This window comes from Onychomys torridus, chromosome 11, assembly GCF_903995425.1.
Source record: "Onychomys torridus chromosome 11, mOncTor1.1, whole genome shotgun sequence".
Classification (NCBI taxonomy): Eukaryota; Metazoa; Chordata; class Mammalia; order Rodentia; family Cricetidae; genus Onychomys; species Onychomys torridus.
In genome coordinates this window covers 23,127,279-23,199,367 of record NC_050453.1, presented here as the reverse complement: position 1 = coordinate 23,199,367, position 72,089 = coordinate 23,127,279, and the positions used below count along the sequence as shown (strand labels likewise).

At 43.1% G+C, this 72,089-nt stretch overlaps 2 protein-coding genes across 2 annotated transcripts in view; one reads left to right on the top strand and one right to left on the bottom strand.

Moving 5' to 3' along the window:
• The window catches only part of Cd244 (CD244 molecule), a 25,556-nt gene extending 16,326 nt beyond the window's left edge, over window positions 1-9,230 (top strand). Inside the window, exons 4-9 of the mRNA XM_036202445.1 lie at window positions 1,004-1,108; window positions 1,571-1,725; window positions 3,636-3,701; window positions 5,169-5,231; window positions 6,705-6,761; window positions 7,837-9,230. Of these exons, the coding sequence (XP_036058338.1) occupies window positions 1,004-1,108; window positions 1,571-1,725; window positions 3,636-3,701; window positions 5,169-5,231; window positions 6,705-6,761; window positions 7,837-7,917 (527 nt within the window). The 3' untranslated portion in view covers window positions 7,918-9,230. The remainder of the gene's footprint in view (window positions 1-1,003; window positions 1,109-1,570; window positions 1,726-3,635; window positions 3,702-5,168; window positions 5,232-6,704; window positions 6,762-7,836) is intronic.
• A 6,749-nt stretch (window positions 9,231-15,979) lies between these two features.
• On the bottom strand, window positions 15,980-36,517 carry Ly9 (lymphocyte antigen 9). Its single transcript, XM_036202666.1, is given in 11 exon segments — window positions 15,980-16,000; window positions 18,263-18,334; window positions 19,261-19,598; window positions 21,850-21,903; window positions 23,040-23,141; window positions 25,021-25,194; window positions 27,106-27,447; window positions 27,921-28,196; window positions 31,734-32,060; window positions 33,709-33,837; window positions 36,463-36,517. Coding segments are annotated over 11 exon segments (1,890 nt in total).
• Window positions 36,518-72,089: the final 35,572 nt, after the last annotated feature.

The following is a 72,089-nucleotide window of genomic DNA, read 5'->3' as shown; positions in this document are numbered from 1 at the left end:
GTCCCCAAGCAGTCAAACTTGCAGTTTCTGTAAAACATGTTTATCTGCTCAGAGTTTCTGGGACCCTAAAAGATTTACAGATGAAAGCACACATAAAAATACAATGTTGTAGTTAGAACCTATATAAAATGTAAAGAATTTCTGTTCACTGCCAGTTCCCCTTTGTGCATTAGCCAGAAGTGGTTCCATCCTATTACATAAGAATTTTTCCATTACAAAACAAAAACAAAACCAGGAAAAAGAAAAGAAGAGAAAAAGAAACAGAGAAAAATGGGGCAACAAAACTAAATTATTCTTGGGCAAAAAAGAAGCAAACAGGAATGAGGTAAAGTGTAGCAATAAGAACACTGGATTGGGGGCCTCTACCGTCATTACTTCATCATTTATTTACTGTGATCTCAGGCAGATTCATTAACTTCTGTTACTTTCCATTTTTCATTTGGGCAAATGAGAGTGATAATAAGAGGTACCTTACAGGATTGTTGTTGAGATCAAGCGAGATATTCATGAAAAGCTCCTTAGTGGACACCTGTACTATGAAACTCTTTACTGTTCTCTCCTTGTTGGTTGGATTACATAGTAGGGTCCACGTGTAACACAAACGGTGAATGTAGAAGCTCAAGTGAGGAAGAGCAGTGAGGGCAAGAGAACTAGGAAGGAGGAATGGAAAGCTTGTAGTAGTAGGTATGTGGTGAATATTTGCTGAGGTAAAAACAGTAGATAGATGTAATAGTTGCTATGCAAGATGTTTCATAGGTACCAGATCATGCAATTAGCCCCTAGAAGGAGAAAACATTATCTCTTTTCTTCACGTAAGAAAATTGCCTCAGAGAGGTAAGCAAGTAGCATAGGTCCTCTGGAGCAGTCTGTCACCCAGCTAAGGAGGGACAACAGGGTGGCAAATTCATAGAGTGTGAGAGAGGACAATGGGTTTGGGGATAGTTGTTGAAGCTAACATATGGGGAAGTGAGAGCTCAGTCCTCCTATCTTCTGTGTCCTTCAGAAGTCATGTTTCTGCCCTTTGTGGTGATCATCGTTATTCTAGTCATACTATTGCTCGGTGCTGTCACTTGCTTCTGCATGTGGGATAAGAAGAGAAAGCAGTCACGTAAGTAGAAGACCCCCGAAGGGGTGCGGTTGCTTGAGGCATCAGGTCCAGTGGGTTGACCCTGTGTCCATGGCCTATACTCTACACACAGCTCCTCCTTTCCTGGGAGAGGTGTTGGGATATGCATGAATATGGATGGGGGAGGGGAACCGACACCTGTTCACACTAGCTGGGGTGGCTTCCGGATATTTATAGCATGGTCCCCAATGTACTGGTTTATTTAAGGTGCTGGGTTTGGTTGGTGATTTCCCAGCTTGGTGGAGGATGTATGTCAAGGGGAGGGTAACTGCTTCTACTGTGCTCTTTAGGTACCCTAGCAAGAACATTAGCCTGCCTGTTTTCTAGAGCCGTTCTAAGGTCTTCACCATCCTTGGCAGAGGTGTGACTTGTGGAGTAGAAGCCTGGACAAGAAACTTTCCTAATGTTTCTAAAGTTCTAGTCTTTATTTTCTCCCTTGCATAGAGTCTGGCCCTATTGAATCTTCAACAATATATGAATATGTCAATGACCCACAAGTCAGGACGAATCAAGTAGGGCATTCTAGGACCTCAAGATCTCCTTCAGCTGCCCAGGAAAGTGGAAGGGGGCAAAGAGAACCAGACAGGTGTCATTTCGAGGTAATCTGCAGCCCTCTTCCATCTGTTTTTCTCTCTCAGTTTCCTGGCTCTGTATAAAGGGAAAAGGGTGCAGGAGCAGGGGAGGGAGGGCAATGAAGCAGTGCTGAACTGTATCTGCTTAGAAGGCTGTAACTCAGCACAAATCAATAGCAGAGGCCAGAATGTGGCTAATACTGCCTTCCCAGAGTGCACTCTGGCATCATCCTCGTTTCATCTCAGTCTTACCAGCTGGGCTGAATGCCAGGATGAGTGCAACCTTCATATATTTACTGCCTGACCTCATTCCCAAGATTAGGAGATAAGAGTTCTCTGTTGTGGTTCTCTCAATCCCTGCCCAGGCTAGGGAGCATGAGCAGCTGGAATGTAAGAGTTTTGGAGATTCCTCAGAGTTCTGTGTTCAAAGCCTATTGGGTAGGAGCCTAAGCATGGCTAAAGTAGTGGACAAGACAACTGGTTTGGTAGTCAGTTAAGCTCACCTATGAAGACCTCTCTCTTTCCAGCTCTCTTCAGGACCTAGATCTTCTAGTCAGCTAGGAATGTAGAGGAGAAGGAAACTTCAGAGGGCCTATAGATGCTCTCAGTATTGCAGGATACGATGACAGGCTAAGGAGAAAGCTGCAGATCAGCCAGGTGGAAAGGGTGGTAGGAGTGGAGAGGGAGAGTGTTTTTCTTCCCACCCCCATGTCTACTGCTAGGCAGGGAGAGACACAGGGTCTCTTCTCTTCTGTCACAAAACAGCTTCCTTCAGATCTTTTTCTTAGCTGGCTGAGGGCGGCTCCCTTTGCCTGCCTCCTTGTCCTTGCAATGGAATACTGGACCGTGGAAATGAAAAGAAGATGGATTTTCCTACTGCTATTAGGTCTTAGGGTATATGTTTCTACCCAATGCCCAAGTGCTTATAAAAATTTAGCCTCCTCATTACTTCAAATGAAGATGGTGTTAGAGTAGGTAAAATAAGGGGGCATAGGAGGAAAGTTATTTAGAACAGAGGAGGTCTCTTGGGGACTCAGGCTGTTGACTACCTTTTGGCTTGAGGTTCCTCCTGGCCTGACCTCAGCCTGGCCTGGTGTCTCTTCACTATCTCAGGGTTTTGGCTTGAAAGCCTCCACCTCAAGTTTCATGTGGCCTCCCTTTGGGTCACAGGTTCAACCTCTCTGGAGATAATTTACATGGGTCTGGACAGAAGTGGAAAGCAACAAACTACTGTTGACTGTTAAGAATGGCTGATGTTTCTCTGCTTCTCAACCTCCTACTTGTGGAGAGCTCAGCTACTGAACTCTCATAGCCTTCCTGACCTGCAAGAGAGCCCTACTTGGCACTATGTTCTTAGAGACATCCAAGACGGAATACTTCCATCTCTAATTGCCTGTGGAGCAGGCATGGGGGGCAGATAAAGAAGGACCATGTGCTCTCTGACCTTGTTGAGACCAGGCTTTTACCCAGCATTATTACTTCTCTGGGGTTGGACTGAGGCCCAGATTAAGCTGACCATGAAGCCTGGATCTAGAGAGGGCCTTAAGACTGCCACATCTTTAAAATATTTGTACCCTCTGAATTTCAATGTCTGGAAGAGGAAAGGTTCAGACTATAGATCCGCCTAGAGCTCTGCCCATTTGTCAGTGGTTGTGTTGGTATAAAAGTCAGCAAAGGCAAGAAGGGAGTTTTATGTTACTAAAGGGAAGGAAGAGACAGGGAACTTGTCAGGTTGTTGACTCCTGGGTGATTCCTTGCTGTTGATCCACTGCAAATCACTATTCTTCCCACCTCTCCTCATTCTGGGATGTTTGATGATAGGCTTTCCCAGTTTTGCACCTCCCTCCTTCCTGGAGACCTCTTCTTTGTGATGTCCATCACTGATCAAACCAAGCCTAGACAGAGATTATTACATGTCCCTTCACTCTTCTATGCAGGAGCAGATGCCGGAGCAGAAACCCCCTGGAAATGGAAGTACCATCTACTCTATGATTCAGTACAAGGTACCTCTCTGGCCTTTCTAACCAATCCCATTCCAGTATATGGGACTTCCCAAGCCTCACTTAAAACATACCATTAAGGGAGAATGGAACACTGGGGTTCCTCGGGGGCCAGAAGACAGGCACAGGTGCTTTAACAAATTGTTTGAAATGAGCAGCATGCTCAGAGTGTCTCGGCAGTGATTTTCATTCATTCACACCTAGTAGAAGTCTAGGCCAGGTTGTCTGTAAGAGAATGAACTTTGTTAAAGGATTCAGCTTATGTTTTTCCTCTGATTCAAAGAACTGGAGTCCTTGTATTGTTTATCCTAATATTACCACTAATCATTATCTCTATTAAGGAAAGAGTAGATGTGTACTGATCTTAAAAAATATTATTTAGACTTAACAATAATGGCCATTTTCTTAATAAATCTCACTTGACAAGTCTTATGAAGTTTACAAATGAGGAAACTAGAACTCGGGTTAACTGATGTGTTCAAGGCCACATAGCTGAGTAGTAAGAAAGTTGAGCCAAACAGTTTCTCAATTGTCACCCTACCTCTTCCTGCAATGCCTCTAACTCCAGACAATATAGAAGATCATGCATGAATTACTATGGCATTCTCTAATATTGACAGATCATATGACTTCATTGATAACCAGGGCCAGGTGTTCTCTTCCAAGGGAAAATGCTTGGTGACATGGACAGCAGTGAGAAGTTCCTCATAAAAACCTCCTCTTCCTGTCATCTCTTCTCTCCTCACCCTTTCACTTTCTGAGGACCAAGTCCAGGAACAGGAACACCCTCAGCTTGCTGGCAAAGTTGTATCACAGATAAATACGGTTTTAGCCACATTGGGCTTGAGAGAGAACAATTTGAGTAAATCCAAGGAAGGACTCTTCTTGATCAGGGTGCTGAGTAAAAATGAGATTCCTTCTCTGGATTATCTTACCAGAGAGATGGTTGTCGGCCGTGATAAACACGCCTTTCAGGTCCAGAGAAGGGAGGCATTACCAAAGGGAGCCACTGAACTGTTAAGGAAACTGGAAAACTTTGGGTCTGAATTCTGCTTCTGTTGTGTAGCAGGATATTTTCCTTCTTGTTGTTTGTTGTTGTTCTTCTTCCTCCTCCTCCTCCTATTTCTCCTTCTTCCTTCCTTCCTTCCTTCCCCTCCTCCTCTTCTTCTTCCTCCTCTTCCTCATTCTTCCTCTTTCTCTTCCTCTACTTCTTCTGAATCTGTAACCTTGTCTGTGGCAGAAGGAACATTCCTATTTTTTAGGAATAGCATAGGGTTAGGAAAGAAAGCATGCAGACGAAATAAGTGCACAACAAACGGAGGTAACTGTTACTGACAAATGTCAGGCCCTATCCCAGGCTGCTCTAGGCTTCTTCCCATTGATAAACAGATCTTACATTTAGGCAGAGTTGAGGCAAAGGGTTATGCTGGATCTTTATTGATGAAATATTTTTTAATTTTTTCTTATTAGCCTTCTGATTCTGCACCTCAAGAAAAATGTACACTATATTCAGTAATCCAGCCGTCCAGGAAGGTGAGAAGTCTATTCCTTTGGAGGGTTTCATTGAACAGATGTGTGTACTCTACTGTGTTTGAAGTTGTGTGTTTGCAAAGCATTATTTGTATATACCCCAGTGAGCTGTCTACTGTTCTGTGCAACTGAATAACTTCTGTTAAATGATTATATCTAAGTGTTAAGGGCCTAACAAGGAGAGACACCTTTCCAGTTCTGCCTCTGGAAAAAGAGCAGTTCTGAGATGCAGAAAACAGTTCATTGTAGAATTATTTTAAACTTGTAGTGGTAGGTAAAGGGCAGGGACAGAAGTCAGGAGAGAAGGACTGCAGAATTGTTACTAGGACAGCTGAGGTTATGGTGAGAGCTACTGGAGGGTTTCTTAGGTAGGGGCTAGCTGCCTGGAGCTAGAAAGGCATAATATTGACATTCAAAGACCAAAGGTTCTAGCCAGTCCTACAAGTGAGGCTACTGGACTGAAGCAGCCATCACGACCCACTCAAGGCCAGCTCTAGCCTCAGCTCCCAACAAGTCTGCAAAGAGTTGTGTGTCCTGGGGCTCATGTTTATCCATTTAACGGATGTGGGAGGGAATAGGAAGAGTGCACTCTCCTAGCTGGAATGACAGAGTAGAGCTACAAGATATAACTCAGCAGAATGGGGAATTGGAATTCCACAAAACTGGGATTCTGTGCAGGTCAGGCACTGTGGTTTGAAGGGGTTTAGAACAAGTTTGCATATTTCATTCATTTCCTTCTAAACCAATCAGTCATCCAATCCACTTGGATTCCACTATGAGACATACTTTTTTTTTAATTACATGCTGCAATATAAGCACATATAAATGCTCATAGGCACTGTGCCATGGTTTGTTATTATATTATAAAAATCTTAGGGCTGATGAGATTGGCCAAGTATATAGGAGCACCTGCTGTGCAAGCCTGATGACCCAAGTTTGAGCTCCAGCACCCATAGTGGAAAGAGAGAACTGATTCCTGAAAAGTTGTCTTCTGACCTCCACATACACACTGCTGCACACATGCCCATAATACACCATACACACAATAATAAAAAATTCTACATACAACTGAAACCATAGCTAATGATTCATAGAAGCACTGTGCTCATGATATGTGCTAAGGTTAGCACACATGTGTATGCCAGAACTGTTCATATTAGAGGAGAGTGTATTGAAATGATGCATGGGTTCGGGTGGTATTTATATTAGGATTGTCTGAGGGATGTATGTTTATATTTGTGAACACTAGAATTGTGTGGTTGTGGATTGTGGGCCTGTGTGGGTACAGGTACTAAATTCTGACTTTAGCTCAGGAGCATACATCATAGGCCAGAATGTATTGTGCTTCTCTGGGTACCATTAAGTACCACTCATTGACTGCTGGCTAGAAAGCTTTCTCTTTGGGATCTTGCATGTGAATCAGGAGCAAGACATTTCTTATCTTAAACTTACATCTTCTTAACCTTCAATTTCTAGTCTGGATCCAAGAAGAGGAACCAGAACCCTCCCTCAAATTGTACTGTGTATGAAGAGGTAAGATTCCAGAACTCTCCTTCACGGTGGGTTTAATGTCCATGGACTTCCAAGACCCAGTCAAGAGGATATACTTATAACAAGGTCATCTATACAGCCCCAGGGTTTCGGGATTTTAGGGCTCCTGTAAGAATACACTGAGGTCCCAGAAGACCGGAAGTCTAACTCAAAGTAGTATCATGTGTTCAAGGTTGGGAGGCTTGGGTTCTAAACTAGGGCTGTCTCTGAGCTAGTTAGTTCCCTGGTTCCAAATCATTTCCTAAAGTTAGGAAGTTATTGGGAACTATTTCAGAATGTGGGTGACTCAGACTTCTGTAGAAGATACTGTTCAAAAGTGACACTGAGTCTGGTAGTTAACTGATACCCATTACGTCTACATGGAAGGAGGGAAGAGAGACGTAACATTTATTAGGGTTTTCCCCCTAAGCTATAAGGCAAATTGCCAGTGCCTATACATAAATTACCTAATCTAATCTTCACAGAATGCTGAAGGTAGGCGTAGTACAATCATGCCCTTTATTTATTCTTTTCAGTGCTAGGGATAGAATGCAGGGCCTTGAGTGTGCTAAACAAGTACTCTACCACTGAATTATAGCCCCACCTCCATGCTTGCAGTTTATATCTAGAGAAATTAATGCACAGAGAAAACCCCAAGTATTAGCCTCATACTATAATCAAAGCACCCAGGTATAATAGAAATATTATCGTTAGTCACAAGGGAGAGGCTGTGTGGTTGCTGGTGGGGATTCTTAGCTCTACAATGGTAGTCCAGCCTTAAAGCCAACTTGACAATCCAGAGTTGCAGAGTAGACTGTATGGGCCAAGCCAAGCTGGAGGCCACAAAGAAGCATAGAGTAGTTAAAAAAAAAAAAATGCACCGGAACTGAGCAGAAGAACGAATTCAAGTCCTGCCTTCACACTAACCACTGGCCTCAAGGAATGTGTTATACCACTCTAATCTTTTTTTTTTTTTTTTTAATTAGTCTGTAATGTGGGGATAGTAGTTCACACCCTACAAGATTATTTTAAGGATAGTCCAGAGTGAAAGTCTGAAGTGTCTCCCTTTCCCCTGCAGGTTGGAAAGCAATGCCTCAAAGCCCGCAACCCTGCCCGACTGAGCCGCAGGGAGCTACAGAATTTTGATGTTTATTCCTAGCTGTCGCAAGTGTTATGCAGCAGCATTGACTTTGGAAGGGAGCACAGCAGATAATGGTGATGCCGTATGAATCTATGGAACAGCTCCTAGGTTGAGAGGATGTAAAAGTTTTTTCATGGTTTATATTTTATTTTTATCTTATTTTTTTAGACAAGATTTGACATAGCTGCAAAACTCTGAATTTCTTAAGTCGCCAGGGGTGACCTCAAACTTTTGATCTTCTTGCCTGTACTTCCCAAATTCTGGGATTACAGAGGCATGTACTACTATATATGGCTTTCACATTTTTTAACAGCCACTGTAAGATCAAGGTTGTTAAAAATCTCCCAAGCTTACAGACCAGACAAGAACAGGTAGAGAGGTTGTGTTGGCCACACTCTGAGATGTTGTAATCCACACAGTGCTGTATAAATGTGGGGTACAGGGGGATTTCCTTCTTGTGGTTCTCTAAGCTGTTATCCCCCTGAAACCATTAATATGGGATGTCTGCATTCTAGACCTTCCCCCTGCCCACAATGAGAGATGGTGACTCAGAGGAAAAGCAGGCACAGTTCCTCTTTGAGGCTGTGCTATCTGGCTGTGAGCTAGCTGTCAGTTCTTCCAGGGAAGCTGGAGTCTCAGCTTCACTCAAATTTGGGGAACCCCTGATCGTCCCACATTGTTACTTCTGGTCAGTTGTTCACCAGGGATGGCGGGAAGAAGCGAGAGTAGATGGTGCAATTCAAGCAGGTCTCTGGACACAAGAATCACTCAGGGCACACGCCATCCTGATACTAGGTGGTTACGATCAGTGCTGCCCACCGTGTGATGGCTGCTTTACAAAGTCCTGTCACCAGAAATTCAGAGTCCCGAGGAGTGCTCCCTGTGATATGCCTGGAGGGAGGGCTCAGACCATAGGTATCCAAGTTCAGAGTGCTGAGAAGTGCTCCCCATGAAAAACCCTGAATGGAGGGCCCAAATAACTGATTGCTGAAGATGAGGCAGCTGGTTACCACACACTATGCTATCCATCTTCAGCCTAGCTCCTTCAGCAATGCTGGGGGAGCAGGACTGAGGGACTGGATGAGTTCAGAAAGTAGCAACTATGACAAAGAGAGGACTTACTCAGAAGCTCCAACAAGGGGCTCAACTCAGAGTTTAGTATTTTTTTCTCTTGTCTCTTCTGGAATTAAAGACACGCACACCTCCATGTCTGGCTCAGAGTTATGTTCTTCAATTGTTCTTCAATTGTCATGGGAATTTGACATGAAAATTTGGTCTTACACAGAAGCAATGTCAATCCTTTGCCTGAATTAAATTGATGAAGTTCGCTATATTCAGCATGTGTGGGTCACTGATTAATATTCATTAACATGTCTATGTATATTCTGCTGGAGGTGGGGCTGACTTTCTGGCTAGCTGTCAGTCTTGTTCACCAGAAATAGCAGAGAGCCAGAAGCCTGGGTATATTCAGCCTCATGAAGGACAGCCAAGACATGGGGCTTGCTTGTGCTTTGCCTGATCCCTGATCCCTTTTTCCTGAAGCATGCTGGCTTCCCCATAGATAGAAGCACAGATAGAGCACATTATAAAGCAAGTGATAAGGGAGGAATATATTTTAAAAGTCTGTGGTCTTGAGGCAGATATTGGGAGTTAAGTCAAGGAGTTTGGTGAGTAGAGACAATGAGAAGTAATGGAGAGAAGGCTCAGTGTTTAAGAACACTTGCTGATCTTCCAGAGGATCCAGGTTCAGTTCCCAGCACCCATATCAGATGGCTCACAACAGCCTGTAATTCCTGCTTCAGGTGATCCAACACTCTCTTTGGACCTCCCACAGGTACTGCATGCATGTGGTGTACATACATACGTGCAGGCAAAATGCTCATACACATAAAATAAGTCTTAAAAAATGATGGAGTAATAACAGTCTAGATGAACACTAAATATACTACCTTTGTTTTCTTTTTTCTACAATAATAATAATAAATAATAGTAGTGTGTATTTGGGGATGCATGGCATTCATGTGGAGGTCAGAGGACAACTTTGCAGAGTTAGTTCTGTCTTTTGACCTCTACATGAGTTCTGAGGATCAAACTCAGGTCTCCAGGCTGTGCAGCAAGGATTTAAACCCACTGAGCCATCTCACCAACACTATCATTGATTTCTTCTGGCATTTGAAGTGTCATGGGCCATGCAGCTCTTGAGAACAGAAGAAACTCAAAGGCCCGGGCTTTTCGGAAGGCTGTGTTGCAGAGTGTGCTGTGTGTATCACTACCATATTGTATATCTGATTGCTGTGCTCTTGTAGTAATACCTCACAAAGACAATGAGACATACAACTAACTAATGAATAGTTGATAATTATGACATTGAGTGTGAAGCACAGTCTGCGTGCCTAGGAGCACCCATGTACCCACTACAGGGCACAGCCATGGGGATTTCAACGTCCTTGGCAGGAGAGCTGATGAACAACATGAAAGGACCGAGGGTGGCAAGATACATGAGACTGAGAGTGTATACCACAGTCACATGAATGTAAGTCACACACACTTCAACTTACAGGTTGAGGTCAGGTTATAGCCAAAATCTGGTGAGAGGAGAGCTGCTCTGTTCCTTTTCTAGTCTGAGAATAAGGAGAGAACTCTTTTGGGTAAATACAGGTATCTTACATGACAGAGGCATTTTAAGCTTTTTGGTTTTTGAGACAGAATCGTACTGTGCATCACAACATGGCTTCAAACTTGTGATCCTTCTGCTTTAGCTTCTGTATGGATATTTCAAGCATGTGACACTGTGCCTGGCTTAAACATTTTAATGAACTATCAAAATTTGTTCTGGGAAGATGGCTCAGTTGGTAAAGTGCCTACCACCCAAGCAGGAAGACCTGGGTTTGGATCCCCACCACCCATTTAAAAAGCTGGGTGTGTCAGTGCACATGGATAATCCTACTCTGGGATGGGGAGAGGGGATATGTGATATGGGAGGTGGGAGATGGGAGAGACTAAGACAGAGGTATCCTTGAATCTCATTGGCCAGTCAGTTAGGTCAAATTGGTGAGTCTCTGCAGGTACCCCAGCACAACAAAAGGATCATCAAAATACTAATTCATAAGTAAATTTTTAAAAACCAAGCAATACAAAACAGTATTTAATAAAAAAAATTCTCTTCAATCTAATATTCTCAATCCCTCCTCTGGGGGCAGCCACTGATTTTGCATTTCCATTTAGAACTTTGCCATGCCTATATAAACAAACATATAGACTTAGGTTTTTCTTATTCATCTGGTAGCACAAACTATATATTGTTTTGGACTTTGTTCTTCACACTCAACAATGTATTCCACATAGCATATTAGTCTTTGCTTTCTTTACAAGTTTGCCACTGTTTGGGAATATGCCATGTGTTTAACCAGAGTCTCACTAATGGCTATTTAGCTTATTTCTTACTTTCTATTTCAAATAATACTAGATTGAACATTGTTTCACATAGACCTGTGTGCCTGTATGAAAATACCTGTTGGGTTCATTTTGGGGACTGCTTAGAAGATGGTGTGAAGGATGGTTATAGTCTTGGTCTCCTTCAACAACATTTGGTCAGAAGAAACCCTACATGAGTAGTCTTTTGGGGATGCCCTATTCTAGAATGTTCTGTGTACAACATTATCATAATTGTGTATCTGATTGCTGAACTTTTGCCATGATGCTATACAAAGACGCCTGCAATGAGCAAATGGCTGTCATAGTCAGTGGTTGATTGCTGTGAAGAGACACCATGATAATGCCAACTCTTGTATGAGAACACATTTAACTGGGGCTGGCTTACAGTTTCAGAAATTTAGTCCATTATCATCATGATGGAAAATATGGCACACAGATATGGTGCTAAAAAAGTAGTTGAGAGTTCTATATCTTGGTCCACAGGCAGCAGGAAGAGAAAACCACTGAGTCTGACTAGGCCTTTGAAACCTTAAAGTCTACCCCCAGTGACACACTTCCTCCTACAAGGCCACACCTCCTAATCCTTCTCAAGTAGTACCACTCCCTGATAGCTAACTATTCAAGTATATGAGCCTAAAAATGTGGACAACCACCACATTCCACTCCTTGGTTCCCATAGACTTATAACCACATTATAATGCAAAATGCATTTAGTCCAACTTCAAAAGTCCCCATAGTCTATCACATGCTCAACACAGTCTAAAAGTCCAAAGTTTAAAGTCTCTTCTGAGACTTACAACAAGCTCTTAACTGTAACCCTCTGTAAATTCAAAATAAAAATCAGATCACATGCTTTCGACATACAATGGCACAGGATCAATCCAAAAGGAGGAAAGGGAGCATAGTGAGCAAATATTGGAGCAAAACAAGAATGAAAACCAGCAGGACAGACTCCAAATTCTGCACCTCCATGTCTGATGTCAAAGAGCTCTTCAGATCTCCAATTCCTTTCAGCTTTGTTGACTGCCACATACTTGTCTGATTTGGGCTAGTGAAACACCCGGTCTGGAGCTCTTCTTGCAGGCATCCCATGGCTCTGGCATTTCCACCAACTTGTGGTCTCCAAGACAATTCAGGTTTCACATTGACAGCTTCTTACAATGGCTTCTGTGGGCCTCCATGTAGAGACACCCCTAACACATGCCTGGCCTCAGTGGCTTTACTTAGCTGTAGAGGGAGATTCTTCCCTTCTGACACTTCCTGAGCTGGGCTCTCACAGTTCAAATCACCCTAGGTACTGTTTTCTGTTCTCCTACTAATATGGCCTATTAAACCCCAATTACAGTATCCAAATGTTTTTCTAGTCTAAAGACCTGAATTCTTCTAATTCCTCCAAAAAATAGCATTGCCAGGCCTGTCATAACAATACCCCATTCCTTGGCACCAACTTATGTCTTAGTCAGTGTTCTATTGCTCTGAAGAGACACCATGACCAAGGCAACTCTTATAAAAGAAAGCATTTAATTGGGGCTCACTTACAGTTTCAGAGGTTTAGTCCATTATCATCATGGTGGGGAGCATGGAAGGATGCAGGCAGAAAAGGTGCTGGAGAAGTATCTGAGAGTTCTACATCTGGATCCATAGGCAGCAGGAAGAGAGAGACACACTTCCTCCAACAAGGCCACACATACTCCAACAAGGCCACACATACCTCCTAATCCTTCTACAGCAGTGCCATTCCCTGATGACTAGGAATTCAAGAATACGAGCCTATGAAGGCCACACTGGTCATACAAGTTCCCACTGAGTATAAAGCTAGGCCTGAACCTCTGGGCACACCTATGTATACAATTCAGGGTACAGAAGCCACGTGGATCCAAGGCCATGTGCAGGAGAGCACTCTCCGCAGGGTTTTAGTTCAGAGGAGGAACTCCATGGGTGAATAGAGACAAAGCAAAGATGTTCAATGGCTGTAGGTTACAAAGAGCCTCTGCTTGACCTATACATGGCTTATGAGGTAATAGGGATGAGAAGAAGAGGAAGAGATCAAATTTAGGCAAGCCTGAGCCACAGCAGGAAATTCCGATGTGTTCTCTCTGCAGAAACAGCAGGATTTATGAAGTCTGTCTTTCTTCCAATCCTCACCCCAGGAGAGAGACAGCAGCTACTTTTCACTTCAGGTGAAATTTTCATAGAGAGAGTGTTCAGGAGGCTCAGCATCTTGCTGAAGACTTGGGACCATCTAGATGAGTAAAAAAGAACACACAAGAACAAGGTCAACAGAGCCATGGAGAATCTGACTCTCCTTAGTTTATGCTGGTGAGAGGCTAGGCCAGAGCAAGGCTGATCCATTTTATAATCTATGGGTAGTCTTCTAGTGCTAAGGGGCTTGGGCTGGACTCCCTGTAAGGGTGTATCAGAGAGCTCAGTGCAATTAAATGGAGGAGGTTAGGTTCCAGTTAGATCTTAGTCCTTCTGGGTCCAAGGGTTCTAACAACCTCTTTGTCTTCTGGAGAAGATATAGCATATGCTCTAGAGAGAAAATGAAATCTGAACTGATGACGATGGGGGAGGGGAGGGGCTAGGACTCATTATGCTGCCCAGAGATGTGTGTTAGAACATGATTAAAGAAGTCTGAGAGGTTTTTGACCCAAAGGTGATGGCTTTGGACCCAGAACTAGGACTCCTAGTCCCAAATTTTCTAGACAGGTGATAACTTCTGTCAAGAACATAGCTGAGGAAATATACTGGTTTCTACTTACTGTAGGTTAGGGTGGGGATACCATGTAGACCTGCCTGTGGTGGTCTATTGCCACTGTAAACATCAGAACAAAGACCAATCAATATTCATGGCTTTAAGTTTGAACAGTTTTTACCCCAAGAACTAAGCTGGAGAGGAAAGCAGCTCTGAAATGTAGTAAATCACACAGATGTGTTCTAAAGGCCAACGGAGAAATACATAAGCATTAAACACTGGGCTTTAAGTCAGGAGGAGGCATGATGAACTAACTTGCATCTCTGAACAAGTATTTACTGAGTCCTTCTATCTTCTGCTTCTTTCTCCTCCACCTTGACAGGGTCTTGCTATATAGCTCAGTTATCCTAAAACTGGCAACTCTCCTGTTTGAACCACATAAAGCTATGCCACCACACCTGGCAGAGTATCAATCTCTTAAAGCCCAGTTCAACTTTCTTCTCCTGAAGTCTTACTGCTCTGTCCCTCAGAACAGTGACATCTGCTCTGTCCCTCAGTGCAGTGACAGCTGCTCTATTTCTCGGTGCACTAACATCCGCAACTCAGAGCATCTGGAAAACAATTTATTTTCTAACAAACAATTTATTAACTAAGCATGTAGTGTTTTTTTTTCTTCCTCCCACTGATAGATTCAACTCCAACATCCCCTATCAAATGACAGATAAAACGACAAGTCCTCAAGTTCAGGGTGCTGCGGCAAACATCTCTGAATCCTCATAGTGGCCAACCCAATTATGGGCACATAAAGGGTATTTTTTTTTTTGAGATGGGGTTTCTCTGTGTATCTCTGAATGTCCTAGAACTCACTCTGTAGACCAAACTGGCCTCAAACTCAAGAGATCTGCTTTCCTCTGCTTCCCGAGTGCTGAGTTTAAAGGTGTGTGACACCACCACCTGGCTAAAAGAGGCATTTAATAAACATTAATGATTGAATCATTAATTACAGATAAGTAGCTTGTTTGAAAAGATTTAGAGCCTAAATAATTTGTTTTACAGAGGGTAGGTGAAATTGGGGGTAGACTCAAAAGCATAAGCGGTAGAGTAATCAATGTTTTTAGGAAAACAAGAGTGAAACACTTGGACAGACTCAGAGGAAGAATAATTTTTGAGATGTATTTAAAAGGAAAAAGAAAACTTCTAAAAACTGATAAATACTTTAAGCAAGGGAGCAAGTTACAAATTTGATACACAAAGTCAGCAGCTTTCCTACAGGCCAAAAAGAAACATGCTGAGAAAGAAATTAAGAGGAAAATGCCATTCACAATTGATACTAAATAAAATGGGGGGAAAAACAACAAAAACCAACAGATCCAACAACAACAAAAACCCTTGGAATAAAGGTAACCAAGGAAGTCAAGTATCTACAATGAAAATTTAACATTGACTAAGGAAATGGAAGACACAAGATGATGGAAAGACCTTCTACGTTCATGAATTGGGAGAATTAATATTAAGAAAATGACCACCTTGCCAAAACGGATATGCAGATTTGATGCAATCTCCATCAAACTCCAATAACATTCTTCACAGAAAAATATGTCTTAAAGCTCAATGGAAGCACAAAAACAGCCAAAGTCATCCCCAACAAAAGGAACACTGCTGCAGGTGCTACAATACCTGATTTCAAGTTACAGTATAGCCTCACAGTGACAGAGACAGCGCAGCTCTGGCACAAACAGCCACATGGCTCAATGGAATAGAATAGGGGACCCAGAGGTCAATTCATACAGCTACAGCCACTTGATTTTTGACAAAGATACCAAAAACACACACTGGAGAAAAGAGAATCTCTTCAGCACAGAGTGATGATGAACTGGATGTCCACATGTTGAAGGATGATACTAGATTCTCCTTCTGCACAAAAGTTAACCCCAAATGGATCAAGGGTCCTTAGTGTAAGTCCTGAAAATTCTGGAGAAAAAAAAATTGGAGAAACATTCAAGATACAGACACAGGTAAGGACTGGACAGTAGTCCAGGAACTAAAGACGATAATCAACAAATGGGACTCAGGAGTTTAAAACGCTTTGGTATAGCAGAGAGTTAAATGAGCGAAGAAAGCCTACAGAAGGGGAGAGTTCCATTGCATTCTCGACATGTGACAGAGAATAGATAATCTAGAATATACAAAGAACTGAAAAAATACCCATCAATATAAAACAAAACAAAAACCTTATAACCCATTTGAGGAATAGGCTAATGAAATGAACAGAGAACCTGCCCACCCCCCATACAAAGAGTCTATAAACATATCATAATGTTCAACTTCACTCACCATCAGAGAAATAAAACTAAAAAGCAGATTGAGATTCCATCTTACCTAGTTGGAATGGCAATCACTAAGAAAACAAATGACAAATGCCGGCAGGGGTGTGCACAAAGGGAAACTTGTGCACTGTTGGTAGGGTTGTAAAGGAATGTAGTCACTATGGAAGAGAGTGTTGCAATGTCTTAAAAACCACAAGGGGGATGGAGTGAATGCTCGTTGTTGAGAGCACAGGCTGAGAGGACCTGGGTTTGACTCCCAGCACCTGCATGGCAGCTCACAACTGTCTGTCACTCCAGTCCCAGGGATGTGATGCCCTCTTCTGGCCATGTGGGCACAGCACACATGAGATGTAAAGAAATACATGGAGACAAAACATGCATATATATATTTTAATTTACTAACAACAACACAGAACTACAGTAGATCTACCATGTGTAACCCAGCCATCCCATTACTGGGTATTTACCCAAAGGACAACAAGTCAACACAGCACAGATATATATTCTGTTCATTGCTGGTCTAGTCACAGTACCTAAATTATAGAACCGTGTGTCCAACAAGAGAGGAATGGTTAAAGAAAATGTGGTATACTCGAGGGGAAACTGTGGTTGGTATGTAAAAGGATTGGAAAATTTAATTTCAAGAAAACATAAGAAAAAAAGAAAATGTGGTATATTCATGTTTTTTTTATCCATATAGAAGAATGAAGTCTTATTATCTGAGGGAAAATGGATGCAACTTGAGATAAAATAAGCGAATTACATGTCTTAGTTACGGTTTCTATTGCTGTGAAGACACACTATGACCATGGCAACTCTTATAAAGGAAAAACATTTAATTGGGGTGGCTTGCATTTTCAGAGGTTTAGGCCATTATCATCATGGTGTGATATGGTAGTGTACAGGCAGACATGGTGCTAGAGATGGAGCTGAGATTCCTACATCTTTAGTTGCAGGCAACAGGAAGTGGTCTGTCTCGCTGAGCATGGTTTGAGGATATATGAGACATCAAAGCCCGCCTCCACAGTGACATACTTCCTCTAACAAGATCAACCTACTCCAACAAAGTCACACCTCCTAACAGTGCCACTCCCTTTGGTACTATTTTCTTTCAAACCACTACATTAAGGCAGTCTCAGAAAAGACAAACATCATACATTTTCTCTCATTTTTGCTTACTAGATTGTATACATTAATAGACACACAAAATCGTACATGTATATATGACATGAAAGTAAAAGCAAAACTGTCTAGGGTAACCAAGGGAACTATGGGGAGGGGAAGGGTGAGAAAAGGGAAGGTGTTCGATTACTGGGAGGAATACTCTCAAATCATGACATGTACTTGCATGGAAACATTTAAAAATGTAAGTGCTTGTGGTTTGTGGTACTGGAACTTTCAATTTTTGTCAACATGTCAAGAGCTGAATTAGCTTCTGTGAGTTGGCTGCTTCAGCTTTCAAGACATTTCCGGAGATTGTTACAAGGATGGAGGAGAACTCGTTTGTGAATGCCTTATGAACTGTGGGACTTTCTATAAACGTTAGTTATTGTAGCCATTATTATTTAGTGGTAAACTCTACCATTAAGAGACTCATTCAACACTATAATAAATCATACACACACACACACACACACACACACACACACACATACACACATGTCTTATCAACCTATGGTTGATGTTAAGAATAATCAACAGAAGATATTAAATTAGCTATTAAATGTTCAAAGGCTTTGGTCACAGGGGTGTGAGTCAGACATCTCTGATGATCACAGAATGTATCAGAACCACACATCCTGAGCCAATTTGAGTTCCTCAGCTACAAGAATCTAGGGCTTCCAGATAAAAAGGTTGGGAACAGTTTCTTACTTTATAGGTTTAAGAAAAAGAAAATGATTCTTACCGTGTTAGGTTTCTGTACTGAGCAGTAGATTGTGTTTGGGTTTTCTTTCTTCTGAGGAACTGGGATCTTTCCCTGTAACAGGTGAGCAGACTAACATTAGTCATCAAATGAGAGCATTCCAGTTTAAACCACTGTTGTGCAGTATTAGTTGATGTGTTACATTCATTTATGCTGTGGAATATTTGTTTAATAATGCAAGATGTGTTGCATTCTATTATGTTGCATTTGTTTAACTCTATAAAGTTGTGTTACTTTGCCTGCCTAAAACACCTGATTGGTCTAATGAAGAGCTTAACAGCCAATAGCTAGGTGAGAGAAAGGATAGGCGGGGCTGCCAGGCAGAAAGAATAAGTAGGAGGAGAAATCTAAGCTCAAGAGAAGAGAGAGGAAAGAGCATGAAAAAGATAAGGAGAGGAGGCCAGCCACCCAGCTACACAACTAGCCATGAAGTAAGAAGAAAGAAGGATATATAGAATAAAAGTAAAAAGCCCAGAGGCAAAATGTAGTTATGCAGTTAGAGATGGGATCATTTAAGTTAGAAAAGGTGGCTAGAAACAAGCCAAGTTATGTAAAAATAAGCTTCCATGTATTTATTTGGGAGCTGGGTGGCAGGCCCCCAAAGAATAAAAAAAAAAAAAATCAAACAAAAAATAAAACAGAAACAAAAAAATCCAAGCCAAACCAAACCAAAACAAAAATCCTACAACCCACAGCTCTTGAGGTCAGAGTACATCCCACTGTGTTCTGGTCTCAGAAATTGGGAGCTGCCTTGGGGCAAGGGATAGTGCCTCTGTTTCTCTTATCCCCATGATGATGACCCAAGAATGGGTTCCTCCACTTCAAAGGATCTCAAGGTTTGGTAACCACAGCTGAACAGAGTGTCTGTATGGTCCTAGTCCTATCCCCAGACAGAGCTCCTGTTTTAGGGACTCATCTATGGCATCATATAGTCCTAGAAGCAGCAGGAGGATGAAGGTGTGTTAGTCAGAAGTGCTCACCTGCACATTAAGGTACACTTGTAGGTATGCAATGTCCTCTTCAACCTCAGACTTGACCCCTATGACATCTGGCGTGACCACTTCAAGCTCTGGTGGCCTCTCAGAGGCCAAGCCATGTGCAGTGTTCCCCTGAGTGCCCATGTCATACATCTCACTTCTTCCATCGACACTGCTGTGCATTCTGGTCTTTTCCTCATCCTCTTCATCCTCTTCTATTGTGGCACTGCTGTCAGAGCTGGTGTCCGAGGTGGGCTTAAGCCTTGTAGTCTCAGCAGGCATGTCTAGATTCTCATACCATTGAGAGAACACAGAAAATCTCATGGGGCCAGCTGGGGTCTCTAGAACACATTGTGCAGGGTTAACACATCTTTCTTGAATTGCTCCAAAGACCCAATTTGTTCTGATATTTATCATAGGTAAAACCTCAAGGCTGCAGGATCTTTCCCATTAGGGAGCTCCAATCTGTTCTCCCTTTCTCCTTTTCAATGACCAAATAATTTATTCATCTGATAGCTAAATATTCACTAGATATAATGTATGATGGCCTTCTCACCAACCTTAGTGAACAGAACTGGGCCACTGGATAAAACCATGCCAAGGATACAGGCAGGTACTCTGCAAAAACACAAATATAAAGTATGTCTGATCCTAGAGTTCACTGTCTAGCTGGGGGAGAGGAATCATACACATGAGTAAACCATTATTGTAAGGTGGTCTCTGAATGGTATCACATGGGAGGTGTAAGAAAAGTACTGGGGTTGGAGGTCATGGCTTCTGCTTAGAACAAGGAAGACCCTGAAAGTGGCAGAACTGAGGTGGGTTATAAAGTAAAGGCAAGGTTTTGATGAGTGACAGGATTACTTTGTATGGAGAGCAGCAGAATTAAGGCAGTGTAAAACACGGAGCACCCTCCCTTGAGGAAAGCATGCATTTATAATACTTAAAAAGTGCAACGGCCCAGGCATGGTACAATCAGAACATGCGCATGTCATAAGTAACTAACATGGCACACTGAGAGGGTAGAAACCTTGCCTCGGGGCACATCATATAGCTCATTTGATCCAGATGTAGAAAAAAAACATGCCTTTCATTCACTAAGTATCTACGATATGTCAGTCAATACTCCAAATATCTTTAATTTGCCTAAAACACCATGAAGCACAGAAACGAGAAAGCTGAATCACATAAAAGTTAAGCACGTTCCCACCTACATGGTAGAGCCAAGATTTGAATGTAAGTGGTTTGGTCCCTGGTGTTCTTGACACTACCCACTGCTTTCTCTGGCTTTGTGAAGGGAAAAATAAAGTATGAGCTGTTCTAATAGTTAACAACAATAATAACTACCACTGAGTATCCACTACGGACATCACTCCACTTTGGTCCTCACAGGAGATGAAGCAACCCCATTTCTCCAGATAAATGAAAGTTAGAGCTTGAGTTATCCATGATGCTATCATTGGAAATGAAGAGAAGTAGAGTCCAAAAGTGGCATGTCTGACCTGAGTCCATGTGTCTGACAACTAGGTTATGTTGACTTTTGACCACAGCAGAGCCATGAGGAGTCATTGATAGTCTTTTTTCCATTCCCATTTGAGGGGGCACTTTACATTTGTCTCTCAGAAAGTCTACATTGTATGATGACTTCAGCCCCAGTCCCTCTTCTGACCCCACCTTCTTGGTAGACCTCCTCCATGATATGTGAGAGAGTTTTTAGAAACGTGGTTTGGTTTGAGGGACTTTCTAGCACTCCAGAACTGGAGTTTAAGGTGGTAATTTGGGGCAACATGGGATTGGCAGGAGGACATAAAAGCCAACATCTAAGCTCTTCCTCCACACCAACATCCACTGGAACAGTTCTCTTTTCACATGTTGAATAAGAGTTTGTTTCCAGAAAGCCTTCCTTAGCTTAGGTCAAATTGGAAACCATTGATTATGCTTCCTAATGTTGTGACCCTTTGATACAGTTCCTCATGTTGTGGTGACTCCCCAACCATGAAATTATTTTGTTACTACTTCATAACTGTAATTTTTCTACTATTATGAATTGTAATGTAAACATCTGATACACAACCCCTGTGGGGGCCTGGCCAACAGGTTGAAAACCACTGCTTTTGAGTAATCGACATATGCATGCCTGATTTTAATTGGCATCTGGTTTTGCTCCTGTCACAGTTTTATTATTCCACCTGGTCTTTGTTTCTGTGTTCTTGGAATGGAGAAAATAACCCATCTTTATGGTAGGTCATGTTCAAGTGCTAACAGTCAACATCTGAGGAACCTAAGAGGCTCCTATAGACAGAAGACCCCTCTTAGTTCCAGCAATCACCTCTACTGGATCCATCTTCCAAGAGCTTTTGTTCCCAAAGCACCTCCTTTCAGCATACTGCTTTTTCAAACTTTATCAGGCATATAGGTCATCTAAATGTAGATTGTATTCAGTATTCTGGTGGCAGCAATCAAGATTCTGCATTTCTAACAAGCTCCTAAGTAAGCTGCATTGCTGGTTGCCTGACTACACTTTGAGTAGCTAGGCTTTGGGACTTCTATCTGGAACAGGACCCCCATATCCAGCGTCACCAATGATATTACCTGATATTTCAGCTAGGGTCTTGGCTTGGCTGCACCTGATGGCCAAAGATGAACCTGAGAAACCAAGTAGAAGAAGGTTACCGAAGAGGACTGTGAGTAGAGAGATGTCTTTGGTTCTGTGAGACTCAAAGGAGATGGGGAGAAGCTTCTGAAGACACAGTCTGGGAAGAGACTATGGAGAAGGAGGGGACCCCAAGATAAGCACAGGACCAAGGGAAGCAGTAATCAGAGTCTAGGGTTGTCTTCATCTAGGAAGAATGCTGTGGGACTTCCTCACATTTCTCTGGAAGAGGGAGCTGTAACTCTTCTAGAAGTAATTCTTCCAGGGTCCATGTGTTTTAGCCTGCATTTTTTGGGAGAAATTCTCCATTATCACTCTAATATTAAGAATCTAGAGGGAGCTGCTAATCACAAACACTTATTTTCTTGTGTGCAGCAACCACATGATTTCAACCTAGGAAGTCAGAGATATTTCTGACATTTTTCAGATTGAAGTTGGAGGGAAGCATCCTGCCCCAGCCTAGTGTAAGAGTTATTAGTATGTGTATATCTGAAGCTACAGGTTGCTCTGCTGTGGTAAGCCCCTCTCCTTGACCCTCAGCTATACTGCAATAGGAGAGTCAAGTTGGCTCAAAAAGAACAACACAGATAACATACAGAGAAATCTGGTGGTTTCCCAGCCTCTGCTGACATGTACCCATTGAAGCCACTGAGTCATGAGAAATAAATCATGTCCCTGTCCTTCCTCCACATTCTATAAAAATCTAAGCTAGTTGAAGAGATCATTCAGTGGTTAAGAGCACTGGCTACTCTTCCAGAGGACCTGGGTTTGGTTCCCAGCACCGATATGTTGTCTCTCAACCATTTGTAACTGCAGTTTCAAGGAACCTGATGCCCTCTTCTGGCCTTCACAGGCACCAGGCCCACACATGGTGTACAGACACACATGCAGGCAAAACACTCACAACACAGAAAATAATAAAAACTATAAAACCCAAGCTAATTTCAGTTGGTCTACAATTATTTTAACTAAAGACCCTCAACTAATTCTCAGCCTCCCCATCACTGTGAGAAGAAACTATGTCTGGAGCAAGAAGTAGCAAGGGTTTAATGGGAGGATTTAGAAGCCTGCACAGGTTTCAAGCAAATAGACTCCTAAAGGGTGGGCAAAGTTAAGCTAGAAAATTTACACTGTTTCTTTTGCTTCAAAATGCACCACCCAACCAGCATCCCCCGGAACCAAATGATGAGCACCAGAAGCCAGATCCAAAACTTCAGGTTTCTCTCACAGCCTTGAAGAGAAAAACAAGAATATTAATGCAAATATTGACAGAGAAATCAGGGCAAATGACTGATAAAACACAATGACTACCCTAACTGACTCTTAGCATCCCACGGCAGCCTAAAATACTTTCATTTATTCATCCGATACCCGTTTTTGAGCAAGCCTTGTAGGCAAAAGGTGGCTGCAGTACATAGATAGAATGGACTTTCTGGAGAGCTATTTACAGCTTACCCAAGGCCAGAGCTTTAAGTATCTGATCTGTCAGACCCAAAGCAGCCTTTCTCTATGAAATGAGACAGAAGAAAAGAAAAAAGAGTTCAGATTCCTATGAAGCCAGGCTTCAGATATGTCTTCCTGACTCGGCCTGATCCAACACCACTGCATCTTAGGTAGACTTCACCCTACTGCTTCCATCTGGGGGAGAACAGAGACCAGGCTTACAGTTCCAATGCTGCTTTTACTGTGTGGCCTGGGTAAGTCCCCCATCCTTCTGTTATTATCTTTATAGAACAGGGAACATGATAAAAGCATTCCTTTTGTAGGGCTGCCGTGAAAATGAACTGTGCAAGAATGCACAGAGCTCTAGAGTGGCGGCTGACATTTGTTAGAACCACCAGAGCCAGGCATGTTGGCATACACCTTTACTCTCAGCACTTGGCAGAGACAGATAAATATCTGTGACTTTTAGGCCAGTCTGTCTACAGAGAGAGCTCCAGGCCAGCCAAGGCCATCTTCTGTTTCAAAAACCAAAAAGCAACAGAACAGGAAAGCTTCCTCTTTTAGATTCACTCACACAGCCCAAAGGGCCAGCATTCCTTTCCATACACTTCCCATTACTCTCCAAACCTCGAATTCCATACAGCCCAGTAAGCTGTGGCTTTTGACTTGTAGCTGGTGTGGCTTAGAAACTAAGTGCTTGCTTTTGTTAAAATTAAGTAATAAATGGTGATTCAGTTCTTAGAAAAACTGGAGTTCATTTGAAAAAACTTGGGTGTGTACATTTATTTTTGAGCTGTGTATTTTATGTCATCTGAATAAGAAATACTTTTGATAAAAATTTAATATCCAAGTTGAGATACAGCATAAGTGTAAAGCATGTGCTGACTTTTAAAGTATTAATGTGTTTTATTTACCAATTTCACATGGAATGTTGATATTTTGGCTCTATTAGGTTAAATAAAATACACTATAAAAAGTAATTGTTGTGCTTCCTCCCCTTGTCACTTCTTCCCTTTAAATTCTTTGGACATGATCTCTTGTTAGCCCAGGCTGGCATCAACTCTATGTAGCCAAGGATGTCCTCAAACTCCTTGATCTTCCTGCCTCTCCCTCTAGGGCTGTGGGATTACAGGCATTATGGACCTGTACCTCTACACTCAGTTTTTTCAATGCTGTGAATTACACCCAGGATCTCAGATGTACTAGGAAAGCCCTCTAACAACTGACTTAAATCCACAGTACTTTTTTGTTTTGTTGTTTTGAGACAGATTCCAACTCTGTAGCTTGGGCTGACTTCAGATTTATAACCATTCTGATTTAGCCTCCCAAGTGCTTGGATATAAGTAGTTACTAATGTGTCTGCCTCCTCTTGCTTTTCCTAACTCAGCCATCACAATCTTAGGATTGTATGTCTGGTCTGCATTACGCTGAGATGATGCTCTAATGGACACCCCCCCACACACACACACACACACTCCCTCGCTGACTTTCACAAACAGCTTAGGATACAAACACTGGAATTCAAAGTCCCAGCTTCTGCAGCCTGGGTGGAGAGAGAGAGAGAGAGAGAGAGAGAGAGAGAGAGAGAGAGAGAGAGAGAGAGAGAGAAACCTGAATTGATGGCACCAAGAGAAAATTGGTGCATGTGAAGTTGGGTGGCCTTTCACCACATCTCCAGGAGACGCTGAGATGTGACTCCACTTGGGACATAAAAGGCAGGGGCGTCCATGTGTATGTCACATTGTTTCCACCATCTTCTACTGAGCAGGTTAACTGTACCTTGCAGATGCTGTCCTTCCTTTGCACATAACTCTGGGTGACACTGGACTTCTTTAGTCTCTCTGTGTTCAAGAAAGGTGAACTAGACTTGTCAGCAAATTGGCCTGCCACCAAGGCTGATGTCCCGAGTTTGAGTCCCAAGACCCACATAGTAAGAAGGAAAGAACCAAATCCTGGACACTATCCTTTATTTGTACACACACACACACACACACACACACACCACATGCACACACAAAACACACACACAACATACATACATACAAAACACAAAAATTGTAATTTAAAAAAGACAAAGAATAAAATGCTTTCATGAAGAATGTGTTGTACCCCCAGGAGTCACAAGCCCCATGGAAGTCTTTTCTTTATCTACAAAATGTCATGCACATCACTTTATCTCTGTGGACCTTGACACTTAGCTGTTAGTGAAAAGGGAAACATGTAAGGAACTACTTGGTCCAAATATTGTACTGACAGTGAAAAGTTGACCAGTTCATCAATATAAACAAGTTCAGCTTTTATAAACACAGTGTTTAAAACATTACCAAAATTTTTAAGAGAAAAATTAATGTTTAAATAAATCATTATCTTTGTAATATAAACAAAAATTATTTTACATTTTGTTTTTTTATTTGGAGACTAGGTCTCATTATTGCAGGCTGATCTCTACCTTGCTGTGTAGCTTAGGATGGCCTTGAACTTCTGATCATCCTGCTTCTCCATCCTAAGTGTTGGGATTATAGGCAGGTGCCATCATACCTGGTTTCTGTAGTGCTAAAGATCCAACTCATGGTTTCCTGTGGAGTTGGTAGGTGCTTTACTAACTGAGCTATATCCTCATCTCTCAAACTTATTTTATTTTATTTTATTTTGTGTGTGTCTTAGAGCAGAGGAGCTTACAGCTTTATTAACATTAACTTGTTTCCTCTCTACCACAGAGAAAAGACCCAAACAAAAGTCCCTACATTTTCTTGTATAACTTAAAAGTACAGTATAGCATTACTACGTATTTATGTCAATAGATATTATCCATAAAGCCCATTTCTTATCATTGTTATCAGAAATCTATGAACAAGCTTCATTCTGTCTCACTTCACCAGCTGGCACTGCATTTATTACTGTTCAAATTATTTGAAAATAAATAGTAAGGCTGGTTTTATTTGCTGTCTGTCTGCTAGTGTTTTTACTTAATCCTCTCTATTCTTTCAGTTTTTGTTTGTTTGATTGTTTGTTTGAGACAGGGTTTGTCTACATAGCCTGAAACTTGCTCTGTTGACCAGGCTGGCCTCAAACACACAGAGATCCACCAGCCTCTGCCTCCCACATGCTGGGATTGAAGGCGTGCACCACTACCACCCTACCTTCTTTTAGATTTAATTATATTTTTAACTTTTAGTATTTGAGTCACCATATGCAATTAACATGAACCTAGGAAGCTTGCTGAACACTTTAACAGGACTATGGATGGATGGTTAACACATTTCCCTAGACATGAGCAAAGTCGGACAGGGACTATGCTTATCCTAAGTGAATAGACAGGAAAAAGAGCTGGCTGGCCTAAACTAAACAAAACACCAAGCCAAACCCCCGCCAAGTCCAGGGTTGAGAAGGAAGAATGTGAGATCTGTGCTTCACACTCTGGGGACCTGAGTGGCCCATCCTCTTGAGTCACAGTGTTTTGAGAGATTGAGAGAGCTTCCCTTCAGTCTACTCTGCTTCCACACTAGTCATGCCCACCATTATTCTAAATGATAACAGAACATAAAAATACAAGCTAACAAAAAAAAAATTAGGTGTCAAAGGCCTAGATAAAGGAACACTTGGCAGGTGGGCTCTGTTCATGATGGTTGCAATGTTTCCTTATGTGAGCACACCACTGTGAATTGACTAGTTGTTAATAGTGCCCTGAGGCATTTTGGCAGGAAGGGAAAGTGAGAGGGGAGAAACCTTTCAGGGAAAGAAGCAGGCGTCACGGTAGATGAGCAGGGTGAAGTGTCTCATGATGGCGTCTCTGGAGACCTCTGAGCACACATAGGCATGGTAGGCACCGGCATTCTCCATCTCCAGCTGGCTGATCTTCAGGGAGTGGGCCTGGCCAGAGACCCACACCCTCCTTTCTTTAGGACCATTGGGCTTATGGTGAGGATCTGCTGTTGCTGCTCCTTCCCATTTTTGGTTGATAATTGACTTGTTAAACACCCAGACAGCGTTCTTCGTGTCCTGACTGTCTAGAAATGCCAAGGACAGGGTCATGGGCTCTCCCAGGATCCCTACCACTGTCTCCCCCACTGTGTTTCCTCTGGAGGCTCCTGAATTTGGAATTAGAGATGAGTGATTACAGCTTCAGCCTCTATTCCTAACTCCCTTGACCCCCGAGTCAAGCTGAAGGGGACTGGAGCCCCTTCTCCCCTCCCCTTTGCTCCACCCACCATGAGATATCCCTACTGCCCTCCAAGACCATCTGTTTTACTTAGTTCTTTTCACCTCACTCTTGGCCTGTCCAGCCCTCCCCACTTTTGAAGCGATCCTGGGAGACCCAAATAAAGCTCAGTTTTGGTTCTTTATTTCGGAACCCTCTTTTCCTCCCTTGCTGTACCCTTGGGGTGCCACAGTGCCCTGGGGTTTCCAAGCCCAACCGGTATCTCCCAGGCCCCTGAGCAGAAGGCCTTTGGGCTTATACTCTTTCTTTTCTGCTCCATCTATGTGTCACTGAAAACTGATCTTTAAATCCCATGGGTACTCAGGCTGTTTCTAGAGTCCCCTGAAAGATCTGAGTGGAGCTACTTGCCTGTACAAAACTGTCAGACACGGGCAGGTTGGGAGCTGTTCTGGCTGACTGGGTTCCTGGCTGTGCAGGTATATGGTAGGTCTGGGTCACAGATACTCTGGGAAACGGTGAGGATAGGGTCCTTATGGGATTTATTAAAATCAGTGTCCTTTTGGGTCCAGCTGTGTTGGACACTGTCCTTTTCCCCATTCACAGTGCGGATCAGGGTGATGGTGCAGGAACCATTCTCAGATGTGGTCAGAGATGTCATGGTGAGTTGAGGCTCTTGTAGCTGCTCTGGGAGGGGTAAGAGTATTGAGAAGACTCTCAGATTTCTTCCTTGTCAGGGAAAGGCTGACCGAAGAAGGAAGGGATGGTTGAGAAGGTAGGGGTGGAGGAAGGTCAGCATGTTCTAGGGAAGAGGTGTATGCAGGCTAAGGCAAGCGCCTCTTCTCTGTGTTTCTGAGACACTCTCTGCAGGTCTTATTATCACAACAGCTCAAAATTCCTAGCAGTGTGGTTCTCTCTCTCTCTGCCCTGTGCTTGGGACCCTAGTGCACTGAGTAAATGCTGAATAAGCTAGGGAGTGGGAGCTCACTTTCTAGAATTTGAATCATCCCTGCGTCTTGGTCTGAGCTTAGCATCCACCACTCTCAATCCTTCTTTCTTCCTCAGCCTCCTTTTTATTCCATCTCCATTGTTCAATCTTGTGTTTAATTTATTTTTGAATAGGTGATAGGTATACACACAAAATTGGAAAAAAAAATCGCAGAAGGGTATGTGATTTTAAGAAAAGTAATTATTACTGTCCCCAACACCTATTTCTTCTTCCGCATTAAGTTTTGAAGGCAGTTACTGCTAAGGGTTTCTTTTTAAAGTAATATTTTTATTAATTATATGAGAATTATATGTGTATAATAATGTGTATAATAAATATGTGTATATTTTGGTCATATTCCCCTTAGTGGCACAATCAACCACTTACTGTAAGAGTTTCATGCTGATCTCTCTAGAGATATTCTAGAGATAGCTATATGTACAATGGCATGCTATTCATACTGTCTGGAACTTATTAAGCATTAGTGATACATATGAAAAATTGCTACGTGTTAGTGATCTATTCTAAATTTATTAGCTGCACAAAACTTTCTTTTTTAAATATATACAGAATATCCTACAAATCAACAAAGATGTCAAACTACCTGATTGGTAGAAAGATAGTATTAAGAAATGAATAATTTTTCTCAAAACTTCTTATATTCCAATCCTAACCTCTAACATCTCAGAATGTGACTCATTTGGAGACAGGTTTATGTTTGGAGGTAGGGGTAAATAACTCAGAGCAGGCCCTAATCTTATTTATTATCCTCATCAGAAGAGGATAAATAGGATGCCAACTACACTGTCAAACATCTGAGGACATAGAGAGAAGATGGCCATTTTCAATCTAAAGACTGACTTCAGAAGAAACTAAACATACATATACCTTGATCAGATGCAAAGTTGTAAGAAAATGCACTTCTATCATTTAATCTACTCGGCCAATAATATATATATATATATATATATTATATATATTTATGTGTTTGTGTGTTTTGCTTGTATGTATTTCTGTGCATTACATGATGCAGTATATATACATGGAGGCCAGAAGAGGACATTAGACCCCCTTGGAACTAAGTAATAGACACATGTTAATGACCATGTGGCTGCTAGGAGTTGAACCTGGGTCCTCTGGATGAGCAGCTAGTGCTCTTAACCACTGAACAATTTCTCCAGCCCCATCAGCCAACAATATTTTGTTATAGCAACATTAGCAAACCAACAGAGATTTTGATACCAAATATTAGGTGTTGTAACAAATATATAAAAATATGGAAAGTGTCTTTGGAACTGGCTAGTGGGTAGAGATTGGAAGAATTTTGAGATGTAGTAAAAGCCCATGTTGCCTTCAAGAAGTTTTTGGTAGAAATATGGTGTTACAGCCAGTTTCTGACAACTCAGAAAAAAATAGGGGCATTGTAAGGACACAAGCACACATGCATGTGCACACACATATGTATGATAATAGGTTTTCTTATATATATGTAACCATCAACAAAATAGTGATAGAAACAAGAACAGTTAAGGTCTTTCTGGTGATGTTTCAGAGATTAGGCATATGCCACTAGAAACCAGAGAGAAGTGAATGTTTACAAAAAGTGAGATAGAACTTGGCTGAATTGCATTCTACTGTTTTTGTGGGAAGGAGAATATGTAAGTAATGAAATGCATTTCTAAGCATAACATTGAAGGTAAGGAGCTGGAGAGATGGATCAGTGGTTAAGAGGACTTTCTGCCCTCGCAGAAGACCACAGTTCTGTTCCCAGTACTCACACTGGGTGGCTCACTTTTGCTGGTGACTCTAGCTCTGGGGGATTTGACACCTACTGCCCCCCCCCCCCGTGTCCTCCATGGGCACCCATGTGCATGTGTACATACAATCACACACATCTACACATAAATAAACAAAAAAATCTTTAAAAAGTGTTGAGAGCACTACCTTGTTTCTCTTAACCACTTAACACAAAACACAGGAGAGAGATAAGTGGAAGGGATTATCTTAGGCAAGATAAAACCAGAACTTGAAAAGTAGGGATTTTTTCCCCATTTATATTGTAAAACATATGAAAGTACATCTGGGGAGAACATGGGTGTGCACAGTGTTTGCTGACGAGAGAGTGCGTGTGATTTATGGACTATATTGAATAAGCACCACAATCTTGGACTGAAGGAACAAACATAGGGTAGAAAGAAAGCTGCCAGCCTTTTGGAATTCTATGAGACAATGTAATGAGCTGCAGGTCTATAAGTGCATGTTGTCCATCAGGAAGGAAAAGATACCAGTGGTAGTACAAAGACTTTCAGGGCTCCCCCTGTCACCACGAGCCCAGAAAAGACAGGTGAAGGATAGGAATGGGTGATTTTGTTTGTTTGTTTGTTTTAGAGACAGAATGATGTCTAAGGTCAAGAGGTGGATGGTCACCCAAGGGGCATGGAAGACGTTGCTACCACTATAGTGGACCCAGAAGATATAACACTGAGCCTTAAAATATAATGAAAATAGCTTGCTTGCCATATGTGACTCCTTCCTTTCTATTTTCTCTCTTTCAGAATGGGGATGTTTACTATATGCCAAACCTACCACTGTATTCTGGAAGCAGAATGTCTTGTTCCATAGGTTTACAACTGGAGAATGGTCTCAAAATGAACTATACATCAAGTCTTATTCATGGTTGATTTAAATGATACTTTGTCACTAAAGTTGATGCTAGAGTGGGTTAAAACTTTGGGGGTTGCAACACAGGTCAGCAACATAATATCACAGAGGATCCCAAGAGTAGAAGCCAGAGACTTAGAGCCAGATCAATGGCTCTTTGCCATGACAACTGGCAAGTAAAGATATATTTACAAAGGGGTTCATTGTGTAGCTCACGATGGCACACTACATCTTCCATGAGGAGATTTTCAAGGTTTTCCCTTCCTTATTTTCCCTTTTATCTTATTTTTTCCCTTAAATTTTATTTTATTTGGGGGTGGGTGGGCAGGGGTGGAGAGTGAATGCAAAGGGACAGGGAAATGACTGGGATCAAGATACATCATATAAAAGACACAGGAAAAAAGTATTAAGAATTTGGGGAAAAAAGACTTTGAGGGACGATGGAATGAGGTTAATATCTTTTGCATGTGTGGAAAGCATGGGTTTGGATAGGTCAGAGGCAGTGTTGCCAGGGATCAGTAGAGGATTGGTGGAGGTGTGGGGGCAGAAAATCCCCTAAGCTCTCTAGAACTCACCATAAATGCGGAGGATGAACTTTTCCACTCTGGTGAGGCCAGAATTCTTTTGGTTTATCTGAGCCTGGTAGGATCCTGAATGATTCTTGGTGAGGTTACTGATGCACATGGAGTAGGTGTTGCTGATGTTGAGTCGGCCATTGTGGTCTTTGTCCACAATAAATACATGTTTTTGGAGGAATGCTGTAGCCAGAGACTTTGGGGGATAACTCCAGGCAACATTCTCAATCTCTGCATCCCCTGAGATGTTTAGGGGGAAAGTCACAGAACCCCCTAGCATCCCTGATATCACAATTAAGGATGTTTCCTTCTCAGAGGCTCCCTGTCCTGTGGAGACAGAAGAGGGACTTGGAGGAGCAGCAGAACTCCTCAAGCTAGTTTTCATTCGTCCGTTCATTCATTCATTCATTCATTCACTCACTCAATAAACATGGATTTGTCACAAATTCCATATGCTGAGAAATGAATGACTAGACCTTCTCCTTCTAAGCCCATTGGCTAGCAAAGTCATTCATTCATTAATGCATGCATGCATTCATCCACTCACTCACTCACCAAACTCTCTTCCATAGAAGCAGCTGTAGTAATTATTAAAACATTCCTTCTAAATTTCTGTCCTAATTGGGAAATTAGCCTATGACTGGGTGAATTTCTGAATTTTGCGGAGAGACAGATTATTGATCTACAAGACTGATAAACTCATCACAGCTACATCATCTACAAGGGGTATAACAAAACGTAAATAAAAGCAGGTTGCTGCACATTGTAAAGATCTAGAAAAGCAAAAGACAGCATCTCTTTAAAATTAAAATGGGTAGGTAGATGCCTAGAGAGGCAGAATGATGGCTAGGTGAGTGATAGAACAAATATGCTAACACCTCGGTAGATCCTGTGTGCCCAGCGTGGGGAGAAGGCCATCATTAAGAGATTAGGAAAATGAAAATTCTGATAAGGGCTGTTCCCTGCTGCTGTACTAAGCATGTGAGCATTTACTATAAAATTCTCTCACTGTTTTCAAGTTTGAGAATTCCTTTATCAGCCTACCTTCTGCCTCATCCAGGGAACCTTAGACTGTCTTTGGCCTAGTCAGGCCAGGTTTGGGGTTGGGGAGAGATGATAACATTGGCCCACTCCTGATTTTTTTGGCTCAAGCAACGTCTATATTTCTGATAAACATTGTTATTCAAGCTCCTAAGAGCTTGGGTGTTTGGTCAACACAGCTCATTTTCCTATGACAACTCTGAGGTATATGTTGGGTGATCCCAGCCTAGACTCCCAGATCCCAGGACTCCCAAGGCTTTGGGAATTTAGGTCAAATCAGACAAGTTTTGCAGCATGGCTACTCCAGGAATTCTGAGTGAAAAAATAATATATTAGAGAAAAAGAAGACATAGAAGTGTAGCCTAAAGGGAAGGGAGGAGGAGGGAGAGTTGGAGGAGAAATCACATTGCCTAGGGCCACCTGATCATAAGAAGTCCCTACAGTTCAGGGAATGTGAGAGTTAAGACAGGGAGTGGAAGAAACTCTAACAGTTTTTGTTCCCCTAGGACGTCTTCAGCTTGTCATAAGAATGGTTTGCTCAGGTCCCTCTGTGAATTTATATACATTACATAAGAAACAAACTGGAGTCAGAATTTCCTAGCAGGAAAATGTGAGGGTAAGGGGAACATGGTTTGAATCCAGAATTATTTGAGATTGGGGCTAGAATGTCACCTCCTCACGGTGCGTCAATGTGCATGCACACACATGTGCAACACACACACACACACACACACACACACACACACACACACACACACCCTACATACATACTCTCTCTTCTGCATGTACAGATCTCAGAATAAAGTAAAATTGCAGAGTAATTACCACAAAGAGGGTAATTTCCTGATTTCGCCAATAAGAATCTCTCTTCTGGGCAGAAGACCAGCCTCAGAGAACACAGCAGCAAGTGGTAGTGCCTACATTATGGACTTACCCATGAGCAGAAAGAGGAGAGGGACCCAGAGAACGGAAGAAAACACCTTCTGCTATCTCTTCAGTGGCTTATCAGAGAAAGGACTCACCGATACCTCTTTAGATTTGCCATGATGGTATCTTTTCAGATCTCAGATTAAAGGAAGATGCCCTTACCACAGCTTCCTCAAGCATGTGAGTGCACGTCCATGCCTATGTGCATGCGCATGCGTGGTGTGTGGGTATGCGAATGTCCCAAGCAGAGCTGTTTATATGGAGCACTACAAACTTGCGCATCTGTAAGAGTTTTGGCCTTAATTATGTCATCATCCTGGGACGCAGGCCAGCCTAAAAAGTGGGCGGGTCCTCTCTGTGTCCCTTCCCCCCTTCCTCTTCCCTCCACGCATTTGAAGTTTATCCAACATTTGGTGTTTAACCAACATTAAATGTTGGTTAAAGTGGCACTGCTGGTGGCTGGCCTTCTTGCAGAAGAATCACGAGCCATGGTGACCTTTCTAGAGCTTTATTGAGAGAGAGCGGAGAGGGGGAGAGAGACAGAGACAGAGATACAGAGAGACCCCGTGGAGGAAAGAGAGAAGGGGGGTAGGGGAGACACAGAGGGTCCACCCGCTTTGTAGGCTGGCCCGCATCCCAGGATGATGACGTAATTAAAGACAAAACTCTTACATCCCAGACTTTCACTTATTATAAGAAAAAGCAGGTAGATGGGAATAGGGGCGTCGTTCCTCTCAAAAACTGCTTCCAGCTGATATTTTGGGCGTTGGTTGGCTCTTGGGGGAATGGAGGAGGGGAGTCTTCCGAGTTAAACAGGTGTTGTGGGATGCTGTCTGTCCTCCGTTTGCTCTGGAGGCATGTATCCCTCTTGGCTGTGGCTGGGAACCTTGTCTGACAAGATGCTGGTGACATAGAAAAAAGCTTAGAGAGAAAACAATCATTATTATTTTATGTTGATAGATCTGGCCTGTCCAGATGGATTTTGAAACATGTCAGGCTTTATCAAAGACAGATTATTTTAAAGCATCTCATAATAATAGATGTTTACATTAAAGTTTTTTTTTGTAGCGCCCAGACACTTTTGGGTTTGGGGGTGTAAATACCTTTTAGTTGTTACAGTTTCTTACTTGATGATCTTTGAACTCTGGTTCTGTGGTGGTCCTGTATCATTGGCTGAACAGTAACTTAGAACAAGGAACTGGGAAGAGAAAAGCTTGTGGTACATGAGAACTTATTTTTTTGGAATTAGGGACAAGGCAAAGATCATGGCCCTGTCTGTATGCACATGAGAAACACAGGCAGTAGCTTTGAAGTAAGACAATGAGCCCATATCTTAGTTGGAAATCTTTTTCATTAAGTAACTCTGAAAGTGCAATTAAATCTGGTGAGGTAAATAAGACTGTCCTCTGTACCCAACAATAGAAAGGAGGAGTGACATCCTAAAACTCCCAGGACTGAGTCAGTGGCTCTGGTGTCCAGAAGGAAAGAAATGGATCACTTCTCTGCTGCGTTTTGGGTTCCCTATCATGTCTACAGCCAAGCCTAGGTTTGCTGGAGGTCTTAGCTTGATGTACCCATAGGTCTTGGCACCTGGGGGCAGTCAGCTGACTGGTTGTCTTTCTAGGCAGCACCTTAAACAAGGCTGTTGATGGCCTGGCAGGGCATTTGCTAGGCTGTGGCCTTTTTTCACTTAAAACAGGGACCCAACAGCATTCAGGAGTCAGTGAGTGCCAGCACTTGGCAGTTTTGTTTTCGGGCTTTTATCTCTTCCCTGGCACACCTTAAATGCCACAGGTGACTCTTTTACCTGTGGGGTCAGGAGCCTTGCTCTCTAGATACCTAAGTTTTAGCTGGGCGGTCTGAGGAACAAGAGATGGATTTTACTCCGTGTCCTGAATTTTTTTCCTGATGATTGTGGCTTAAGGACAGCTTTTTGAAGATCTGCTAGTAGGCAGATTGTAAACCGATCTTTTTGGAAGACTTGTCTGAGGCTATAACCTGATTTTTTTTGGCCTAGGAGCCATCCTGACTACTGTAAACTTATTTGTTTAGATCTCAGCCACTTTCAGACCCATCTGTGCTTCTCAAGGCAGTTTGAGAATGAGTGGGTGGAGTTAAGGTGAGTTAGAGCAAGAGTCTAAAGTAACTCTTATTTTCCCGTTCACTGGCAGAAGTTCCCAAGACACTGTTATGCTGTCAGGTTTTTCAGGTTTATTGGTACCGCAAAGCTGTTATGCAGCCAAATTTACTGGTACCTGCCCCATCCACCAATGTAAGTGGGTGGTGTCCACCCCTTTGTCCCATGGCTTTTGTCCATTTGCTGGCAAAAGTTCCCACAATGCTGTTAAGTGGCCAGATTTATTGGGTACCTGCCCCATCCGCCAATGTAAGTGGGTGTTATCCACCCCTTTGTCCCATGGCTGTAGCTGAGAGCAAAATAAAAAATGAAAAATAAAAAATTAGAAAAAAACAAACGTGATCCGGAGCCAAGGCCCCAGGCATCCCCAAGGCCAAGGACGGATACCAGGCACAGGCTGCTTATCAGCTCATCAGCGGAGAAGCAGGGGCCCCAGCTGTGTGAAGCAAGGATTCCTTAGGAATCCTGAACAGCATCTATGGCTTAGTCAAGCATGAAAAATATGTCGTCCTCACACAGCCTGGATGCACCCAACGGTGGTGGTCCAATTTCGAGGAATATCTCAAGCTACAGATGTGGGAGATGGCTAGAAATTTAAGCCTGCGATACAAACGGCAGACTCACCGTGAAGAATCATGGCGGTAGCTGTATAGGGGTCCAGCGGAGGTGAGAGACGCATGTGCGCTTGCGGTTTCACAGTCTCGATGGACAGGGGAGGAGGTGGCAAGCGGCAGCAGTCAGCAGGTCCTGGGTTGTTGTATCAAGTCTGAACAGCACCAAATGTTGGTTAAACTCCAAATGTTGGTTAAAGCGGCACTGCTGGTGGCCAGCCGGAGGAGCATTCTGGCAGAAGAATCACGAGCCATGGTTACCTTTCTAGAGCTTTATTGGAAGAGAGGGGGAGAGAGGGAGAGAGGGAGACACAGAGACAGAGACAGAGAGACTGAGCAGAGGGAAGAGAGAAGGGGGAAGGAGGGACACAGAGGGTCCACCCGCTTTTTAGGCTGGCTGGAATCCCAGGATGATGATGTAATTAAAGACAAAACTCTTACAGCATCTGCTCAGACTAAGGTAGGGTCCCAAGCTCATGCAGATCCTTAAAGGAATTTGCAAACCGGTGCTGGGCTTCACTTGTTTTAGCATCCAAGGTGGGCTCTAAGCACCAATGCTAAAGATGCCTGCTGAAGACCTTCACTCTGGACATTCATGCCCTCTTCTTAGATTCTGGCTGCACTTAGTGACTGCTCACAGTGGCTATAATGTGACCTCGGTAGTGGGCTGACACTTCCGAACACAGGGTTAGAGAAAGGCAATGGCTTCCATCTCACTCTTTCCCATTTCTCTTTCCTTCCCTCTCTTCTCTCCTCCCTCTGTTTCCTTCATTTTCACGGTCTCTCCATCCCTACCCCACCTCACACCCTTAGTTTACTCTGAAGGAAGCCAGGTCTTCAGTTGTAAGCCAGATTTTGGAGAAATCGCCAAGATCAGGAACTGAGGGGAAACCTTTAGCCAATGTGCATCAGGGAATTGATTTCTGGCTAACAATCTATGGGGACTTGAGGCCTGCCAAAAGTCAAATGAATGAGAACAAAGTGGATCTTCCCTGTTTTGAAGTAACCACATCTCTGTCTGATACCATGTCACAAGTGTTGTGGGATTGAGGGAATTATTCCTCTCTTTCCACTGAGTGGGTTCTGGTGATCAGACTCAGGTCATCAGTCTTTACACAGCAAGCCATCTCATTGGTCCAAGTCTTAGAGAATTGGGTGAGTTGAAAAGGGATGTCGGAGCGGCATAACAGGAACCGAGAAGCTGGGTTCCTTTAACAGGCCTCCTGTCCTGCTTTTCTCCTCCCCTGCACCTGCCCTGCAACCTGGGAGCTTCAATACGTTAAGGTCTCTAGCAAGGACACTTGAGGGTCACTGCCCACAACAGCATCTCTGGGGCCTATGGAGAAGAGTGGGTAAATGAGTTGTGATTTAAAATAGCTACCATCCAAGATGGTCACTGATGCTCAGTTCAAGTCTAGAAATATAAAAATATTTCCAGTCTTCATATGTGTCCAGCTCTGTCACGTGGGTGTGACTGGGAAGAGGGGCCATCGCTGTGACATGAGGAGTGTTTCTAGTCTGGTTTCTGTTGCTGGGATAAACACCACGACCAAAAACGACTTGAGGAAGAAAGAACTTTTTCATTTTATAGGTTACAGTCCATGATCTAAGGAACCCAAGGCAGGAGCTTGAAGCAGAAAGCATGCAGGAAGGCTGCTTACTGGCTTGGTCCTGAGCTCACATTCAATCACCTTTCCTATACAGCCCGAATTCACTACCTAGGGATGGTACCACCCACAGTGGGCTGGACCCTCCAACATCAAATTGCAATAAAAAAATGCCCCACAGACACGGCCACGGGCCAATCTGATGGAGGCAATTCTTCACTGATATTCCCTTCCCCTGTGTGTCACATTGACAACCAGGTTAACCACCATGAGAAGAAACCTAGAATGGAGATCCCTGCTCTGGAAGCAGTGTGGTAAACAGGATATCAGGCTGGGGTCCAAAGTGCCTGTGGTGTTTGGTTTTATTGTTTTTGTTTTGTTTTTCGTTCCCCTGCTACTTTGTCTTCTCCATTGGGGAGTATGGGTAAACTCTTAGGTTCTCTGAATCTCATGATGTTCATCCACAGAATGGGAAGAGAAATTGTACCTTACATGTTTGTTGGTAGAGTACTAGAAAATAACATACATAGCACACTCAGACAAGAGTCCAGGTATTGGGATTTCAGTCCCTTGTGTCACTTTCCTGTCACTTGAGTCAAGAAATGGATTTCACTCTATAAGCCAGACACAAACCCGCCATGCCTAATTCTGAGGCAAACCCAGCCAGCCACACACACACACACACACACACACACACACACACACACACACACAGGCATTTTATTACCTTACCTTATTACAGATATTTATTGCCCTTCATCTTCTCCTACCCTGGAGGGACTCAAGGCTCTTGAAGAAGACTCATGCACAGCTCTTCATTTGAGGCAGAATGAAGTACGTATTTAAAACCAAACTGGCCAATAAATGTCAGAAACTCAGGGAGGGCATGGCGGGGCTAGGTTCGTGGAACTGGGAGAGGCTGCTGTGGCAGGGGAATAGTGACTATACCAGCTTCAGGGACCCCAAAGCTGCTTTCACAAGGTGGAATCCCCCAGGGTATATTTCAGGAGAGGGGGCAATGCTATATATGGCCAGCACTCTAGATCCAAATTTGGATCCGGATCCATATCTTTCTGGTACCATGATGTTTTTTCTATTTAAATGACTGTGTGGCAGAAGTTGGCCAGCTTCAGACTTTCTGCGTTTTGGAATTGTGGAATAAGATCCAACTCTGGGTCTCAGTTACCAGTAGACTCTTCTAACAAAGATGGATCATACTACTGAGGAGTGGGTTTAAAAATGTTTCTACATTAGGCATGGTGGTATATCCCTTTAATCCCAGAATTTGGGAGGCAATTTATGAGTTCAAGGCCAGCCTGTTCTACATGGTGAATTCAAGGACAGATAGAGTTATACAATGATATTTTGCCTAAAAAAAGTCTTAACAAGAAAGCCAGTATTGTAATCCCAGTACTTGGAAGGCTGAGACAGAGGAACAAGAATTCTAGGTCATCTTTAGCTGTACATTGAGTTGGAGGCAAAGCTGCACTACACGAGTCCCTGTCTCAGAAAACAAAACAAAACAAAATAAAATGTCTCTACAAGTATGTTGAACAATTTAGGTGATGTGCAAATGAGTTATGTCCACTAATGGCTTCCAAAGACACCAAGGATCTTTAAAAAGGTCTGAGAAGTAATGGCTAAGCGGATAAAGACACTTGTTGCCAAGGCTGATGCTGTGAATTCAGGCCCCGGTGCCCACATTGTGGAAGGAGAGAACTGAGTTCTGCAAGTTGTCCTCTGCCCTCCACATTGCTGAGGCATGGGCATGCCCCACACCCAATAAATATAAGTGTGTGTGTGTGTGTGTGTGTGTGTGTGTGTGTGTGTGTAAAGAATCTTGAAGAACACTAATGATGAATTCTACTGAATTGTAATAATTACAGTGCATGAAAATAAAGATAGTGAGTAATGTTTTACTGCCTTATTTCACTTAGCCCTCACAAAATCCTAAATGTCACACCCTGCTTCACAGGGAAGCAAATTCTGAGTTGAGGAAGTTAAGAAATGTGATTCAAAGGTGGCGCACGCCTTTAATCCCAGCACTCGGGAGGCAGAGCCAGGTGGATCTCTCAAGGTCAGCCTGGGCTACCAAGTGAGTTCCAGGAAAAGGCACAAAGCTACACAGAGAAACCCTGTCTCGAAAAAACCAAAAAAAAAACCAAAAAAAAAAAAAAAAAAAAAAAAGAAACGAAAAGAAAAGAAATGTGATTCAAGATAACAGGTAGCACCTGGTAAAAATAAGAGTTTGAGATTGGCTGAACTTCTTGGTGCCCAGGGCATAGACTCATCTCTCGAGTGCACTTAATGTTGGGATCTCAGCAAAGCTTCATGGAGCACCTTTAAACTGTCTTAGCCAGCATGGTGCTAATCTTGTTTCCAGGAATCATGGTTTGACCTCTGAAGAGCTGTTTGGGGCCGTCAGCTCTTGGGATGCTGCAGGAAAAGAACCCCTACAAATGGATTCTGACTTTAGTTCATCCATCAGCAGAAGTGACTCAATCGCAGCAAGATCATAAGGTATTTTGCAAGCACTCTATCCAGATAGCTGTTTCTTTCAGTGTCTGTGTTGAAGACAGCCCTCTGCTGGGAAGGAAGGGAATTGCACCTTTACTCTAGTCCATCCAGCTGTGGTACTGAGCAAACCACCTATATTCTTTGGCTCTCTATTTCCTCATCTCAGAAATGGAGTTAATAAGTCCCTGGACAGCAGGTGGACAGCATCTCCTGAACACCCCCTTCATAAGCAAGGACATTTGCCTCTATCACAGTGGTAGAAACCGAGGAGCTGGACACATTGCCAGGCAAAAACCCTGACACTGGGGTCATGTGAGTGTTGTGGGCCCTGACTTCTCCCAGCAGATCAATAACCTGAACCCTGAGGATGCAAGGCCTTACAGGGCCCACATCAACCTGAAGCACTCTCCTGTTACCTCCACCTGGAAGTACCACCTGCAAGTCTGGGGTGAGTATCCCAGGGAAGGCGGGGGATGGGGGGGGGATTTTCAGGCTGTGGTCATTGTCACAGCCTTGGTCACATTTACAATGTTCGTTCTGTCCTTAAGAGTAACATATGCATACTGTAAAATTTATGAAGAAGAGTTGCTGAAAGTCAGCTGGTACTGTCTGGTTTTGTGTGTCAATTTGACACAAGCTAGAGTCATCAGAGAGGAAGGAGCCTCAGTCGAGGAAATACCTCCATGAGATCCAGCTGTAAGACATTTTCTAAAAATAGTCATCAATGGAGGAGGGCCCAGCCTTTGGTGGGTGATGCTGTCCCTGGGCTGGTGGTCTTGGGTTCCATAAGGAAGCACACTGAGCAAGCCATGTGAAGCAGGCCAGTAAGCAGCACCCCTTCATGGCTTCTGCATCAGCTCCTGCCTCCAGGATCCTGCCCTGTTTGAATTCCTGTCGTGACTTCCTTCAGTGATGAACAGTAATGTCAAAGTGTAAGCCAAATAAACCCTTTTCTCCTCAACTTGCTTTATGGTCATGGTGATTTTTTCACAGCAATAGAAACTCTAAGATAAATTGGTACCAGAAGAGTGGGGTTTTGCTGTGACAGACCTACCATGCTTTTGGGAGGGCTGTGGAAGGACTTTGGAACTTTGGGCTAGAAGAACCATTGAATGTTTAGAGATCTGTGGGATGTTCTGCGTGAACTTGGATGATAAGAATTTTGAGAGCAGTGCAGAGAATGGAGGCCTGGCTTGTAAAGTTTCAGAGGGAAATTTAAAGACTCTGGTAGGGCCATTTGTTGTTTTGAATTAAGATTCTGTGGTTTTGGCTAGCTGGGGCTAAAGAACCAGCTGTGATTAATGAGATACCAGAACTACTAAAGTGAAACTTTGCTTTGCTGGGATATTTAATGCTGCTGCAGATAAGAAATTAGCAGGGATTAAAAAGAGACCAATGTCATTGGGGTGAAGTCTTCTGGGAAGTGTTTCCTGAGAGCACAAAAAAGCTATGTTCCAGAGGCAACCAAGGTTGCACCTCATGCTGGCAGCTGGACTTGGTAATGTATAAGAGTCACCTAGGTGGTACTGGTTTTGAAGGCATGACGGGGGTCATGAAGAGCAGCTGAGGTTTGGCACTGTGAGAGGCCAGGAGAGGCCATTAATGAAGGTGCAACCTCAGTGGCAGGTGGAGGCCCAGGACTGAAGGGGTCATGCAAAGGAATTTTGACTTGACACTATGAAGAGGGCCTATGAAAGTGCAGCCCAGTTGCAGCAGAGGGCCCTAGGATTTTGGAGATGCCAGTACCATGGGATGACCACCAAGAACAGCAACAGCCATGGAGTGGAGCCAGCTGGAGCCTAGAAGACAAGCTGTGTGTGTTACAGAGAGTGGAACCAGAGAAGTGACCCAAGCCCTTTGGAGGAGTCCAGATGATGGTGAGTGGATCCCAGACATTGTATGGTTGGAATTTTGTTTTGCTTCAATTTGATTGTGACTATCCTATGATTTTTCCCTCTTGAAATAAGAAAGCATTTTACTGGAGCCCACAGTTGAGAGACATTGAATTTTTAAAGACTTTGGATTTTAAAAGAGATTGGCTATTTTAATGTGTCCGAATTTTTAAAGACTGTGGGTCTTTTAAAGTTATTTATGTTTTTAACGTGAAAACTTGGGGATGAATAAGAAAGGAAGGGTTGTTTGTGTCTTAATAGTGAAGGAGTCAGTTTTGTGTGTGAACTTGACACAAGTTACAGTCATCAGAGAGGAAGGAGCCTCAGTTGAGGAAAGGCCTCCATGAGATCCAGGTGTTAAGTCATTTTTTCAATTAGTGATCAATGGAGGAGTGACCTCCATTAGAGGGACCTCAATTGATGACCACGGTGGGTGGTGCCATCCCTGGGCTGGTGGTCCTGGGTTCTATAAGAAATCAGGCTGAATAAGCCAGGGGAGCAAGCCATTAAGCAGCACCCCTCCATGGCCTCTGAACCAGCTTCTATCTTCAGGTTCCTGCCTTGTTTAAGTTTTTGTCCTGACTTCCTTCAGTGATGAACAGCACTATGGAAACGTAAGCTAAATAAACCCTTTCCTTCCTGACTCGCTTTTTGGTCATTTTGTTTCCTCACGGCAATGAAACCCTGACTAAGACAGCCAAGGACATGCTTCACACCAACTGAAGCAGAGCTTCTGTGTAGGCAGCAGGCACTGAGCGATTTCAGGACCTGAGAACTGGGTTTCGCCACAACCTATTCCTGAGGTTCTGAGCTTCCCCACTGCTGAAATAGAAGCACTACATTTCGCTGAGAATAAACGCACTAAACAGATGAGAGGAACTTCTCCTTTTCCTCAAAGAAAGTTTAAAAACTTTTAGCAGGGGGGAATTACCAAGCAAACTGTAGTTGTGGGGGGAAAATACACACTACCTTGGAAAGACCAGAACCTGACTCAACTGGCCAGTAATGAGGTCACGCGCCACTTTGGGGTTCAGTTAGTTTATTACTTATACAGAAATGGAGGGGAATCAAAGGTCCAGGGCTACAAGGGCCTTGCCTGCTCCTTGCCCCCCCCCCCCATACCAGCAAAGATGATACTGAAATGAAAGGGCCCAGAAGATGGTGATGAAAATGGCGGAACACGAGACACTAAGGATTCTGGTCTAGACTGTAGCTGGGGTGAGAGTGGTATTGTGGGGGGTTGGGGTGGGAGTGATGAGGGGTCAGGAATGGATCACGCTCTGCATCTATACTGTATGGGGATCAGGAACCTCAAACCAAGAGGAACTGTCTAGGCCAGCATCTAGGGGAGGGAGAAGCAAGATATAATACTTCACTGGCTTCCTGCCTGTCCTCTCCTATTCTGGAATTTGGCCATGGCCATAACTCAGATTGGCTGTGGCTTCAGCTTTGCCTAGGGGTGATGGGCAAGGTCTTAAGGGGCCATGGCAGAGCTCTTCTGGAGTAGGTTGGATATAGATGAGGGAAAACGAATATAGTTTTCTTATTTTCTTTGGGTTGTGTGACAGGAAATGCTCCTTAGGTGGAAACATTGATGGGACAACCACCCTACCAGGTGTGCATGACTGTAGGCAGTATTTTTTGTTGGTAAATTGGCTTCAGCTGTTTATGGTCTGATCCTCAAAGCACTGGGGTTGAGGCTGCCAGAACCTGGATAGGGTTGCTCACTAGAGTGGGTTCAGAGCTGAAGAGGAGGCTTCTTGCCATTCTGGTGAGTGTCCAGCAGGATGAGCTCAAGTGTAATATCAGTAGCAAGAGACAAAGCTTGCTGACCAGTCAGCGTGAGTGTTCCACACAGCCCCTCACTCTGGGATGCCCTGCATCTTCCACACAACCTTGCTTTTCTGGGTTGCTGACATGTCACCTGCACCAGTGAAGATACCAAGAGTGACTGCAGAGGTCAAAGTATAAGGATTTTCTTTTGAACTTGTCTTACAGAGAGAACCAACCCCCCCCCCCCGCCCGCCCAGAGAATCATCAGAAGGTCTCCTGGCAATAGAAATCCAGTCATTTCCCAGAGGATATTCTGGACACAACTGACTAGCTGCTCCAGGAGCAGCTAGTGACTAGGCCATAGAGCTGGACAATGGAACAGCCTTCTCCTGGCTCTGGCTAAGTTCAGTTTACTTTGCTCATCTTTGTCTGTAGCTGCTCTTGCTGCCTCCCAAAATGTTTCTGGTTATAATAATGAGAAAATGGAAACCTGGAGGAGGAGGAGGAGGAGGAGGAGGAGGAGGAGGAAGGAGGAGGAGGAGGAGGAGGAGGAGGTACATGTGGGACCAAAGGAGGTCAAAGGACTGAGATAAACCTAAAACACACAGGCAAGTTCCCTGAAAGCCTTGGTCACTCACTGCACAGAAGCCCAGTGTATGCTACAGAGCCCACTGGTGGTGGAATGGCAAAATTACAGCACAGCTCCATACTTCTTTTCTATACTCCGGACAGGGCTTAAGAAGCCAGGAATAGGATCAGATCCACAGCATTTGAGTCTGAGATTCACTGTTTAAATAGGTGAGACATTGGGCAAGCCATCCAAGCATTCTGAGCCTGTGAGACGGGATAGATGTGACACTGCCTTGCTTACACCATGGAAATTAAATGAGATACTAAGTGGCATAATTTTGTAATGGTCAAAGTTCTAGAAGAGATGTGGGCAGGTCCTCCCTATGTTGTTCTTTATGGGTGCAAAGGGTGGTGCAGGTTTGGGTGACAATTGCTTGTGCTGTCTTTCCTGCAAAGTGGAAGCCCAGAGACTTTTCCTAGTCCCCAGCCTGTTCCCTTTTGCACACACAGAGAAGTTGGCCCAGCTCCATATGACCCTGAGCTCCAGGACTGGTGATATGGGACACTGCACTGTTATCCTGACATATGTAGCAGAAAGCAGATGAAGCACCATGACCTACAGTTGGATGCCCCTGGGTCCCAGGACTGTACTGTCCCATGGAGGGTCTGTTCTCAGTATCTCCACAAGTTCTGAGGACAGTGCTCTGACCTTGACCTGCATTGTCAAGATCCCAGTCAGTAAAAGCAGCTCCTACCCTGTCTCCATGCCATACTCCTGCACAGGTACCTGGATGCCCTGGAATCTGAGCATGCACCTTGCACAGCAGCTTTGGAGTGGATAGAGAAGCTGGAGAAGAAATCGTGGTCCCCTGAGGAACCCTGAGAAAGAGAGTTAACACCTTTGTAAAAGCAAGGTAGTGTAGGATAGATGAGCATGGGCCTGTGTGGTCATGGGGAATGGCAGGGCCTGTGGCTGTTCCACATGAGTAGGAAATACTGACATGGCTCTGCTTTCTTTTCCTTTCTCTGGCTGCAGGGTTGAGAACCCCACTGCAAAACACAGCAGGCAAGACAGTGATTGGCACCCTGGAAGGGAGGTTGGCTATTCTGCCCCTGGAGATTCTGTCAGAACAGGAGGTGTAAAGTGTTACTTGGAGCTCTGAAGGGCTGGTTGCTGTTCTGCACCCACGACTGGGTGGCAAAGCAGTCTTCTGGAGCCCTACAGAGGCCAGTTGAGAATTCCCCACCATGGCTATTCTCTTCAGATCAACCCTTTAGAGCTGCAGGACCCTGGGCCCTACAAGGTCTGAATAATTCTTCATAGTCCCTTGATGAACATCACCAAAGACTTCATCCTGAAAGTCAATGGTGAGGAGAGTAGAGAGACCCACATTTGGTCCTTTACTTTTCCTATGCCCTGCTTGGTCAATCCTGAGCTTTCTCACACTTGAAACTTTTCTTCTTGGCACAGAGAGGCTAGAGAAGCCCAGTATAACTGCCAGTTCCCAGATCATGAGGAACAGGACCTGCATGAATACCCAGGTCTGCTTCCTGGAACAGGCTGGAGAGGATGTTCAGTACCACTGGGACCACCATGGCCAGGAGGCACTTGTATCCCATGGGGGAACCACTTTCAGAGTCTCAAGGATATCTGGTGACAGTGTCAGCTACTGCTACACTGTCGAGAACCCTGCCTAGAACCCTGCCTTCCAGAGCTTCAGCTCTGTTTCCGTCAGCCTCTTCTGTCCCGGTAATGCCTTCCTTCTGTTTCTCTTTGTTCTGGACATCCTTGCGGTACAGGAATTCTGTCACCAGTCTTCTAGCCAACTGAGAGGAGCATTTTGGTCCAAGAGGTGGGGTTTTCATTGGGGATGGAGGTGACCAAGAGGAGAGGCTGAGAGCAGAGGAGGTTGTGACGTTTTCAAGCCAGGGAACAGCACGGTGGGGCTTTTCCAAGGTAGCTTGTGAACCCCCTCAGGTTTTTGTCTTATATTTTGTTCTTTAGTTTTATAATAAATAAATAAACGTAAAAGAAATCAGCAATATCTGGCACCTAACGTGGGACATTGCTAAACACGCGAAAGCACGTCCAAGCGCAATCGACTGCTCTGTGGTCCAAGCCATGTCCAGCCGCCATGCTACTCTGTGGGTCCGGTGGAGGGTGAACACCCTTCTACCAGCCCCTTTGGCCTGCTTCCGTGGTTCGGAGGTTTTCTGAATCCCTCTCCTGGCTGCCAATCCAGGCAGCTCAGCTCACCTTGAGCTCCACTAGCCCACTTGGGATTTGGAACTTTGTAGCTGCTGTTACCAAGTCGCTGGCAGCAGGGAGGAAAGTCAAGGTGCTTGCAACGAAGCTGCTTCTTGTGGGCCAATTCTGCCTGGCCTTTTGGCTGAAACTTCCCAATGTGCCATCACCTTGGGTGGGCACTGGCCTGAGGGCAGTCAGAGTGTACAGTGCTGAATCACTGTAGCTTCTTAGCACCTGTACCTCTCACTGCTGCCTTGGTGCCTCACCTGCTCCACCTGCTGGTCAAACATCATCCATTACTATATCTGCACAACCCAATCCTCTGAATATTGGGACTGATAAGACACTTGGGAACCTTTAAACAGTAAACTAGGCTATTAAATACATTAAAATAAATAAATAAATAAATAAATAAATAAATAAATAAATAAATAAATAAATAAATAAATAAATAAATAAATAAAAGAAAGACAGAAAAGGGAGAAAGGGCAATCTCAAAACCTTTCCCATGTTAAAAATTGGAAATACCACAATGCAGGGAATTAGGACCCTATTCCCTGCTTCTATGGATGGTATGCAAATAGAAAACTAAATGAGATAAACAACTTAGTTGGGATTGATACAATGTCAGTCATAATATCAGTCTGGTAATTCATATTTTATCTTTAAAAATGGTCTGATAACTGTGCCAAATATGAGAAATTAACTGATAAGATATAAGCCATAGGAAAGGGTACTACTGATAGTATGCAAACCTTAGAAACCTTACTATTCAAAAGAAACAAGCCTTAGGAAAAGTTACTACTGATAATATGCAAGACCTACAAATAATTACTGAAGAAAATGCCACTTTGATAAGTAACAAGCCTTAGCAAAATTTATTAAATCATAATAAGAATATTCAGACACAGACAGAAGAATTTAGAGGAGAACCAACCTCACCATTACATTAGGAAATTAGAGAGGAGCAGCCCAGGGTTATTAGAAAACCAACCTTAATTTATCCATTTACTATTTAAGAATAGCCACCAAATGATAGGCATCCCCAAGGCTATTCAGAAGTTAACTGGGATCTGATAGAAATGTTAGATTTGAAGAGGTTTAAGGAAGCAATAGTTTCATATGGTATGTATTCACCTTTTGTGACACAGATGTTGAATTCATGGGCCAATTGAAACAGAATTATTCCACAAGACTGGAAAGATTTAATTTCAGCAGTATTGGAACCTGGTCCTCAGTTACAGTAGCGTACCTGGTGGAGAAATGAAGCTAGAGCAATTGAACAGCAAGGTAGGGTTAGAGGTTTTGAGATTTCCCAAGTTCAAATTCTTGGTGAGGGCCATTATGCTGATGTGGAAAGACAGATTACATTTGATGATCACACCTTGGCCCTATGCCACACAGCACCTTTGAATGCTTGGGATAAGATTGAAGAATCAGGAAGGAGGACTGAGTCATTTACTAAAATTTTATAAGGCACAAAAGAGCCTTCACTGATTTTTTGCAAAGATTGATTTCAGCTGTAATAGAATGATATCAGATCCAGAAGTTAGATGAATATTAATTGAATCTTTGGCTTCTGAATATGTTAATTCACAATGCAAAAGGGTATTTGGGCCTTCAAAGGCAAGATCAGCACCCATAGAGGAATGGATCTGACATATAGTCAGTATTGAATCTTATAACTATGATGATACTTGGATGGGAGAGATGATTTCCAAAGGCTTGAAGAAAAGTCAAAATGTCAAATGTTTTAATTATGGTAAACAAGGTCATCTAAAAAGGGATTGTAGGCAGGGCACTCCTAGAAACAATGTTTTTTCTAGAGATAACCCAAACAGAAGGCCCCAGCCTTCTGCAGTATGCAGAAAGTGTGACAAAGGCTGGCATTGGACCAATGAAGGCAGATCAGCAAGAGACAGACAAGGTAACCCTTTGCCATTGGGAAGTGCCTTGGAGGGCCTTTTACAGACCCCCATGTCAAATTTAATTCAATCATTCCCTGTCTTTATGGGGGAAACTCATCTACAGAGCAATTAAAGGACCTAATGTGTATTGTAAAAAAACATACTTCAGTGGATGACAGAACAGCTTTAAAAGATAAAACAAAATTTTCAGGAGAAACCATAAAAGAGATGTTTTGGCAAACTTCTATAAATGATCATAAAAACCAAAGTTAACAATACAGATAAATGGCATTAAAACTGAGGGTATAGGAGAAATAGGGACAGATATGATTATAATTGTGCCCAAATCTTGGCATCCAAATTGGCCTCTTCAGGAGGTAAATGTTCAGCTTCTAGGGATTGGAACTTTATTTCAGGTGAAACAAATCACAAGACGGGTAGAATGCATAGGACCTGAAGGACAGAGAGGAAAACTAAAACTGTATGTGGCCAACAGAACAATGAACTTATGGAGACATTGTGGAGGCCCAAATTACTCAAGGTCAGAGAATCTGAGCCTGCTTTATCCAGCAGGGCTGCATAATGTGATGATTTGGCCACAGGCATGGTTACCAGGTTTTTAGAAGTGTCTATACTTGGCTGTATGTAGTGCTTTGATCTGGAAAGGGGGAGGTCTTTTGCCTCTCCCCTGGGTAGTGGATAAAAAGCCCTTTGTAATAAACCTTAAGATGACTGGGTATTGACTCAGGGCCCTCCTGAAGCTATGCTGTGTCTCTGTCTTTCTTATCATCTCTTTCTATCTTTCTAGCTAATATTTCCTCATTCCTTTAACAGGTCAGAGCTGGATTCTGGCAGACTCCCGTAGGACTTGATTTATTACAGCAGTGGAAAAACACAGATCATTATTCCTCCAGTCTCAGAAACAAACCATAAAATAGAGAATGCTTCAGGGAGAAAAGAACCAATTGGGTCCTTCCTCACACTGTATGAGGAACACTAATATCTGGAAACACCAATATCTGGAGACCCTGCATTCTATACTGGTGCAAATAAATCAGGAAAGGCAGGTTATAAATCAGGAAATTTAAGTAAAGTGGCTCAAAGCCCTTATAGTTATGTTCAAAAGTCAGAATTATATACTATTCTCATGGTGTTATTAGATTTTTCAGAACCTCTTAATATAGTTACTGACTCAATATTCAGAAAGAGTTGTTTACATATTGAAACCACTGAACTTATTCCTGATGGTTCAGAACTTTGTTATTTATATAGTTACAGGAAATAGTGAGGAATAAGAATCATCCCATATGTATTGCACATATCAGATCCCATACAGGTCTACCAGGCCCTTTAGTACCAGGTAATGATGAATTGATCAGCTATTAGTAGGAAATGTGCTGGAAGTCTCAGAATTTCATAAGAAGCACCATGTTGATAGCAGAGGGTTGGAACATGGGAATTTTCTATCACTTGGCAACAAGCAAAGGAAATTATGAGGAAATGTCCTACTTGTTCTTTGTATAAACAAACGCCTGCTTATTCAGGTAATATCATTTCCTTCTCAGGTCTTTGATGGGGTTTAAGACTAAACAGTTACAGTTCTCCTGAATCTTGGCAAAGGGCATATTAGGTACAAAATGTTGACTCTTCAGGAGAGGACAACTAACAGAGTAATTGCTATAAATTTGCCAATTACTTATGGACTGGGCATTGAGAATGTATTTCTTACTTGATAATTGTCTTTGTTGTCTGTAGTTTCATTTGCTGCATCTCCCTCCTGGATAGGTTCCAAGAGAACGGGGAGAAGTGGCAGCAGGAGAAGAAAGAGTGGGGCCGAGGTGTGCATTAGTACCAGCGATGAGATGGTCCAGGGCTTCTCTGGTGCCTGTGTTCTGTGAGGGAGAGACTGAACCTGACTGGGAATCTGAGCCTAGACTCTGTTAAAGCACCAACCCTACTGCTTACTGGCTACATAACTTTGACCATGTCAAGAGCAGAGATGACAGTATCAGCTCATTTGGGACTGTAGTATTGGCCGCATAAAATGAGCACAACAGAATGTCAGGAAAAAAAAAATCTTATCATATATAGTTATACTGTGTTAGAATTAGAACTTCCTTTTTAATAGACAAAAGGGGGGAAATGTTATTGGATTCTGTCACTGGTCTGCTAGCCAATTGAGAGGATTTTTTTGGTCCAAGAGTCAGGGTTTTCATTGGGTCTGGACAGGGTGAGAGGAGCGGTGGGGCAGAGGTATGTGTGGCCTTTCTAAGCCAGGAAGCAGCAGTGGTGGGGCTTTCCCAAGGTAGCTTGTGACCCACCTCAGGTTTTTATTGTTAGGGACCAAGATGTCAGGAACCAAACATGAACCATGGAAAGTACTAGCTAGACCAGAGAACAAGTCATAAGCCCCTTCCCAGAGCAGTAACCAGAGGCCCCCAAAGATAAGAGAACATCCCACAGTCAGGTGCCATGCAAACCAAACGTAAAGAGCATTCCATGGTCAGGTAGCCTAGCAACACAATAAACTGCCCCTGACCAGTGACCTTAGCCGACATCTCACAGTTGCACGATCTGCCTCATACGTTTTGCACCCCTTCCATGTTCTACACGCCCCTTTCTCCCCTTCCCTCCTTCCTGCCCCTTCCCCTCCTATGCTATATAAGCTTTGAGAATTAAAATAAAGATTGGCAGCTTGATCAGAATCTTGTCTTGCTGTCCTCCTTTGTGTCACCCTCCCCTTTCATTTGCTCCCACAGGTGGGTCGCCCCCATTGAAACCCCGCTGGCCGGGGCATTTTATCTTATATTTTGTTCTTTACTTTTATAAAAAAATAAACTCAAAAGAAATCAGTAACACCTTGGTCCGTCCATCCCTAGCCTGCCTTTCTCTTGGATCTAGAAGCAGCTGAAGTAAAGGAGATATTAGTTTATCACAGGAAGTATTTCCATGGTAGCAGGAGATGAAACCTCTGGAGCTACCATCCCAGGGCCCAGCTCTGTCTTCATCTGTTAGCCTCAGATCTGTCATGCCTGCATTTACCCAGACTCAGCTAGGTTTCTTCTGGTTCCTGGGACTCTGTGAAAGATACCTCCCCATCCTCACTCTGCCTTGCAGAGCACTCCACATGTCAGGAATCCCAACCTTCCCAGGCTGTGTGCCTAGAACTGTTCTGACAGGGACTGGTGGCAAAGCTCTTCTTCCTGGCAAGGATGGACTCCCTTTGTTTCTCCTTTCAGCGTGGCATGGTTGGAAACATGGCAGGAAATGATCTGCAGTCTCCACCTCTACCTGCTTTTGTTTACTTTCTCTTTACTGGGATTCTGAGCCACTTCTGAGGCCTCCTAACTACTCTCATGTATCTCTATCCAGCTTGGGTTGTCAGAGGTTTTATTTATTTATTTATTTTGGTTTTTTGAGATGGTGTTTCTCTGTCTATATGCTGCTGCTCTATAGATCAGGCTGGCCTCAAACTCACAGAGATCTGCCTGCCTCTGCCTCCTGAGTGCTGGGATTAAAGGTGTGCACAAATAATGCCTGGATAGAGGCTCACTTTTTAATTAAGAGGTGTGTGCTAATTTCATGCCTAAAAACCCTAACACTGCAGAGGAAGGGGAGATGCAGACAAATTGCTGTAAAACTTCATATAGATGAGGGTATGGGTTCTGAGACCTATTAGTCAACAGTGTGACTATAGTCAATAATAATGTGGTTTATGGACATGGCTTTGTTAGCTACCATGTGTGAGACCACATGAAGTATTATATTTCAGAACAACTAAGAATAAACCTCAAATGTCTCACTATGAAAATTGGAGTAAGCAGGGTAAGGAGCATATTAATTTGATTTAATCATGCACCATTGATTGCATATGCATATCAAAACATTACATTGTGCCCTATATATGCATGTGTATGTGCCTATATATACACATACATACACACACACATATATGGCTAAAAATAAAAGGAAGCAGAAAATAAAAGAAACTTTAAAATAATATTGAGGCTGGGATGTAGCTCAGTGGTAGACAGCCAGCTTTGCAGAGTTTTAGTTTTCTTCCTTGGAGAATAAATTTGAAAAATGGAAACTCCTTGTGTTATCTGATCCACTGTCTGAGGTATGAATATTTTAGCCTCTTTTATCCATTTTAGCAAAGGTATACACTAAGTATCTTTTACCATCTGTAAGCTTTACAGACAGTACAGTGTAGAAGAGGTGTGGATGAATTTCCATGCCACTGGGAACTCAGTTATAATCATTATGACTGCATCTGATATGTTTCTTGGTTATTTTGTCACGATAGTGAATAACTTTAGCAGGATGTCGTGTTGTCCATGTACGGCCACAGCTCCACTGCAATGCAGTCTTTATGTCAGGCTTTCTTGTGAGCAAAGCCTGTCTCAATTTCTCTGCAGCTTTAATACATAGTATATAATACTTATGCTAACAGATGTTAACCTGACAAGGAAGTATTGATGGAGCACCTGTGCTGGGTATTATGGGGTTTGAGGAGACATGGTAACTGACTTCAAACATTCACATTCTCTTTTCCTCTCTACAGAGCCTGCATATTCCAGTTCCTACATATTTATAGTCCCTAGATTCCTCTTTCTAAAGGGGCCTGCAACTCACTCATACCTTTGACTTTTCTGTCTTCAATATCTTTCCATCCCATTTTTCCTCTTCCTTCTAGTCCAATTATTAATCTATGGCATTGTTCATCTAGCCTCTTTCCTACTCTGTCCCTGAGGAAAAATTTTCTTTTTCTTCTCATCCTGAGAGTTTTGAAGATTGAACTGATCTGAGCTTGACCTTGGAGAAGCCCAAAAGAAGAATATAAGCTTACAGTCATCCTGGAGACTCAGAAATGAAGGATTCTGCAAGAGGGCCTTTGTGGGTGCCAGCCTCTCCTGGAGTGAGTGACAGAGGGACATTGATTCTAACTGGGACATAAAACTCATTTCATTTTCAAAATTCCCAAGAATCTGATATAGCTTTTATGTTTAAAAATAATCCATTTATGCCAGACAAGGGTGGCACAGGAGTTTAATCCCAGCACTCAGGAGGCAGAGGCAGGTGGATCTCTGAGAGTTCGAGGCCAGCCTGATCTACAGAGCTAGTTCCAGGACAGCCAAAGCTACACAGAGAAACCTGTAATGATACAGCGCATGTGGGAGGCCTTGGCAGGTTGGACCAAGGTGCCTTGTGGTGAGTGAGGCAGTCATGCCATGCGGACTCGGTGGCGGGTGGCATGGCTCATTGGAAAGTCTCTCACACCCCTGGCATAGCGTCTGCATGGAGAGAGCTTATTATAACATATATACATAGAGAGAGAGCGGGGGAAAGAGGGAGAGAAGAAGAAAGAGAAGGGGGAAGAAGGAAAGCAGAGGTGTGCACACCTTGTGGAGGGGAGAGAGGAAAGGGGAAGAGGAAGAAGAAGGGAGGTTTTTTTTTCTTAAAAGAGATTTACATCAAGACTCAGGTTAGGTCCCCAAGGGGTGGGCCAGAATGCCAACATTCCTCTGTTTTGATTATTATAAAAAGGTGAGTTAGGGACAGCAAGTGAGGAATAAGGGCACTAAATTTTTGAGACTGCTTCCTGCTGATTTGGGGGCAAAGTGGGAGGGGGAAGTTGGGGGTTGGGGTCATGCACAGTGGGATGTGTGAGTGAAGGAGCATTCAGTTGGCTGTCATCATGGAGACCTCGGGCATGGAGATCTTAGGCATCTATTCCTTGAGGGAGCTGAGAAAGCAGGTTGCTAAGAGAAAAAAAAATAGATTGTTATTGTTGGCCTCATGAGTGGGTCTAGCCACGGGAAGAGTGATAACTGCCAGAAAGAATGGAACAGAGAAGTGCCCTGGTTTTACAGAAGAGGTAAGTGTGAATGAGTAAGGCATGAGAACAGATATGCCCTTTATTGGAATATCTTGGAAAGCCAGGTTCTGATTGTTGGGTAGGTGCCTGCTTGAGCCTGAAGAAGTGGTACCAGCAGTGAAATGAGGGATGATGTGTTCTTTAGGAGTACATGAGCCATCATATCTGTTGTCTCTCTGAAGATGGGGATGCCATTATACATCAAATATCTTATTTATCAAACATATGCCATCATTTATTTAAATTTTCTAGATGAGAAAATCTCTAAGTTAGCTTTTGTTAATCTGAACAGATAAATTTAGCAAGGACAGGGAGGCTTACATTCTTAAACCTTGAGTAAGGAGAGACACTTTCTAAGCCATTGGCAGCAATACCTGTGTCTATTACCATTTTTAAGTCCCTGTAGTTCTGATCTTTGAGTACAGTCGGATTATAATCCTGAATGATTTATATAGAAATAATTATTTCTTAAGGTCATATAATACCTCTTTGATTCTGCATAAAGAAGGTCAAGTGTCTTATCCTATTGCAGAACCATTTTAGTTAATAAATCTATCAATTGACAATATTGGGTCCAATTTTCTGGTATATCAATGGGCATTAGGTAACCAATTTGTCCCCTATGATAGGAGTTTTGTCTTTAACTTGGCCTTCTAGCCTGTTTTGGGAACAGGGAGCACAGGACGAAGTATTCTCTTCCATAACTACTTTAAGCTGAAATGGGACTCAGGTCGTTGGAGCCCAGGAAGGCTGAAAGGCCAGTCAAAGGTAAAGAGGGAATTTAGGCAACAGGGTATTAATCAGAAGTATGTGATCATCTGACCTGACTGTAGAGACAGGAAACAATTACATTTGGCTGAACAGGTCCACGTCATAGCAGCCTTCAGCAAGTAGCTCATGGTCCTTTGGAGCAGATTGTAGTCAGTAACTGATGCTTGGATGTGTCTGCCAGCCAAGTGGAAACCTGCTGAGGCAGATAAACTAGAGACAAAAGTTAAAATTTGGAGTCTTTAGGACTCATTTGGAGTCTTTAGGCCTATGGTCTCAGTAATTGGGAAAGGGAGGCCAGGAGAGAGAGAAATACCATCCTCAGGAATAGACAGGTGAGGAAAACTCCTCTATCTGGAGCAGGGGTGGGACATCTGAAAAACAGCAGTAGACTCATGCTTGGAGTCTTCCAAGTTTATATTTAGAAGACAACCAAAGAAAATCCAAAACCCCGAGTTTGTGACCCAAACTGTACCAGAACTCTATTAATGTTAAAATCTGAAGTTTTAAAATCTTATCATGTAGAAGGGGAAAGTAGTCTGAAACATTTAAATCATTTATTTATGTCAAGAGACCTAGTAGCTTTAGGAAAAGTAAGGCTTGATTTTTTTTTTTTAATCTATAAAATGTGCTGGCAAGTTGGCCATATCACCAATATGTGGCTACACTGATGCCCAAGAGCCCCAGAGGGAATAGGATAGGTGTCTGGGCCCCACCCACAGAAGTGCTCAAGCAGCTGTGGAGGAAGGAACATCAGGCTTAGACTGGACCTCCACCCCACACCAACAGCTTGAGTGCCGGGCACCCTGCCCATGCTTGAGCCACTGACAGGAAATGACTTTTTTGCTGCCCTTAGTAAAGATGGTGGTAATGACTTGTTTCTCTTTGACCTTAGCCAAGATGGCACCTGCCTAACCACATGATTGCCCTTATCAAATACAGTGACAGAGCCATATGACCTGTCTGTCTTTGACCTTAGTCAAGATGGCATCTGCATGACCATGTGATGGCCCTCTGGCACCTGATCATGTGTTCACATGTTTGTTTGTTTGTTTGTGGGATTTTTTTTTTGCCATTTAAATAGGTAAATCTAAGTCATAAGGAAGGGAGAAGGAAGAAAGTGGAGAATTTTTTCTTGGTTTTCCTGATTGTCTGGCCCAAGAAATATTGAGGTCAGTCTCACATCCAAGGGGATGGTCAGAGGTGGGCAGCTCCGCCAAAGGTCCAAGTGGTGGTGTTGAATGGAAGGCAAAGCAGCCAGTGAACAAGAAAGCAGGCTTGTTACAGGCAGGAGGGAGCAGATCTGCCACAAGTAGAGAAAGTGGGTACCTTTTGGCAAGCCCTGCCAAGGTATGCCACCAAGCATATGCCAAGGTATGCCACCAAACAAACATGACACATGCAGCAGAGTTAGAGGAAGAGATCTTAGGGAGGAAAGGAAAAGAGTGAAAGACCACATCAGAGTGGGGGCAGTTTTAAAGGGTGCACATGCTGTGGAAAGGGACCTGGCGACAGGAGATGATGTAAACCGCTGGAGGGGCATGCGGGAGCAGGCAATAAGGAAGGAGCTGGTATAGGAGAGGGTAGGTGCATTTTCCACAGTGAGGTAGAGGGTCCAACAGACTGACCTTCAGCATCCCAGAGGGTCAGTGAGGACCAGTAGATCGTCATCTAAAGGCTATAGGCCATGGAGTGAGTGGGCGCATGGTGTGCCAAATGCCGTCACATAGGAACAGGGGACAGAGGGCTGAACTTCGGGAGACCACAGTCAAGAGACTAGATGAATCCTCACTTTTGGAAAATGACCAGAGTGGAAGGGAGGAATCTCACCAATAGGGTGAAGAGTCCCAGCAGCCCTGCAGTTGGAGAAATGATAAAAGTGATGGTGTTAGACCGCACAGGGCCAGCGTTTCTCAGACTGCTGGCGGGGGGAGAACCTGCCAAGTCACACAGCACCAATGTAATCGATAGGGCACACAGACCTTGGCAGATTGGACCAAGGTGCCCCGTGGTGGGTGAGGCAGACACACCATGCAAACAGGACAGTAGACATCATGGCAGGTTGGAAAGAAACACACCCCAGGCATGGAGAGAGTTTATTATAATGGAGAGAGAGAGAGAGAGAGAGAGAGAGAGAGAGAGAGAGAGAGAGAGAGAGAGAGAGAAAGGGGAGGAAGAGAGGAAAAGAGGGTGAGAAGAAGAAAGAGAAAGGGAGGGAAAGAGGGAGAGTGGGTATGTGCGTACCTCATGGCGGACGAGGGAGGAAGAGGGGGAGGAAGGAGAAGGGAGGGGTTTTTCCTTAAAAGAGGATTTACATCAGGACATAGGGCAGGTCCCCAAGGGGCGGGCCAGAATGCCAACAAAACCCTGTCTCCAAAGCAAAAATAATCTACGTATTCTTTAAATGCCCAGAAAAAAGGAAGCTTATTCATTTAAGAAAAATTAAATGGTTTGAAATGATTAACTTTTTGTTGGTGTTTAAATAAATGAGTTCAAAGAGCCCATATTCACTTTAAATGACATTTCTTTGGAGAAGCTTTAATTATTACACTTAATTAGACCTTTACTGTTATCCATAATAATTGTGCTGTTTAAAAAATTAGGAGACCATTTAGGCTAAAATGGCTCCAGTGTTCTGGGTTCCTACTTAAGCAAACAGAGACTAACTCAGATGATCTTAACTAATGAGAAACCACTGAATAAAGTTTAACTAGGGACTTTCCACTTTAACCAATCTTCTATTTTCTTTGGTTTGCTTCTATGAGCATCCTATAAATGTGTTTCCTCTTTATCTTCTGGGAAACCTGGGACCATTGTGGTCTGGTGTGGCCCGGTCCATTAATCACTATGGACTCAAATAAATGCTCTAGAATGTCAGCTTGCCAAGGTTCGCCTTTTCACAGTTGCCAGCGGGTGTCTGTCAAAGCTCTAAATCAGGATTTGTGATTAGATGTGGTTGTTGTGACACTACTGTCCGGCTCCTCTAACAGTTACAAGAAGATAAGAAGTGTTTCTGTTTTGTTACTTGTTTGTTTGTTTGTTTTATACACATGTAAAGCCCCGGGAGAAGTCGAATGTCTGGCTATGGTTGCAATTTCAACAGGGCAGGAAAAAATGATTGGGTGGATAACTGCTGAGAATTATTTTCCCTAAGGTTTGAAGACTCTTCTGGAGTTTTATAAAGATCTAAGACCTAACTATGGCGTGTTTTCTTTTTCTGCTTTTGTTAGGAAGTGGAGTCTTTATCCTAAAGTTTCCTTGACTACTTTAAAAACTGGCAAAAAGAAAGGGGTGACAACAAGAAGGCCACCATTTGTGCTTCGTTTGTTGCTTAGCAGAAAGCTGTTCTAGAATTAGAGCCAGATACAAACTGAACTCAAAGCAAAATTCAGCCTGGGAGAAACTTCTGTTTTCTCTCCCTCAGCTGATGGCTTCTTTCCTGCTTCAATGTCATAAAGATTGACATACTCTACCACTGCACAGGAAACTTCCAATCAACATTCTGAGATGTAAAAGGACAGCCAGAGCACAAGGTATTTGAGGACAGGCTCTAACATGAAAGAGAGTCCCCAAACCAACTGAGTCATCCCAGTAAGAAAGATCTAGATAAAAGGAGAGGGTGTTATGATTTTAATGTGACATGTTCCCCTCCCCTATGACACAGGCTGAGGTTTTGAATACTGTCTCCCTTGCTCAGAGGCTGTGGAACCTTCAAGGGGTGGCGCACAGCTAGTGGGAGCTGGCCTCAATGGGCTGGCCTTTGGAGCTTATAGATTGGCCCCTGGTTCTAACCCCATTCTTTCTGCTTCTGGTCAGCCATGATGTGAATAGTTCTCCTCCATCACATGATGTCATCACTAGAGCCCGAGTTCCACCTGCCCCATCTCCTCACCACAGACTAAAGTTTCTGAAACCATGAGCTCGATAGATCTTTCTCCCTTAAGTTGTTTCTGTAAGTTTTTGGTCATAGTGCATTATTTCTCTGTTTAGTTTGTCGGGATGATTGGGGTATCAAAGTCTCCCACTGTAAGTGTGTGAGGATCAGTATGTAATTTAAGCTGTAGTAGTGTTTCTTTTATCAACTTGGGTGCCCTTGTGTTTGGGGCATAGGTGCTAAGCATTTAAATGTCTTCTTGGATGACTTTTCCTTTGATGAGTATGTAATGTCTCAGATTAGTTTTTCTTTGAAGTCTATTTTGTCAGACACAAAAATGGCTACACCAGCTTGTTTCTTAGGTCCACTTGCTTGGAGTGTATTTTTTTTTCATTCTTTTGCCCTGAGGTGATTCTATTCTTGATGTTAAGGTGTGTTTCTTGAATGCAGCAGCAGGATGGATACAGTTTTCTCCTCCATTCTGTTGGTCTATGTCTTTTAATAGAAAATTGAGACCAATGATGTTGAGAGATATGAATAAGCAGTGTTTGTTGATTCCTGTTATTTTGTTGTTGTAGTGTGTGTGTGTGTGTGTGTGTGTGTGTGTGTGTGTTTCCCCACTTTTGATTTTTCTGGATTATTTATTCCTTGTGTTTTCTTGGGTGTGATTAACCTTTTAGGTTGGAGTTTTCCTTCTTGTGCCTTCTGTAGGGCTGGATTTATAGACAGATATTGCTTAAATTTGCTTGTATCATGGAATGTCTTTATTTTCTCCACCTCTTATGAATGAAAGTTTTGCGGGGTATAGTAGTCTGTCTTGGCATTTGCAGTCTCTTAGAGTCTGTAGCACATCTGCCCAGGCCCTTCTGGCTTTTAGACTCTCCATTGAGAAGTCAGGCGTTATTCTAATCTATTACTTGGTCTTTTTCCCTTGCAGCTCTTAATATTCTTTCTTCTGTACATTTAGTGTTTGGGGTCATTATGTGCTAAAGGGAATTTCTTTTCTGGTGTTCTGTATATTTCTTGCACCTTGATAAGCATCTCCATCTTTAGGTTAGGGAAATTTTCTTCTATGATTTTGCTGAAAATACTTTCTGTGCCTTTGATCTGGGTTTCTTCTCCTTCCTCTCTTATTATTTATAGATTTGGTCTTTTTATAATATTCTAGATTTCCTGGATATTTTGTACCAGGATTTTCTTATATATAACATTTTCTTTGACCAAGGTGTCCATTTCTTCTATCGTGTCTTTGGTGCCTGAGATTCTCCCTCCCGTATCTTGTAATCTGTGGATGAGGCTTGTCTCTGGAGTTCCTGTTTGAGTTCCTAAATCTTTCACGTCCAGATTTCCCTCAGTTTGGGTTTTCTTTATTGATATTGTTTCCACATTTGGGTCTCGAACTTTTTGTTTTGTTTTTGTTTTCTTTCCACTTCCTTCCACGGTTTGTTGTGTTTTATAGATTTCTTTAAGGGATTTATTAATTTCCTCTTTAGGGAACTGTATCCTATTCATAAAGACTTTTAAAGTCTTTTTCTTGTGCTTCAGCTATGTTGGAATACTCAGGGCCTACTGTGTTAGGATTAATAGGTTCTAGGGGAGACATATTGTTCTGGCTGTTACAGATTGTGTTTTTACACCAGTGTCTAGCCATCTGGGTTTGGGAAGATTACAGTTCTAGGTGCTTTTATCTGGTCTTGTCTTTGTTGGATGGGTGTGTTGTTCCTTTGTCTCTGTTGCTCTTTCTGGTTAGGAGAGTGTCATGGCTGTGGGTTTTCAGGAAATTCTTCTGGTGTCCTGATAGTTGAGGTTACTGGGGGTTCTTGGTAAAAATGTTTTTAGGTATTGAGGTCTGCCATTTAGAAAGGGGAATGGGCTAGGAGGGAGGGCTGAGAAGGTCCAAAGGTGGGAAGAAAAGCAGTGTGTTCCATCAGATCTGCTTACTCCTCTGGGAATAGGGGCAGAGTCTAAGGAGATGCAGCAACAGGTGGTCTGCTACAGAGATGGGGATGTGACTGGGGGATTGGGTACAAAGAAGAGGGAGAGTGAAGAGCTCAAGCTCCCCTACCTATTTAGCTGGCCTCCTTGCTTCTCTCCAGGCTTGGCTGGTTGTTCTGGGAAATACCTGCTGCAGTTGGGGGCTGGGATAATAAGATGAGTGGGGAGGAAGGTTGGAAGAAAATATCTGCATCATCCACTGTGTGGGTAAACTGAGAAGCACCCACCTTCCAGAACCTGGTACTTCCCCCCCCCCCCATCCCACCTTCAGTGACTCAGTACCAGCGGCCCTGTCATCAGTAGCAGCCAATGCCACGTGTTTCCACTGCCATGGTCTCATACTTTCCCTATGTACATGCTTCATACTCTGTAAAGCCCTCACCATCATAACCTGCTCTCATTTTTTTTCCATCCCCACTCAGAGGCAGCTTTTTGCACACCCCGCCCTCAAATCTCTCACATGAGGTCTGTTGTGTGGTGTGACTTTGTGGCACCCTTTGCCCCTGTGATTGCCACAAAACACTTACACACTGGAGATGAGGCCAGAGAAGGGGAGGGAGGCTGAGCAGGTGGTCTTCTAGAGAGTTGGGTGTAACATGAATATCAAAGAGTCTTATTAATAAAATCAAACCTGATGCAGGTATTGGGGTGACTGCTGGAAGATCAGAGAGACAGAACAAGGCACATCTCACCTCACCAGTTCTTCAGCTAGTCTTGTTTCCTCAGACTGCAAGCTTCTGAGTCCTCAGCTGAACTGTGTTGCTCTAAAGCCTAAAAGCTTAACCAACCAAATGCTGAACTAGCCAAATGCTTCTAGTTTCTGGTCTTGATGCCTTATATAATCTTTCTCTTTCTGCCTCCACTCCCTGGGATTAAAGGCTTGCTTTCTGGGATTAAAGGCGTGTGTTTCCAATGTGGCCTTGAACTCATAGAGATCTGCCTGGTTCTGCCTCCCGAGTGCTGGGATTAAAGGCGTGTGCTACCACTGCCTATCCTCATGTTTAATATTGTGGCTGTCCTGTTCTCTGACCCCAGATAAGTTTATTTTGGGGAACACACAATATTTCACAGTTGGGAGTGAGACTCGGGTATCGGATTTAGAGGAGAGGAAGGAAAGGTGAAGATACACTGTTAGGCTACCTTCTTCCCTGGAAGAGTGGCCTGTGGGTTCTTAGGGTATGTCTGCTGGAGTTGGATGTTGGAATAAGTGATGGATGGGTGGAGGGAAAGACGTTTGGAGGAGATGATCTGTGTGATCCACTGGAGATGGGGGAGGGGAGGGAAGGGTGCAGCAGATGGTCTGCTACAAAGCTGGGAGTGAGACTGGAGGAATGGATTTGAAGGACAGAATGAAGTTGTGAAAAACCTGCAGTTAGCCTACCTCCCTGGCCGAAGTGTGATATTGCCCACTCTTTCTGATTTCCCTTGGACATGTCCCTTGCTGTTCATCCATCTTAGAAATTTGAAATTTAAAAGTTTATTATTCTGTGTGTGCGTGAGGGCATGTGTGCCAAAGCATGCATGTGAGGGTCAGAGGACAGCTTTGTAGAGTTGGTTCTCTTTTTTCACATTTATACTGGTTCTGGGGATCAAAGTCTGGTTGTCAGGCATGCATGGCAAGAAACTTTACCCATGAAAGCCATCACCCTGGTCCTCATCTAAGAAATATAGACTTCATCTGTCAGCCTCTGTTCTGTTCTTGGCCTCAGCTTCATTTCTTCCTGGTCTTATCTTTCTCCTTCATGAAGAAACTCAGTTCCTAGATTGTTCCTGCTGGAAGCTGCCCATCTGAAACTGTGCCAGCCTTTTACAGAATCTGCCTTGGCATGGAGGAGGTGATTCTTGGTCCCATGATAAGTAATGTTATGTGTCAAGTTGTCTAGGTTAAGGGATGTCCTGGTGGCTGGTAAAATCCTGTTCTGGATATATTTGTGAAGATGTTTCTTGGAGAGATTAGCTTGCCCTCAGCAATGACATCAGGGACCACCCAGTCTGTTCAGGAACCAAACAGAACAAAAGGAAAAATTTGGTTTCTCTACTTGAGCTAAAACATCTCTTTTTCTGCATGTAGACATCAGCACTCCTTGCTCACAAACTTTTAGGTGCTTACACCATCAAATCTCAAGTTCAAGACCTTTAGACTCAGAGTGAACTATGCTAGTGGCTTTCCTGATTCTCCAGCTTGCAGACAGCAGATCATGGGATTTACTGGGCTTTTTAATCATGTGAGCCAATTCCTGTAAGAAATCTCCTCTTAGGAAAATCTCTCTCTGCATAACCTGCTCCTACAGGAACAGAATTTTAAGCATGAGTTTTCTGAATTGCTTCTGAGTCTTCTAGAATCAGAGTACTGATGGTACATATGTTGAGCCATTTATAGGGATATGTTTCCTTTTGGTTACTCTTAATTAATTACATATAAGAAGCAAAAATTCACTTGATTCCATGCATCATTCTTGCAAACATTCATGGGGAATTCACTTTTCTCAGAGCTCTGAGCTAGCTCACTCTGGTGGTTTTCTTTTCTCATTACCCCCTGCTTCATTTGGGACTGGTTGCTCCTAAAATCCATGAATAAAATGATAAAAAGAATGAGATCCATCAAGGGATCATTCCCAACTTAGCTGCTATAGAGGCAACTGGAGCTTTTGGGTGGTTCCCAACAAAGAGCCGCCTTTCCTGTAGGGATGAAAGGACTGAAGATCAGGTATAGAAGTCCATCTCGATATTGGCCTCATTGAACGTCTTACCTCTCAGGGTGTTGAGGTGAGGCACCACTTGGAAGAATGGGATTTTATGGGTTGGGATGGGAATACACGCGATGATCCTGATAAAAGCTGTGAGTGCCGAGCCCCTAAGTCCTAAAGGATGGTTGGGTTTTCTTTTTTTCTTTCTTTTTTTTTTTTTTTTTGGCCAGTGGAAGAGGCCTCCCCAACATCAGTGAAACTGCCTGTGGAATTGTTATCACCAACCAAGGAAATCTCTTTGGAAGTGGTCTCTTACTCACAAGGCTTAAGACCCTCCACTACAATGGTCTCAACCTCTCCTTTTCTGTCTGAGGGGTTTAACGCTGCATCACCCACAGAAACAGAAATGCCTGTGGGAGGCAAGAGAGTGCCAGTTCACCTCAGGGGTTAAGCCCCCTCCTCACCTCTTCAGCTTCTAGAGCCTTAACCAGGTTCAGCTCCTGTAAACCCTTGGCAACGAATACTAAGTGGGACCCACAAGGAGATGCACTATAGTCCCTAAAGAAGAGCTTAGGTTTTTCCACTGAGAGTGTGGAGGAAGTTGGGACTGGGTATCAAAGGCATGAGCATGAAAGGAGCATGAAGTTGGATCAAGCCAAATTTAAAGATATGGAAGCAGTAAACCAAGATTCTACACTGAACACTGTAACACCAAATTAAAGCAAAAGGTCTCTAACAGATTGACTTGTTGAGTGAAACATGAACCAAATGGCATTTTCTAAGTTGACTGACAGCCCTGAGGTAGCACTCAATGATACTGTACTTACTGCTTTAATCATGGAAAAGGCAACATTGTGTTCTTGTTGGAAGATAAAATTTAGATATGAATGTGCCTGTCCTAGACACAGTACTCTACACAAGCTATCATCTTTGGACATAGAAAATGCCTCTTTCACCATCGTGGTTGTCTTTATGTCCTGCTACCAGTCCGTCAACTTACCTGGATGTACAATGGGCCTAAACTCTTCCGTGTCTTACTGTGTTCCTTGCTGTTCCTTGCTGTTTTGAAGCAGATGACTTGATAGAACAGTGGGATGTTTTTTGAGAACTTGACAATACTTAGTCTGTTTCTTCTGGCATACCCAAAATACCATAGATTGAACACTTTGTGGACATAAAATTGTTGTTCATATCTTAGAAACTTGGAATTCTAAGAAAGATGTTGAAAATGAGATGTCTGGTGAGGACATTCTTTTCATAGATGGAACATGGCTGTTCTATTCTCACATGGTGAAAAAGGCCAAACTGATGTCCTCAACCCCTTTTATAAGAGGACAGATTCCACTCTTGGGAATGTTTATGACCTACTTACTACTCAAAGACCTCCCCTGATAGCATCATGTTGGAAGCCAGGATTTCAGCAAGAGTTTTGAGGAACATAAACTGTAGCAAATAACTTTCGATGGAAAGCTATGGAAAGGCCTTCCAGAAGGTTGTACTTACTCTGAACCCATGTCAAATGTAGATTGCTATTTCTTAATAGCTTAGATTCAAGGTAAAAATGATTAGGTAATTATGTGTACTATCCTTGGAAGATGTTCATGCTTGCCTTGCAGGAATGAGTTAGAGCTCCCAAGACTATAGTGGTTATTATGAGTGGGCTGTTAGCAGAACCAGAAAGACAAACATGATATGTACTCACTTATAAATGGGTATTAGCTGTTAAGTAAAGGATAACCATGCTACAATCCACAGACCCAGAGAGGCTAAGTAACAAGAAGGACTCAAGGGAGGGTGCATGGATCTCCCTGGGAAGGGGAAATAGAATAGATTTTGCAGGTAAACTGAGAGCAGGTGGGGATAGGATCCGGTGGGGTGGGATAGTGTGGAGGAAGAGAGTACTGAAAGAGATTATTAGAATGGGGGGGGGTTGTGGCAAGGTAGAAACCTAACGCAATGTAAACTCCCTGGAATCTACAAGGGTGACCCTAGTGAAGACTCCTAGTAAAAGGGGATGTGGAGCCTGAACTGGCCATCTTCCTTAACCAGCCAAGGCTTCCAGTGGTGGGACTGGGACATCAACCCAGCCACAAAACCTTCCACCTACAATTTGTCCTGCCTTCAAGATGTACCAGGGTGATGGTGGCCCAAAACTTGTGGGAGTGGCCAAGCAATGACTGGTCCAACTTGAGGCACACTCCATGAGAGGGAGTCCATGCCTGACACTGACTGGAGGGTAAGGAACCAGAAGCTGGACAGCCCAGAGACCAAGGATAGAACCAAACATGACTGGTTAAAAAAAATTTCCTAATGATATTCTGCCATACTCAAAGATTGGAGCTTAGCGTAATTGTCACCAGAGAAGCTTCATCCAGCAACTGATGAGAACAGATGCAGAGACCCACAGCCAAACATTAGGTAGAACTTGGAGAACCCCACAGAGAGGGGGAAAGGATTGTATGAGCTAGAGGGGTCAAGGACACCAGGAGAACATAGCCCACAGAATCAGCTAAGCAGGACTCATAGGGGATCACAGTGACTGAATCAACAATCACGGATCCTGTATGGGTCTAGCTAGGTCCTTGGCATGTGTGTTATGGTTGTATAGCTCGGTGCTCCTGTGGGACTCCTAATGGAGTGGGGAGTGTGTCTCTGACTCTTTTGCTGAACTTAGGATCCTTTCCTCCCTACTGGGTTACCTTGTCCAGCCTTGATATGAGGGATTTTGCCTAGTCTTGTTGCAATTTTATATGCTGTATTCAGTTTACCTCTCTGGGAAGCCTGCTCTTTTCTGAAGGAAAATGGTGGAGGAGGAGGAGTGGATCTGAGGGAGAGGAGGTGGTGAGGGAAGGACTGAGAAGAGTGGAGGGAGGGGAAACTATGGTCAGGATGTAATGTATGAGAGAAGTTAAAAAAAGAGAGTGGGCTATTAGAAAACCAGGTTGGTTTTCTCATCTTCTAGTTTTCTCCCTAGCTCTGCCTCGTGTGTATGTGTACAGTCTTAATCCATGTTATACATAAGTTGAAGAGACACCTGAGGTCCTAGTGCTCACAAATAAGCACTAGAGAAATCAGAATGTTATACACGTGAGCTTTTCAACACAAGGGATTTGCACCTGTTTTTCCATCCAGAAGCCTGGAATGGACGTCATTTGTAGCCTGGTAGTCTTTGCTGTTCTGTAGAGCCAGGCTTCGCCCAAATCCCCCAGACTCCTGAGCATTGTTTCTCAATCAATAGATACCATTCTTATGAAAGAGGTCCTATGTACTTTGCAAAAGAGTTTACTATCATGCTTATTACAAACCTTTCCCCTCTAGACCATTATCCTGAGCATTGTTTCTCAGTCAATAGAACCCATTCTTGTGGAAGAAGTACAGGTACTTTGCAAACAACATGAACTTTGCAAAGGAGTTTCAATGTAGTCATGCATTAATGCATATGCATATATAATCATATATAAAATATTTAGAGCACTGTTTGGGATATAGTCAATACGCTATTAAAATATTATATAACATAATTTTGCAGTTTATCTGCTCTTTTCTTTTGTTTGCCAATTTGACAGATGGCAATAAACAGAAAGAACACTTAGAATTAAGCCAGGTAGAAACCAAAGTATCTATAAAATTTGTCCACAGATTCATGAACTGAAGTCCCCCCCACTCTTCTTGTTATTCATCTTTAGATTTCATAACAATCCTTATTGAATTGGATATTTTCTGACCATTCCTTTGCCCTAGGAATACCCCCAATGTAGGTGACCAGTCATGACCACTGTATTTTATTTGAAGGATAGTGTTTATGTTGGCCTCTCACTAGAGGGCACAGACCTCGGTTCTGGTTCACTGTTGTGTGCTCTATAATTTTGGACAGTGCCTGGCATTACCTGCTTTGGTAGTGCACTTGGTAGTGCTGTTGGACAGGTAAGAACATGCATGCATGGGTGAAATTATACATAAAGTTTTGCCTGTTTCTCCTCTTCCTCTTATTAGGTTTCTGTGTTTGAGAATTCATTGCTCACACTTCACAAGTTCCCCACCACATAGCTTGGAGGGCTGTATGTGGTGGGCCGGTGAGGTAGTGTGACATCTCACACTGACAAGCTGGTGGTTTCCTTTGCCTGCAGCTTGAGCTCAGGAGGAAGGGACCTGCTTTTGCAGCCACCATTGTGAAATACTGAGTTCATAGACTCCAGGCCCTATTTAATTAAAAAGAGATAGGGTGGTGGTGGGGTGGGGTGGATGATGATCCTAATTATTTATCTTATGTCTTAGTTCCCAGAACAGAGGAGATGGGTGGAGTGATGGAGTCTACAGCCTAGCCCTCTTTGCTTGCCCACAACCCACCACAGAGTCAAGTCACACTCTCTGACAGAAATTACTCTTTTCCTGTGATCACTGTGGGAGGGTCTTCCTCTATTCTCAAACAGCGGGGGGGGGGGGTGGGGGGGGTGCACTTTCCATCTTCCTCCACCACGCTTTTAACAGGTGGGTTTTAGATTTCCCCTTCAGTTCTTGTTAGCAGACACCAACTCTTTTGTTCTCGCCGAAAATCTATTTAAAACTTCCTCCACCTTGCTATTCAATATATGTTTTCTAAAATTGAAAAGCATTTGGAAAATGAACCCACACAGGAAAAATAAGTAAATAACGAGACACTTAAGCTTTTACTCTCCCCACCAACCAGTATTTATAGTTTAATGTGGCTTTTTTTTACACACATAGATTTTTTAAATATATATATATATATATATATATATATATATACTTTATATTAATTGAAGGGCAGAGAAACATTGGCCTTACTCCCTCCTCCTTCCCTCCCATCTTTCTTCCTTCTTAAATTTTTTATTTAACAACATCTCATTTATTTCAGGCTGACCTGGAACTAGTTAGCAGAGGATTCTAAATTTCTGATTCTCTTGCTAACATCTCTGGAGGGCTAACATCTCTGGGTGTCACAGTGTGTTACAGCCACATACTGTGACACCCAGTTATGTGGTCCTTGCTTGGGCTGTGTACTGGCTGGTTCTGTGTGTCTACTTGACCCAAGCTAGAGTCATCAGAGGAAGGATACTCAGCTGAGGAAAGGCCTTCTTGAGATCCAGCTGTAAGACATTTCCTCATTTAGTGATCAATGGGGGAGGGCCCAGTCCATGGTGGGTGGTACCATCCCTAGGCTGGTGGTCCTGGGTTCTATAAGAAAGTAGGCTGAGCAAGCCAGGGGAAAACAAGCCAGGAAGCAATACTCCTCCACGGCCTCTGCATCAGTTTCTACCTGCAGGATTCTGCCCTGTTTGGAGTTCCTGTCTTGACTTCCTTCAGTGATGAACAGCAATGTTGAAGTGTAAGCCTAATAAACCCTGTCCTCCTCAACTTGCTTTTTGGGCATGGTGTTTTGTTGCAGCATTAGAGACCTGTAACTAAGGCAGGCTGGAAGCCAGGGTTTCATGCAAAGCATTTCTTTCAACAGAGCAGTAGTTACAGAACACATTCAATTCTACATGTTACTTTTCCCACTTGTGATACTGTTACATTTTCTAGCTTTATAAAAACTGTGTGGCCTGTCATTTTGTTGTTGTTGTTGTTGTTGAGACAATCTCTCATTATATAGCACCGGAAGACCTCAAATGTATAGTCCTTCTCTTTCAGTCTCTTGGGTGATAAGATTATCAGCTTGCCCACCATGAACTATAATTTTTTAATATTAGAAAAATATAAATTTATAACAATAGCAAATTATAATAATAATTATTATTGACAGAGTCTTCTTATATAGCTTTTGCTGGCTTGAAACTTACTATGTAGCCTGGCCTCAGATTTGTGGCTAGCCTCCTATCTCTGCCTTCCAAATACTGGAATTATAGGTATATATCCCCCACACTTGGGTATATATCCTGTATTTTTAAGATTTAACTAATTTTACTATTTTATGTGTATAGACATTTACTAACATGTATGTTTGTGTACCATGTGCATGCCTGGTGCCCATGGAAGTCAGAAGAGGGTATCAGATGCCCTGAAACTGGAGTTACTGATGGTTGTGAGCCACCTTGTTGGCGTTGTGGATTAAACCCAAGTCCTTTGGAAAATCAGCCAGTGCTTTCAACTGCTGAGTCATCCCTCCAGCTCCCTAACTGATACTCCTGCAGTCTTTGCTCATTTAACCTTATTGAGGGGCTCACTCTTAAGGAGTTTCTAGAGTTTGTCTGTTGCAAATTGCAACATAATGCATATTTTTGTATGTGAGTTCCACAATATCTTTAAAAGGATCAAATTACAGAATTATTATTACTTGAACGAACTTGAAGCCCTGGCTTCTTCTCGTCTTCTGCCTACACTGTATGTAGTTCTCTCCTCCAAGTGTTGTTATGTGGGACCCCTTCCTTAATACATACTGATTTTATTTAAATAAGATTTTACTTTTTAAATTAGAATAATAAATACAATGATCTACAGCATTTAATAGCATTTAAGTCTATGCCTTGGGCAGATGCCTACACAGCTCTGGGTAGAAGCTAGCTCAGCCTTTTGAGGTCATGCCAGCCAGAGTTGTCACGTATTAGGGGAGTGCATCCTGCTTTCAGCTTTCATTTCCCTCAAGTCTTCAGCCTCAAGCCCTTTTTTAGATCCCTGGTTGGGTTTTTTTTGTTTGTTTTGTTTTGTTTTTCTTGTAGATTTGTTTCTGTTTTAACTTCCGTCTTATATCTGGGAAAGTTCCTTTACTCCAGATACTTCTTCTTTTTATAAACATGCTTCTTCTTTTTTTAAACATGTATTTGCCTACTTGATTTTATATCCTTCAACCCTAGAGTCCTGGTTCCCTTTTGGCATTCTCATTCAAGATATGTAAGTTCTGGCTCTGGGAACACACACACACACACACACACACACACACACACACACACACACACACACACCTCTGCTCTTCTTGTTCCTGTGTCTCTTTCACAACACCAAAAATTAAAAATGAGCTCTATGGGGCAGGGAATATGTCTATTTTACCTAGAAGACTAACCTAGTGTAAGTTCTCAAGAAATGTTTGTTGAAAAAAATTTAACAGCTGTAAAGATTTTCAGGCCATCAAACCCCAGACTCTATCCCTTGATTCCAGGTCTTGGATTAGATCCAAAATGTGTGTTCAGGCTATTTCTCTATTGAGAAAGATGGGCTCCTCTATAGGCCCAGGGCTTAGGCTTTTCCCTTGGAGCATGCAAGTATAAGTGAAGGAGAGGTAAGAGGTCCTTGTTCTTCACCACATGCTTTGAGTGATGGACACCCAATGGGGATGGTACCAGACAAACACAGGTATTTAGTTGGGTTTTCTGTCCTTGTGCACTTTGACTTCTGGTACTTGCATACCCACTTGGGGCCTTCTGGTACTCTGTAGTCATAGTTTCTGTGACTCCATGTAAAATAGTTCTTGAAATGTCAAGCGAGAGCAGAGTGTGTTGGAATAATCCATGCAAGCTTAAAACAGTACCTGGCACATAGTTGGTGGTTCCATTAATAAATTAATACATAATTTGGGGCAGTTAAACCTGCTTGTGCTGGACATGTATGTCTGTCCTGGCAAGCAGTCTCCTGGTATATCTCTGATCTCAAGTTCTGAAATAAGATGGGACTTGAGATCCTGTCCCATGGCCTTAATTAATATTGTACTTACATGTCAAGGCATTTCCGGGCTTTTTTCTTAGACTTAACTGATAGATTTACAGTCATATTTACAGAAAGAAATACAGACTCTGGGTTTGAGGAGAGTTCTCAGCAGTAGGACAAAATGAACCCCAGAGTCCAAAGCAGCATGTGAATAGCTTATTCTGGAAAGAAGTTGTATTAATTGCTCTTCTTGCTTCTCTGCCAGAATCTTGACAGAAGCAACTCACAGGGGCAGAGGGTTATTTTGATTTTGAGTTCCAGAGGT